The sequence below is a fragment of the Styela clava genome, chromosome 2 (assembly GCF_964204865.1).
Source record: "Styela clava chromosome 2, kaStyClav1.hap1.2, whole genome shotgun sequence".
NCBI classification, from domain to species: Eukaryota; Metazoa; Chordata; class Ascidiacea; order Stolidobranchia; family Styelidae; genus Styela; species Styela clava.
In genome coordinates this window covers 24,232,312-24,304,400 of record NC_135251.1, presented here as the reverse complement: position 1 = coordinate 24,304,400, position 72,089 = coordinate 24,232,312, and the positions used below count along the sequence as shown (strand labels likewise).

At 34.4% G+C, this 72,089-nt stretch overlaps 2 protein-coding genes across 3 annotated transcripts; one reads left to right on the top strand and one right to left on the bottom strand.

Annotated features, from left to right (window-relative positions):
- Nucleotides 1-31,186: 31,186 nt before the first annotated feature.
- On the top strand, nucleotides 31,187-45,728 carry LOC120336766 (A disintegrin and metalloproteinase with thrombospondin motifs 18-like). Its single transcript, XM_039404524.2, has 24 exons — nucleotides 31,187-31,424; nucleotides 32,355-32,460; nucleotides 32,895-33,229; nucleotides 35,247-35,418; nucleotides 38,006-38,313; nucleotides 39,298-39,381; nucleotides 39,634-39,790; nucleotides 40,141-40,246; nucleotides 40,621-40,758; nucleotides 40,840-41,011; nucleotides 41,095-41,193; nucleotides 41,276-41,488; nucleotides 41,566-41,680; nucleotides 41,765-41,895; nucleotides 41,984-42,107; nucleotides 42,192-42,303; nucleotides 42,386-42,527; nucleotides 42,619-42,763; nucleotides 42,842-42,968; nucleotides 43,055-43,259; nucleotides 43,347-43,523; nucleotides 43,599-43,895; nucleotides 43,973-44,120; nucleotides 44,277-45,728. Exons 1-24 carry the CDS (start codon nucleotides 31,371-31,373, stop codon nucleotides 44,387-44,389), a joined length of 3,780 nt encoding a protein of 1,259 aa, XP_039260458.2. The 5' UTR covers nucleotides 31,187-31,370; the 3' UTR covers nucleotides 44,390-45,728.
- Nucleotides 45,729-48,057: 2,329 nt separating this feature from the next.
- Nucleotides 48,058-60,118, bottom strand: LOC120336764 (A disintegrin and metalloproteinase with thrombospondin motifs 18-like). 2 transcript variants are annotated; one of them, XM_039404522.2, is made up of 24 exons: nucleotides 59,897-60,118; nucleotides 57,970-58,063; nucleotides 56,465-56,808; nucleotides 55,640-55,796; nucleotides 55,215-55,513; nucleotides 54,748-54,831; nucleotides 54,349-54,505; nucleotides 54,183-54,288; nucleotides 53,503-53,640; nucleotides 53,049-53,214; nucleotides 52,478-52,576; nucleotides 52,193-52,405; nucleotides 51,900-52,014; nucleotides 51,693-51,823; nucleotides 51,498-51,621; nucleotides 51,310-51,421; nucleotides 51,098-51,239; nucleotides 50,866-51,028; nucleotides 50,571-50,697; nucleotides 50,296-50,497; nucleotides 50,047-50,220; nucleotides 49,607-49,906; nucleotides 49,164-49,311; nucleotides 48,058-48,772 (listed from the first exon to the last, which is right to left on the bottom strand). In XM_039404522.2, exons 1-24 carry the CDS (start codon nucleotides 59,969-59,971, stop codon nucleotides 48,645-48,647), a joined length of 3,798 nt encoding a protein of 1,265 aa, XP_039260456.2. In that variant the 5' UTR covers nucleotides 59,972-60,118; the 3' UTR covers nucleotides 48,058-48,644. The 2 variants fall into 2 exon arrangements, with proteins under 2 accessions (XP_039260456.2, XP_039260457.2); XM_039404523.2 differs by lacking the exon at nucleotides 53,503-53,640.
- Between the last annotated feature and the right edge of the window lie 11,971 nt (nucleotides 60,119-72,089).

Genomic DNA, 72,089 nt, shown 5'->3' with positions numbered 1-72,089 from the left:
TAAAATTTATAAATAACTCCAAAAGAAAACTCTTAAAGTGGAGTCTGGTGCGAAAACCAAGCAAAAGTATTCTACCACAAAGACCACTTAACAGCTTCAACCCACATAAAAGCAAGCCGCTATTCGAATAAACTATCTCGTTGAATAGTCAAGTTCGTTGGTTATTTATAGATATTATCTTTTGTATAAACAGGATCATCTTTTACATAAGACAATATCCCGTGCAATTCATGGTACTATAATTCGCGGAAGTTTTAATATTGAAATAAAGGTTGTCGCGAACCCTTATTAACCTTACCTAAAGTCAATTGCGTTTTTCAGTATGGTTTAAAGAAGTTTGAAGAAGCACTGAAAAAAGGATATTATGTTTAGATAAGCAATATAATATATGCATTGTTTTCATATACGAATAACTTAGAAAACTAATATTACAATGAATTTTTGAGAAAGCTACAAAATTAGTCAATGTGTTCTTTCGCAAGAATTATTTGAAGAACCTGGCTGATAAAGTGAATATTTACTTTCGGATTATAATCCCTCACGTTTTTCCCTTCGCTCACTTTGTAGTGCTACCGGTAGCTTAATCTATTTGGATTACAGTGTTAATACAGTCACAATAGAATTGGTGCAAATTTGTCAAACATGGAATTAATTCTTGTAAAAAAGGATTAGAAATAATTGGTACTGCAGAGGTGGGCTGCGCACTTGTATTAAATTCAATGAATTCACGAAATGATTGTGAAAATAATCTGAATCGGGATGCTAAAAGGCATAGCTCATAAGATGAAGCCCATGCACTCACTTCAAGACAGATTTATAAATTTAATTTCAAGTGTGTACTAAAGATTGGACCATGAAACAAGCGCCACAAAAAATTTGGACCGGGCGGTTGTGTATCTCATTTTTGGTCTAAAATATCCGAGTAAATTACATCATCATCGAGGACATATGTAATTCTAGTGATGACCCAAAATCATAGTTTTGAGTAAGTTTTTGATTACCGATTTCAATACCAAATCGCTAAACCTGCCTATGTACTGGTTTGCACTTATGATATGGAAGCAAATATTTCGAAGATATCGCTGGACTGTATTTTGAAATTGCAAAGAAAAGTTTTACGGGATTGACATCTGCATATATATAATATACTTGTTATGGGTTTTATTTCGTAAATGAAATAAATTCATACTCTTTGACACTCTTTGCCACAAACGATTTGTGGTCCATTAAATTTTGGCTGGAGGCGTTGTTTAGTCTACCTTTCTCCGCATTATCTTTCCTCGCTTCAATTATTCAGCTGGGGTTTTCCAGGAAAGATATATATTGCACTTTCGTTCCCAACACATTTGTTTGCAACTTTGTTTATAAATATATATGAAATCATCCAAAATAGCTACATTTGACATCTGTGATGTTAGGAAAAAACATGGATCGCGGAACCCATTTTGGAAAAATATATTTACAGATAATTGATTGCATTGTTAAGAAAATTAAGTATATATATATAATATAAGGTTATAATCGCGCAAATTTTTCATATGTGTACCTCTATTTTTAGGAATCGCGCAACGAGTATAGAAGCGATTATACCGGCTATGATACTTCTTGCAATCGACCCAGTTTTACCCCAATCCGACCATTGATGGTATTTTACATCTTTATATTTACAAACATGAAAGAAAATTTTACGGACAATTTAGTAAGTTCTTAAGACACGGTCGTCCGTGGAGAAGACGTTTCCTTTTGCGAATGAACTTGAATGCGATACTTTGACTTAATAACCGGCTGGGAAATGTCAACGCCTTCCCATTCCCGTTATAGTTGCTCCAGTAAAGGCTGCTGATTCTGGTGACGTTATTTTTAAACGCGTAGGAATAAAGTGACATTGGATTCATATTCTGGCTATGGGTGACTAACGTTTGAGTTCTTGACATATATTTATTTTAACTCGACAAAGGTTATTGCCCTACCTAATGCTCAATTAAAGGATTCGCCGCGGTTGTGGGTCACAGCTGACAATTGTCTACAGGGAAGTCATTTTGATGGCAAAATTGGTTTTAAATTACAAAGCTCGAGCGGGTCGATCAAAAAATATGATTTTTTATTTGCAATATTATACTTTGAAAAAACATTGGACAGTTTCTGTACCTATTATATTTGGTATTTTTTTTAATTAAAAAATTCATATCCTTGTTAAAATGTGAAGATTTTATATAATAATCAAAGTATAGCAGGCTGAACATTGAAAACCTCACCATACTTCGTTCTGCTATTGATAAAATTGTCAATTTTATATATCAAACTGTGTGTAAAATCTCGTTTATTTAACATCTCATTGTAATTCATCAATTATCATAATAAATCTATAGCTTAAATTTGCTTATTTGATGATATTCAAATAAACCCATTTAAGCAATATGTATAATTTGACGTTATACTGTCAGTGATACGAGCGGTCTTTTGCATTCTCATTTTAGTCAGACGTCAAACTTTTAACCCGTTTGAAAAATGTCAGAGATTGGTAATATTTTTCCATGGGGTAAATTAAAATAGGTTATTACCGGAAAATGTGGTTACGTTGTTTATCCTTGGATTTCCTCAACAGATGACTAATTTTTGGTAATAGTTGCCAATTTTTGTAATAAAATAGCTGCTAACTATGCTGTTACAACAGTATGTTCAAGCCAAGTCTGAGAGGTGGAAAAAAGTGGCCATCGGCGCCATAAACTTATAGCTAGCAAAAGAGTTCAAGCGTTTTCAATCATCCATTACGGCTCTTGATTCATGAAAAGTGTTTGTTTTTGGCAGATAGCTAGCTGTACAACTGTAAATACTGCACGAAAATTTTAAAATATTGTAATATAATCCGGTAAGTGATATTAACCAATGACGACATTGCAACAATGTTTGCTCAAAAAATTTGTGGTTTCATGCCTATTGCAAATGAAAAATATCCATATAAGGAAATAATTGATAGAATTAGAAAATTCTTCTTTTCTTGTGGTAGTTGACTGTTTTTGGATTCATGTGTAGTTAGGACGGTTTGTTATTCTTTATTTTAGTTTTTACTTTATTAAATTTTGAAACGTTTTGTGATTGGGCATTTGTAACAACTTGTTTAGGTCCTTATTCAGAGGGAATTTGTATTGCACATCATAATCATGATCTAATTTAACTGCAGTATTTTGTTGTGTATCATTTCATTTCGTCAATATCAAACTCAAGTTGAAAATCGGATTTTATTAGCGAAACGTTTTTAAACAACCTATGTTGCAAAATATTTTTCAATTTCAAGCTCAATACCTAACCGGTAAAATTTGATCGGAAAAGTCTGACCCGCATCAAGGCCAAAAATAGAAATTCAAAAGGAAATGTTATTTTATAGGAAAGGGTTAAATGGCTATATAAATAATTTTAATAAAGCAAACCGAAATTTGGTAAAGATGATAAATATTGTTTCGATGGATAAATTCATGATGATTTTGTTCTCGTCGACTTACTGTGGGGTTATTTATGACCTAACGCTGTTCTTCATTTTCAAACTTAAAAGCAGTTTGTTTTCGGGTTTGTTTTGGTCTCGGAAATGAGTTAACTGGATTAAAAGATAAAAGTTTACTTTGATCTTCTGCAGCGTGAGTGAAATGTATCTGGTACGTTTATGATGTCATAGGTTCACGTAAATGACGTAACAAAAATACATGTTAGAGGCGAATACCGATTATTATGATTCTTTTCTCCGTGGTGACATATTGTTTGTAATCTGTTTGAATAATAGAAATTAGCATTAAGCTTCAAGCATGTCCATGAGTCAATCACACTTTTGAACATCGTTTCATACGTGCCCATGTACGTTGCTGACGTAATTACGTAAATAAAATTCCAAAACGGAAGATAATCGGCTGGACTTAGTATCGGTATGTTTACGGTCAACATTGCGGACGTGCCTCTGGACTTACACATCGTGCTGTTAAAAATGTAGCAAGTATACTTTGGGTTTCGTGTATTTGTTGGTTTAAGAATTCTTCAAATTTTTATTCAAGAAGCCAGTAATGTTGATGAGACTAATAAACCGAATATTCTGAATTTTTCAATCTCATTTCCCACAATATTTACAAATAAATGTTTTTTAATTAAAGGTTGGGGACAATTTAACCCCATTCCCCACCAAGAAATGAGTGGAATGTTCACTTATATATTGCCAACTCTATAAAAAATGATGTATAATGTGACCTATCATTGTTAAGCCTATTAAACAAAAAGAATTTTTAAATAAAAAAGAACAAAATTATGCGAATTACACAAATATTTAACTCATTTCATATTCATTTCCGTTTGTACGTTTTCTATGTATGCGATTACACACATTGTTAGGGGATGTAATTTCCTTCATGAATGACCGAATTTTTTCCATGCTTTCAAAGAGAAAAACAATATTTCAATTGATGATTTTTTCTGAAATTGCGTAATGTAAGCATTCTAACTTTACATGGTGGTATTAATTTCCGTTTCCCTAATCCTTCGTAAATAGTAATTAAGAGTCTTCAATGCCTTAACATTCCAACCTTCACATTCCAGCCTACGAATATTCGTTTAGGGCATATTGAGGATGGGGTTGTCATTCATTTGTTTCATATGTACCATTTTGTTTATTCGACTCGAAACAAGGCTCTGTACAGAAATCAACAGTACATAAGCAGCTATTTTATTTGGAAGAACCAAAATCTCTCTAGTTAAGATTGCCTACCCAATCATCGTACGATCTTGTTTTGTTGATTTTTGGCTAATTTATGTCAATTACATTTCACGTTGAGCTAACATACCAGTATGACCGTGAAAAGTGATTTATGCTCAGTTTAAACAAGGAAACCTCAATTTCAGTAATTTACAAGTCGGAAATACCAACGTTTCATTTGTTCCGCAGGCTGTGCGAGAAATTATGAGAACATAATTTACAATGTTTGCATTGATTGTAGACTTTGTCTCGAAAATAATTAGGGATTCGTTGAATACACGTTTACAAAAATTTGCACAATGTTTAATCGCATTTCAACGTTATTCAAATAAAGTCATATTTGGTATGAAGGTTTATTTTTCTCTTATAAAAAATTAGGAAATTATAAACCTAGCAATTTATCGACAAAAACCCGAAATGGACAACCTTCTATTGAGCATACGGCCAACTTATGCATTTGATTTACTTATGTGCGCCATTACAAGAACAGAGTATCTATTTCGTCACGCAGACCAGATCGTAAATCGTCGTATATAAGACAGTTTGGTGTCGATCTGATAGCATCTATTCGACGACGAATTCAAATCGAACTTGAGTTGGGGTTGTAACGTGGTTTCCGCAATATAGGGCAATTACATTCACAATTTACCTCTCATTCATGTCATGATAATGAATAGGGTATTGTTTATGGCGGCCAGGTGTAATATAAAACTTCTAATGTTAAAAATATCATGAAAAAGATCATAATGTAGCCATGAACTGGTTTAACTGTCATATTTGAAAATCTTAACTTCTGCTATTGAAGCAAATTTCAGCATAGCATGTTCAATGGGCATCTTTGTTCATATTATCCACGAATGCGTTGATTGGTCAAATGAATGTACTACACTAGATGTATTTCGGATGTACCCACTTACATAACGTCAAACTAAGTTGCTAATTCACATTAAAGTGAAGGTCCAAACTTATTGGAAGTCTTGTTTTTAAATACTTCATCTCCAGTGTCATTTGTTTGAGTAGTTTGGGCCCTTTCTCCCTTGATCATTTCTGAGTGGATTGGTAGCTGAGATATTAGAGTACGCGGTACGAAACGAATTTGACCAGCTTAAATGGGGATGTGGTTTCGACATTAAGACGATTAAATAAAATACTCAAACAAACCACCCAACTTAAGTGATTAATAATCTGGGTTATGTAAAGGTTTATGGCTACAAATTGAAATTTCATCAGGTTGAAGGAAACCCTTTCTCAATACCAAATTTGAGCTTGTGCTGATTTTGCAATAATTCTTAACCTTCAAATATTTTGCAGTTTATTCATTTTATGATAATGGCATATTCAAAAATTAATTGGGAAAACGCGGCTGAATCAGAAGACATGATACAGATGACGATAAACTTTAATTAATATTACTTTAATTATGGAACAAAATATCTTTTTACTCTAATTTTCTTTGGAGAATAGGGTTAAAAAATTTGCGTCATTGCTTCTAGCTTAGTTTCAATAATTCGTATTTATGTCTCAACTTGAAGGTGAATATTTCAAGCGTATGGGAGTTAGATGATCACACCACAAAAATCCAGGATCAGAATTAGGTACTCCCGTAGTATGTGCACCAAGATGGCGGACACCGGAACGTAGTATGTGTACCAGGTTAGGCCATAATTTCAGGTACAAGTACTACGGGAGTCACTTGGCTAGTCCCCGACCTCGCAATAGAACCACAATAATGAAAATTGGAATAAAATTACGGCCTAACCCTAACCTGGTACACATACTACGTTCCAGTGTCCGCCATCTTTGTTCACATATTACGGGAGCGCCCAAAATTATACATGAGTATATAATTTTTTCTTTGCTTTCATTGACCGATTTATTATACTGGTGCAATGTGATTCGTATTAGGGCCATTCCAAGCAAAAGTTGAATTCCATCAATTTTTTAAAAAGTGTAGTGAAAGTAATTTTTTTTTATTTTCGACACCAAAAGACATTGGAATTTTATTGGACTACATTCATTTCATCAAATTTAATTTAAAATCTAAAATTTCACCCCGGTTTTTTTGAAGGTTTATGAAAAATGGCCTGAAATGTAGAAATTTTGGTATAATTGACATATTTTGTGATGATTCCTGACACAAGGTGTTTGATTGTGTGGTACAGCTATTTCATATGGAATTGACGCACTGGATTTAAGTTAATAAAGTTTGAATGTTTGCAGTGCTGTAGGACATTTCATCACCCATTTAACGATTTATTACCAGAATTTTAAGAGATGATAGAGGCCGCTATTCCGAAGTGGAAAAATGTCCTGTAGTGTCCCGGCTGTAGTGTCACATACAATATGCACATTATTGGCATGGATTTACAGTGTTACATCAAGTAACTTGAGCAACACGTAGAGGGGTAGTTCAGCTACTGCACCAGAAAATATTATGGGCTCCTACTGTACCATCGCAAAAATTTACAGCACAACACAACGTACTGTTAGTGCATGATGGATTTGCCGTCCTGTAGTGTCACGCTATATTTTTTTTATCTACGAAGTAAGTCTTGGGTGTAACTTTTGTGCAATTTTTTACATATTCAATAAAGCAACTGATTGGACAATGAAACAAAACATGTAGCTGAAAATGTGAAAATATATTGCATCCAACAACATGCAAAATTTCTAGAATTGTCCTGTAGTGTCACTTGGAATAGCCCATTAGTGTATCGTCGAAGTGTCACAAAATTGGTATGTTCAAGTCAAATGTTCAATCTATACGGTCGTTGTTTGTCTTCAAGTAATGAACCTTCGTGTGGCTTAGAAATGAGATTTCTTTCAAATGTAAACATAAAATAAAACCACAGGTTTACTAATTTTGAGCCGGAGATCGCGGTTTAACACAAGCCGCTGTTTAACGACTTCAACAACCTGACGTAATCCTATTCAACGTTAACTCATTACATCATCCGAAAACGAGAGAACAAAAGAATCAAACTTAAGAATCGAGAGAAAGAGATGGATAAAGTGTGGAAAGAAAACGAGAGATTCAGAAGAAACCAAAGTGAGAGAATCGGGAGTTTGCGGGATATTATGTCGCAGTTCAATGCTTTACAAAGCCAAGTGTCACTCGATACCAGCTAGAAAAGCTCTTCATAAGATGATAACAAGTCTATTAACTTTTTCTCTACCAGTCTTGGGGTGTTAACGATTTTGCTTTGATAAGCAAATTTTTCATCTGTCCATACTTAAACGACCAAGCGCGGGATTTCAAATTTCCAGCCGGCGATCAACTCTTGAAAAAACTCTCGACTGAAGTAATTTCCTGTGTACGACGTTCAGAAAGATTGAGAAATATATATAACATCGCGCCTGGTCTTGAAAATATCGAATTTTTGCTCAAATTTCATAATGTATAACATTAAAGTTCTATTACCCAATGCCTAAAGTTTTAAAAAATACGTTTTAGCGATTTTATGAACATCATCATAACGAAACAAGCAACCACAGTTTCATTGATATTAATTTTTCGTTCAACATTAAATTGTTTACATTCAATTCTGTTATCATATTTCGTAAAAATATTTCCATTCCCTCATCTTTCCATCAACTTTTATAATGGTATGTAATTAAATCCAATTAGAACTTGAATTAAGGGTTTCAAGAAAGTCCGAAATGCAATTTTTGAGCGTATGTGATGCATTTCAATGACACGGCACGACTACGAAAGGGTTTTCCTTCTTTCATATTATGAACGATAAATGTGTGATAGATATAATTATCTTAATTGAAAGATATTCACGCACTCTTTTTTCATGCAATTCGCAATTTCATTTCTGTATTTGCGATATTGTAGTAATATATAAAGATAATGAATAAAGTATAATTAATTCTAGTTTTACTTCAGAATAAAATAATTAAAAAAACGTACCCAAATATTTTATCCTTGAAAAGTCAAGTGTTATATTTTGAGCAGTGCTGATATACTTTTATTTATGTCATGCAATCAATTGTTTTTCAAGGCAAGAATTGAAGTTTACTAAGACTGTTTTAAGGCCTCAATCTGCAAAATATATATGAAATATTCCCACGCCTTCCACTGTAGTTAATGGTGATTGGAGTCTATGAACTGCACGGTAGTAAGTTTGTGTTTAATTACAGAGACCACTGCTCTTGACACCGAGGTGGTAGTCCCATTATATTTCAATGTGCGTGGCATTCCACCGGCCTATTCATTGCAGTTTCTCGGGAACTTAAGAAAATGAAGTTGGATACAATCCAATGAGCATTACGTAATATTGCAAACTATTTGAAAAGATAGCTGTTCATAGTTGTATGTTTAAAAATTTTATGGCTACAATCACGCATCAAATTAAAAAGACACAAAGTTAAGTCAAAAAATGCTACTAAATGAAATATACAAATTTGAACTTTGACATGACATTAAGTTTGCACGCTTATAGAATAATTTCTGCCATTCTGATCAATACGAATAACATTCTAATTTTTAAACTGGAACGTTTTATATGATTTTGCAATCAGCATAAATCCCAATTAACAGTGCTATTCGTGGGTGTTCTCTTCATATTATATTTCAACGGCAATATACTATTTATTGCACAATAGTAGTGAGATCTCAAAAAGAAATATGGCTTCATCGTCGAATGGTTTAACTGTAATGGAGTGAGTTTTTGAAACGGCAATAAACGACTAAGGTCCCACTTAGTAATGTTCATTGGGTGGGTGATAGACTGTTTTATATGCCAATAAATGTTTTATATGAAAATCTACACTCACGCGATTACTGATCAGACCTCACACATTTCCCAGCCTGTATCAATAAATCAAGTGAATAAAAACTCAAGACAGATTTTCCATTAAGAATTATTTCTTCTGTTTTAAATGCTATACAAAATTTTTTTTTACTGTGGGGTAATAAATTCAAAATTCTCGACTCCGAAATTCGAAAGCCAAATGAGTTCAGCAATTAGTCGTTTCAAGGAGCACGAGTGGATTAAGTCTTGCAATCGGATATTTTTCAAACATCTAAATGAGCGGATTAGCATTGGTTTCGTGCCAGTAATCGATTGTGTTAACAATTTATACTCCATCTCTCTCGGCAGCCAATTCGTTTTTTCCACAATTTCAAATACTGCCTTATCATGGATAGCTTCTTTATAGCACGAACTGTCATTCATAGACGCAACTGGCTTCAATTTTACTTATACATAACTGGTACGCGTGCCAAGGGTTATCTATCGCACTCACGTGTTAGAAAAGCTCGAGTTTCCTTATAACAATAGGTACAAGTGGATATCGAAGACTTGCAGCATCCGCTTGCAAGTTGTTCGACAGCGAGCCAGATCTTTCCCACGACCGTATCGGCTTTCAAACATCTGCGATTCAACAAAAAGCGATTGCTATATTGCATGTCAATGTTGATCAGATTTATTGATGAAGAAATAATAAACAAAAGCATGTTCAATTTGACAAATTTTGCTGAATGGATGATGAACAACTGCAAAGAGCAGGGATAAGAAAAAAGTATGCCTATTTCCATTTCCACGTGCTCTATGAGTTATATTAAAAACATCAAGAAGTCAACGTTCGTGAGATAGACAGAAAAATCGAATTGCATTTGGCTTTATCCGTAGTTTTTCCATCCTGGAGTAAACGTTTCCTTAAATAATATCATTCTATAAGTATATGATATATCCTTAAATAAACTATTTATTACTTTCACAAAGTGCTGTAAAGATACTTGTTTTGTTTCAAGTTGGTGATACTTTTAGTTTTTTTACATAATGGATGGGGGTAATTTGAACTAATATAGAGTTTACCGTAGCTAAACACTAAAAAAATGTTAAAATTCAAAAAATAAAAATAAAAATTTGAACCGTGGTCTAAAAATGTTGGATTTGTGAATGCTGTTTCAAGTCAACGCTGTGACTTTTTTTGGAGCCTATCATTTTCTTTTAAATAATATTACTATGCCTAAATAAAAAATTAACCTTATAAATTTGTTTTCTACTTTCCCACTTTTCCAGTACCAAACACGCTGTTTACGCTACGATTGATTTACGTTTCCGATCTATTGGATGTACAAACATCTGGAAATTTCGTTTGTTCATAACACCATTGTGTTTTTAAAACTTGAGTCAATTTGCTAAATTTAGAAACGGAAGCACTTTCTTAATTTCATCAATTATAGTTGAAGTGTCTCGCGACAATGAACTCTCAACCCACGCCTTTGAGTTATTTTGTGAAATCACATTTCATTTTATCTGGTGTGAAAAAGAGTAAGTACAAAGTAAAGAAAACGATGCCACACAAATTTAACACCTGCAATTTCAAAGCTAATAAAATTGCAAATAATTTGATTCGTAAAAGCACTCCAGTTGAACCTAACCTCGAGTTTGTTGTGTTCAGAAGTCGGTGTCAAATTTTATTTTTGTCCACATGAACTTCCTTTAACAGGAACTCTAGGTACAAAAACTTGTATGCTTTTCATCACAGATGGGCGTGTTCGTATACAACAAGAAGTTACGTACATGGGAATTCTTTCTCATTGTAACAAACTATCAGATGTCAATGTATGTTGGCCCATCAAACATGCTGTGAAACAACTTCCCACCATGATTTGAATAACTTTGGAATGAGTCGAATTCGAACTGAAAAACACGGTGATTCATGCTCAAAATGAAACTCAGTGCTCGCTTTTGTTCATTTTGCTCGAAAACATGAGCAAATTTGCAGTTGTACTCTTCTCATGTCATGAATTCCTATATTTGTTTTATATCACTATACTTCTTCAAGTTCTTACTGCATTGTCTAATCAAAGTTTGTTACCGATGAATTGCTTTTCTAAATTTGCGTCACTGTGCAAGTTATTGTGATATTTAAATATGTATTAGTTGAAATTAATTGAATGTCCCATAGAAAGTACTAATTTTTAATTTTTGTTTTAATTTCGTCTGCGTTGCTTGTTGTTTAACTGTGAATTTATCTTGTTTTGCGAACAATTGCGTCATATGCATTTTTGGCAAGTTTATGTTCAAGGAATGGTTCATTTGTTTTTGTAGTGCTTTTTGTAGTGTTATTTATTCACAGTTCACAACCCATTGCTTGCTAAAATTCATATTGTACAAACCGGCTTTTGACTGGGACGATTTTTGTTGCATATAACTTCTTCTATGATTTGCAATTTAATGATATCTTGAGGTTACTCACATTTAAATCCTAATGTGGAATTGCTTCAATCACGGTTATTTGCAGGAGGGAAAATTACAGATGGAAGACATTCAACCACCAATGCACTTTGATATTCATTGGTGAATAAATTGTTGGAACAGAGTATATAAGTTAACAAAAGAGGCAAAGCGTTTCATTTACAGACTCTCCAAAAACATTTAATCCGAAGCAAAATCAACGGCAGCAGCTCTCAAGAGAAAAATAAACAGGCCATTTTTGAAACTCAAAACGGTTGTTTGGGGAAAACTAGGTAACAAACACAGCTTAAACAATTTTAGAGCAGAAACATTGTGAATCCTCGAATGCAGTCCGATTTTTGCGATCTGGAATTGCCCTATTCTCGGTTGTTCATGAACACTAATATTTTATGACCAAATTCTCCTATTATCGGCAAAAATAACAATCCCGCAGTATGTGGAGTTACTACGTCTGAAGAAAATCACGCCATCCTCCTACTTTTGTATATAAATACAAGATTTTATCAATCCTTGTAGGCATGACTAGGCCCATTCAACTTGTCTGCAACGATCGTCGAAGTTTGAAAAATAACAAGTTTGGCCAACGATGATTTGAGTATTTAAGGTGTAATTTCGGACGCAGTCGCCCAACAGTAATTGCAGAAATAATTTCGATGGGTGGGGATATATTTTTGAATATTGCATAAATTAATAGATTTTGAACACAATTTAATTTAAAATCTTTTACAAAAAGTCACTATTTGTTTTCTCTTATTTCAGAAATAAGAGATTTAACGTACATCAACAATTTTAATTTGACAAATTTTGCCATTTTCGATTTTGATTATTGTCTGACTCGCCTGAAATAGAAAAATTTGTGCGATGAAGCGAGCTTTTGAATATAAAAATAAATTGCGTGACTACGCAAAATTTATCAAAACATATCGCAGTCTTGAGACTTTCACCCCAACGATGATAAATGAGTAATAAAACCGAGAGGACACCACATGCAAAGAACGGACTTAAATTTCCGAGAAAGGGACTTGAGTTTAATAAACACAATCGTGTATCCCATATCGTAACGGTGTGGTTCTGTTCACTAATAACAATGACTACACTAATCCTATTCAAATAAATCGTGGATATTATTCAAAATGAGGACATGCTGTTTAAAAATCACGAAAAATAGAAAAAAAATTGTAATAAATTACGATAAATATGAAATAGAGTTTATAAAAACGGCAAATATATTTCATCAATATATTTTTAGTGCATATTGTTTCGTAGTAAGTTCGAGAGTTTCCACTTTGCATTTAGTTTTTGTTATAACTTGATACAATAGTAATTTCTGTAGGTTGCTTTCTCGTCTTTATCTTATAATAGGATAAAGTTTCCAAGTGACTCAAGAGTCTTGCTACACACTAACACATATATATTATGTGTGCAGCAACACTTTGAATAACTTAGAATACTTATCTTAACTCTTGCTACATCATCCTTGGTGCATGATATGTATACGGATACACCGGCACAAAAGAAGGTTACATAGTTAGTCCCTTAGAAACCCAATTGATTGCACATGCTAAAGTTTGTTGTCGTTTTTGCAAAAACAAATCGGAATTCTAGTGATAGTCCAATAAACATATTAAATACATTTAACTTGATTGATGTTGCAAATAACTTTTATAGAAGTATATATTTGAGTGCTTGCCTTATTAGGATCAGTGTCCCGAGGGATATTTTTTTTATGTATGTGCATATTAACGACGGGCAGCATCAAAACGTGTAGTAATACAGGATTAAAGTAGAATAGCCCCAATTGAAGTTATTCTTAAAGTATTCGTATATATGTAGAAACCTGATTGGGTATCATACCTGACATTGTAAAATCGAATCAAAGAAAGTCATAGCCTTTTTCTCGAGGAGATGTCCTCGGCGACATCCTAGCGTGGACAAAATCCCGACCTTACTCAATCAAAACAAGTATGAGCGACAGAGAAATAGGAGAATAACATATTAAATGGAAAGTCATTGTTGATTTTGGATTTTAGAACTTTATTGTCTGTAATCTGATTTTGGGGTCGTCGGCGTGATCAATGATTCAAGTATAAACCGTGGTTTTACATAGAGTACCTCGGTTGCTTACACAAACTCCCACCTACTTGGAAGAACCCTTGATAAAAAGCTCTTTTGGGGTTGACAAATTACACACCTACTGAAATTGAGCCATATATGGTACAAATACAAATACAAAAAAGTATTATCTAAGTATTTTCCTTTTGTAAACGTTCAACTAGCTTGCTATCAAGTATGTCTCTTTCTTATATCTCAATGTCCCCATTATCTACGCTATTAAGAATTGTTTTTTTTGGAGCATGCGCAAAAATTTATATGAAGTCTTTCATTGAAAAAGCAAGGATAAAAGAATAGTCTATCAAGATCACAAATGAATTGAAATTTATATATATTGATTTATCTACCAACCTAAGAACCCGAAATATATTTGTTGTTGGCTGGGATTGACTATCCAGGACGACAAATTTCTGAATATTTAATATTCTTTATTAATATATTAAATGATATATCAGCAAGTCTATTTGATCAGAAGCAACAATGAAATACGTATCCCCCTATATAAACGTCGCCAGGGTGACATTTGTTTTCGACGCCACACGTGGACAACAATGGAATCCACTTTTGTGGGCAAGATTTTATGGCGCCTTCACATTGAAAAATACCGGATTATGGCACATGATAAGTTTCTCCATATCTTCTATGTTTGATGTATTAGATTAAAAATTGAACCGCGTAGGTTGTCGAGCCGGATGTTTCTACCATTGTCATTTATTCGGAAAGGATATGGCACAAAATTTCATGTATATATTTATTTATTTTGGATGCTAAATTTTGTTTTATATTTCTCCTATTTTTGTCAATAAGGATTAAATATTTTATTTACTAAAGAGAACGGGTGAAGAAATTTCCAAACTTATTGAGAAGCTGCCTAGCAATATAAGCTATGTGGATTGTTGGACACGAAGTGGACTTGCGGATTGTATTACTGAATTCTGATTGTTTTTATTATTGTTGTTTAATTCTCACCACAGCTAACGGATCAAAAATTTCAGTAATCAAAGATGGAAGAAGCCTGTTATTTTTAATTTCCAAAATTTACACTGAGTTAAAACAAACCCAATATTTCACCAAACATTTAGCTGTTTTGTTTTAATGAAAAAGAAACACAGTGCTCTCAGGCCTTATTGGTACCGATGTGCGTTGTCCGTGTTCATATATTTGAGCATTGTTCTCTTGTTTATTTGAATGTAATAATTTCGATGGGACTTTTTTTAGGTATTAATAATTGAAATCATTGAATAATGTACTAATTGTCAAATAATTATTATATATTTTCACGTGGGCGGACTTTCTGTATTCCTGTTACGTCATTGCCACCCATTGACTTTTGCTCGTTTATACTAATATTGCACTTGTAAATTGTTAACGATTATTCAGAATAACCTTGACTTTCTCTTGAGTGCTTGAATTTTAATCGACTGCGAATGCCAATCACGTTTAGTTTGTGTAAGGTAACACTTAATGGTTTCAAAGAGTAAATTACTTTTCTTATGATTCGATCGAGTGACACAATGAGTGGTGATGAGGAGGAACAGAAAAGCAGTCAAAGAGAAGAAAAAAGACCCAATGGTTCGAGCGGGCGCGATGTGGCGCCAACAACTGTTATTATTTCTAAGTGCATTGTTTTGATCAAAGTTTTACTTTTTTTTGTTTGAAATTCCTCTTTCAAGTACATTTAGCGCAATTACGGAAACCCGGCTGTCAACGCTCAATTGAAACTTCGCCTCGTGCCAGGGGAAAGCTTCCTTAGAAAATCAATTGCCGATTAAGGCAGATTCTTCCGATTTGCGACGCTGCACCTACATTTGGACTATAAGAGACAAATGGTGCATTACCAAACCTGCCTGTCTACCTAATAACTGACAAGGATGAGTTACGTAGAAAAGAACAGTGGCTTAATTTGTAAAGGAAGCCGTTTGGGTTCGATGAATTAAAAAGCTCCAAAATCGTTTGAAGTTATCGGAACTCATATTGAATGTATTACCTATGCTTAATATGTTATTTTAAAATCCAGGCCATTTTTGTCGATTGTGGGCCATATATCGTTCGTTTCAGCAGCGTGGAATCGATTTTGACTGACGCAAAAGGGCTTATCTTTCATTGGCATTCATCTTGAATCGAAGTTGAAAGAAATACCGACGTTATTCTCAAACGGAGCGTCGTTCCTTCAATGACAGAAAGGATTTTCGACTCTGGAATACAATGCTCTACATTTTCTAGCTTTGTTCTGGCTATTGTATTGATTGACGAATCTCAATATAAATCTGAATTAGTGTCTACTATGGGATGGCTCTACTGAAAATATAGTGTTTGTGGATGCCGATGGTTTTGTAACCTTTAAACCCTTTTTACATATTGCCGTCTGTGTAATGGTATATGTTATAAATATACCTTCTGAATAGTGTCATTGAAATATTTTATTGAATATAACATAATAGTTATACATATAATACGTGATCGATTAGTACTTCCAAATCTAACATTGGACGTAGTTTTAATTTGTATGTCGTAATCATTATCTTCATCCAGAACCCATCAACTCACTCAGACCACCTTCTGTGAGAAGGTGTGAAAATGACTCATTGAACAAAAAAACAGGTCTGATAGAAACCACTTACGGTAATTACACGAAGTTATCCAACAAAGCTAGAACGCTATTTGGTTTATTATTACTCACTTTATTGGGCGGAATGGAGGAAGAAGTATTTTCGAGTCAAATATCTCAACCAGTGGCGTCACTACTATAAGTGATCAAGACCTTTCTCCATTCGCCATTCAATTTTTAGCTACGTTGACAATTTAACTATGTTGGCATGTGGTTGCTAGTCAAAAATTTCATGTTCGAATTCAAACCCTGGTTAGGTGATCAGGTGTGGGTAACCATACCAAATTATGTGTGCTATACCAAACTGGTGATATTCCTGATAATCATAAAATTAGTAATTCTCTGCGAATGAGTAAATGAATGTCATTGTATGTTCTTATTTTGAGCAAAGCAGTAACAACGTTTTCATATTCATTGTGAAAGTCATACAAAAATATAAATGACATTCAAACTCCATGTGTCAACGGATGTTAACTAATGGCCGAACTTACTTGGAGGAGCTACTCAGATTGCATATTTAAAGTCACGCACCTGCTAAGACAAAACTGTCAGAATAAATCATATTAAATACGTCAACGATATTTTAAATATATTTCACTCATATTTTATAATGAATTCTACACCTGAACGTGTAACATCACAATCTTATCAAGCACAGATTCCTATTGTCTCTCCAAAGACCGATTACGGTCAATTTAGTATTCATTTGATGGAGTACTAAATAATTCTTGTTATAAGGTGTTCAATCACGCACCTTTTGTGTTAATGTTTTTACAATAAAATATCATATTCGCAAAGTCAACTTTTCTCACAAACCTACGTCACAAAGGAAAAGTGCAAAGGTTCGGGGTTATCTTGATTCATTGAACTTGTGTGCTGATAATGCTTTCTTTTGTTTTACATCTCACAACAAATTCTTAGTTCTCAAGTTAATAAACATCAGGTATCAAAATGGTGTAAGCTTAGAACTAAATACACTTTTTCAAATAAAACCAAACATAAAGAAAAATAAATCACCAGAAGCCTTTGAGGAGTGACATCACTAAAAGGGTAACCACAATCCCGCAAGTATATTTGACTCATCCTCTTCAATCATATGGCGTAAAAGACATTTGATTCTCACATCGGCAATGCTATGAATGGATCCAATGTGTGTTTTCGCGCGGAAGTGACCAACTTTTACAAAAAAGGGTGACAAAATCCAAATTTGTTTTGTTACGTCATCTCGCTTGTATTTCAACATTTGTGTATCGATTCGAATAAATGAGGTAATCATGAGATATCGTCTGGATCCTGTATCTTTTGTTCTCTTTTATTATATAATATTTTTTTTGATTCTAGAAGAAGTTTTTTTGTTGTGATGTCTATTTTTTCGAGAATTGCGAGGGTTAACCTTTTGGGAGACACAATCAGAAATAAAAAATATTAAGACTAACCTGGGCCCAAACCCCAAAATGATTCAAATAGAGATTTTTAAAGAGTTTTAGCCCCTAAAATAACCCAATCAACTATTTTATCCAGCTCGTATGATGTGTTATGAAAATTTAATCAACTAGAATCACGATAGAGCAAGACTCATATCGGAACCCTGCGCAATAATCTTAGTATCAGTAGTAAACGATGTTCTTTCAACACGAATGGAAACACAACTTCGTAGCGTGATAATGTACAAGGCATATGTCTCAACTAGAATACCATGACATCTTACGTCATTACATCTAGTGTGAACTTAATGACATATTTCCTACATTTCTGCCATTTTCGTGGCCACAATAATGATCACAAACCTTTTAATAATATAAATTCAAGAGTAATAAATATACTTAAATGCCTGAATAAACTATGAAGAAACGTTGTACAATAATTGTGCTTGCCTTTGACAATTACAGGTCTTCTCTCTATCAGAACACTGATTGAAATTAGAGGCAAGTTCGTGGTAAACAGTATAGTGAAGTAAATTTTGATAATGCTTGATAAACTATCAGTCTTCTGATATAAGGATAATAAAGATCATACATGTTTTATTGAAATCATCAAAACTTAGATAAATCTACAACATTTTACACAGTATTGGTTACTTCCACCTCAAAACATCATTATGCACTTGGCGGCTTATTCTATAACAATGCGGCTGCCAAAACCAATCATATGTCATATAATAAACAACTTGATGACACTTGACCCCATACAGGGCGAGACAATAAAGTGAACCGGTAGCTCAGAAACTTTCTGCCGCCTTTTGTAAATAAACGAATGCGCATTAGGAGGAGAAAATCTACTCGAGTGCCAATCTCATTCATATACTCGTCAACGCTTGACATTTCAGGTGGGTCTTCAAATGCGAAGTTTCATAAAATATATTTGGCCATTTGTAATAAGATGAAAATTTTTATATAGATAGTTGTAAAATAAAATTTTCGTTTCCCTGCCATACTTGATACATCAAAAATATTCAGTTATTTGTCACCAGACCATGCTTTTGTGTTAGCTATGAGTAAACGAAGATGGTTTGATTATAACAAACATTCAAATTTGGATTAAATGGAACCGAGCAAAATATACAGGGTACGTAGTTCAAAATGTTTTATCTGAATAAATCTTTTTCGTAAGATGAGTATATAGCCGTATTGAGATTGTTCTAGTTCTAACAAGACTCTAACTAATTTTTGCTAAAACTATACGCCTTCTGATTCAAAAATCGAAGTGATTCCAGAAACAAACAAAGAACTATTTGCTAATAGATTAAGGCAGAGATTAATTTTGTTTCGTGTCATGGCTGTTCTGAAAGTAGATTGTTCTAGTTATATGGGTCGAGACTTCGCTAAAACTGGACGTCTTCTGATCAAAGGATCGAATTCAAAAATCGAAGGGATTTCAGAAATAAACAAATAAGTATTTGCTTGTGGTGTGAGGCAAAGTTGAAACGTATTTGGCTAGGGAAACGAGTACATGAAGTGTCATGCATAAGATTATAAGTTATTTTTTTGTCAAGATCCCAATTATAGCTATAAAAATATTTATGCATTAAACTAGAAAAAGAATGTCTTTTTAGACAGTTTGAAACAAAATCACATGTTTCGAGTTTACTATGACACAGTATTCAAGACTGACTTGTGAAAATCTCGGATTACCGATTCGGAAACTACGTTTAGAGTGATTATAATATCACACTATTTGATTCATCTTCGAAACATTTGACCGCTCATTCGTTGAATGGTTCGCGGAAATAATTTGAATGTTACTCGGTCGGCACAAACAAACTTTTCATCGATGATGTTGTTCTTTTCTCCTCTCAATTTATTTCACAATTAGTAGTTTATCCCACCGGGCGTTGTCCTAAACAAAATAGGCGGGAGAAATGAGAATAACCCACAAAATTATGGTTTCTGGAATCAGAGTTTGTAAACGTGATATCCTTTCAAATACTTTGGAATTTTTGGTTGTGAAATGAAAATGGGGCTTACTTCGAATTTCAGCCAAACTATTACGTTTCTATTTCTACTACAAGGTTTTGAATAACTTGCCCACTCAAACATATCAAGCTACTGAGACCGGAATTCGGGGAAAGAACAATTAATATTTAGCATTTAGTTGGATTACCCCAGAAACCACATCCGCAGGTGAATTGTAAACTTTTGTTGATATGGGCGTCACCTCCACGATATTATTGTACGTGCCTGGGTGGTCATTCGAATTTTCGGTTTGGTTTTGGGCCGGTTATCCAAATCGGAATTGCCATTTAGCAAGCATCATGAAACATATTGTGCCTACAGTGAGTCAAATGTAATTAAATTGATTAAAATATTTCAGCTTCTATGTGAGCATATATTTAACAGATTTTAGAGAAAATAATCATTGCTGTTAGTCATATATTCTAAGGTTGGAGCTTGATACGATAGACGATATAAATAATAAGCATGAAAGACTGGTATACTCTTACACTCGTCTACTTAGTCAAGACATCACAAGTTGCGCAAAAAGGGTCAATAAATTACTTCAAAAAATACTGGAAAAATATTTTCTATTTAATCACCGTGACATCTTATCATAATTTTCCAGTCATGAAATCACAAGTTGCGCGAAAGGGATCAATAAATTTATGTTTCATTCCTCGTGTTTCACCGGAACGTACAATCGTCGCCGGGAGATTATTTTTACTGCGAGCGGCACTTTGTTTGGTAATATCACCAGTATGATGTAAAAGTGAAAATGATTTTGATGTATATAATGCAGGTGAATCGATTCATTAAAAATGACGTATACATGAATGTGTCACAAATTCAGAAACTTGATAGTTAATGTTGACTATAAACAATTACAGGTTCACGCTTTTGAGAAATAACAGGAAACATAAATGACCTACTTCTAAGGTAACTTGAACAGTTGTAAAATCCAGAAAATATTTTCAATTATTTTTCGATTTAGGTGAAAAATTTTGTCAATATTCGCTCGGGCCAAGACCGGGGTAGGTGAGAAAATAAACAAATGCTTTGTAACGTTTTATGATAGTCAGATAAGTTTCTTTTAATTCACCTCGCAATTTTGAAAGGAGTATGTATTTGGTTGAAGTCAGTCCAAAGATAGCATTGTAATGCTAGCGTCGAAGGTTTTTTTGGTCAAGGATTGTTTGGGGTAATGTGATTCTGAGATAGGAAGTTATGAAAATAAATACTGACGTAATTGCGACAGTATAAAGTTTGCCAATCTGTAATTATATTTTGATGTTTTTTGTCAAAATAATACCGGAGTTCAAAGCTTTTTTGTGTGCAAATGATGTTTTAAGTTTTGTTTGAAAATAAACAAATTTTCTGTATCTGTAAATAAAACAATATAGATGCGTTCGTCGCAAATAGATAGAGATGGTCGACGTTTGGGCCTGAAATTTTAAATTTTCAAGTGATCGATTTGGCAAGTTTTTAGTCAGAACCATACCACCACTCTTCTAATTCGACAATATACTATTATTTCTTAAAATATGACATTCTTTTTTGCGTAGTTGTTGTAACCGAGATCAATTTTAGGGATGTAACTGACGCCAACGCAATCTTGACATGCTACAGCAAAAAATCTTTCATTTGAATACCAAAATCTGTGATAACTTGATCCATTATTTATTGTTTATCATGCCTACATGATGTGTTATACTAATAAATCGTTCTGACGATAATCGTTCGACTCCTTCCCTAAGCAAGAAGAACTGAAAAATAAAATTGAATGCTTACACAGTACAGAGTTTTACAGTTTTTTTTTAATATTGTATTATTATTTATTGTGAGCAAGTCAAGTTTTCTACCTCCCATACCTGACCGAGACCAACTTGGCCCCAAATTTTGATTGGTATGGCATGGACATAGATGAATAAACTTTGACATCCCCTGTCTTATACCTATCATACCAGCCCGAAGAAAAAATTGGCCAATTTTATAAACACGGTAAATATTAACTTAATGGCCGTTTTACGATTCTCGTCCAAGATTTGCACAAGGCCTGGGGGTCCTGGAACCATTGTTCTCGGTTTCCGTAGCGTTTTATGTCAGTTGTTCTTGTGCCTATAACAGGACCAATAGGAGACCAACATGGCCATACATCATTCATACAAATAAACCTAAATATAGAAATTAAGTCAGGTACAAAATGTTCGACAAAACTCTTGTATTGTATGTTTCAAACTGTCCCATATACGATAAAGAACGGTGAGCAGTTCCTATAAAACATTTTCTCTTGTTTATGTAATTTTTACCTTTGGCCTGTGTATTCGAATTTTTGTATTACCAATAAAAACAAACAAAAAAGGGTTGAAAGAGGCATATATATGATATCCTATTTATTCTGTGTGCAAGAATTTTGTCGACTTCTGTATAGTATGGGGTCAGTTTCGTTTGCAATAAGAGTGTCATGCCTAGTCATCAAATAGAAAAGAAATAGGAATGCCCTTGGCTGTGACATTTGCACAAGCCATTACCTGAATGATTTCTGTAAATATTAGGAGGTTCTTTAATTAAATTCCACGATGGAAGTTTAACTGCCTCTTGTGCAATACATATTTTGAATATTTAGTTAATTCAGACGAATCAAATAACATTTTCCTAGTCGTCACATCGTGGACACGGAGGCAATATTAATTTAATTTTGATCAAACGATAATCCGATCAAACTATGGTGACAATCGTTTGTTTGTCTTTACAATATTTTCTTTCACAAAAAAATAGCTTAGTTCACTAGAACTGGCACCGTCGTGTATAGCCCTTGTATGATTAACTTCGCCAAAGCCTCTAAGATGGCACGTATCTAGTGTTCACGTTAGGCAGGAGATGAAGTCCTCCAACAAAATTTGCTATCTAAATCAAAAGCGTCACCGCTTCTTAATTGATGTTTAAACCGATGATGTGAGATTTTGTCAAATATTGATTTTGTTGATTTGGTTTGACGTTTAGATTAGATAGATACATTAGTTCGGTGAAGTAAAGCTACGTTATGTTAGGAATAAAATCACACCACTTACAACAAAAAAGGAACATTGCTAATTGAATCGATGATTAGAGACCAGAAAAGTAAGTACAATTGAGGGAAACAAATAAGGAATCGGAACATAACAAAGAATTGCAACACACACAGATCGAGGGGAATATCCACCAGATTAAATATTTAATTGTATATACTGTACTTCTAGTCAGAACGATAAACCGAAACGATAAACGGAATTTAGCCATACGATCAAAACCAACAAAATTTGTTTAGTATATTCGTCTCATTCATTTTTGAACTGAGATACGTAAATACATTTTGCGGTTTTTACAATAATTAGGACTACTTTCAGTTTCAAACAAAAATAAAGTTTTGACTCTAGGTTCTATTTTTCTTTTCGACCGCTTTCAGTTCACATAAATATACCCACCACCTATAAATGTGATTCGTGGACTAGTGTGGTGACTGACTTCTGACGCGTTAAGAAGTTGTAAATGCCAGTCATCCTTTATCGAATGTATTAAAATTGATAATTGCGTAGAATTTCTATGGCGTGTGGTTAGTGAGAAATTTGGTGATTCCGCAAATAGCTCAAATCTCTACAGGAGGCATTTATCTATTGACTATTCTCGACCACGCAGAGCAGCCCGCGACAGCAACACTCAGCAAGTGGCCAAACATTTTTATGAAGTTATTATTCCAATTTGCTCGCCTCTTGTGTTTAAATAGTTTCATCAGACCAAGGGACCCTCCTAGCGCGCCTCCACTCAAAACCGCTCGTCTGGCTGCAAAACAGTTGGGAAAATATGGAATTTAGTGAACTTTGAACTGTACATAAGTTCCATTAACGGATGGAGCATATTGCAAAAATTACCATACAAACCATACATGGTCTAGGAGTAAATCTAGCCATTAAACATGGCCCAGGAGTGATAAATAAATATACAATATTCTCTTGTCATTCACGTACAGGTGTAAATATTGAATTGACTTTGATGAATGCGAACATATCCTTCATTCCACGAAAGCTTGTTAATTCTTACACTTCACTTTGACATGAAGCACGATGTCTTCTACAGCTATTAGGTCGTTACAGTTTTTACGTGATGTACGCACGGAGGTTCGAATACGAAGGCAGGTTATTGTGAAATGAATACAAAAGAATGCTACGTTTTAATAGGAGATGGTAGAGGTCAAATATTACGATTTTATTGTTGATTTGTTAAATATTTCACTCTCGGATATACAGCTGACTCTGAGATGAAGCTGTGTGAAAGATTATCAAAGCGGATATATTGGGAGTTAGTCATGGTCAAAATCATAACAGGATTTCTTTGCAGCAAAACTAGAGAGATTGGAGCCAAAGCCAGTTTCTGTTATGAACTTTGGTGTATAACGTTTCGCTGCTTTCAAGATTTGTGGAAAGATTTGCGTTAAAATGATGGCATTACCTTTCAACTCTCATTAAAGAGTCACCAGAACCACTTTGATTCCATTGTTTTAAAATTACTTTGATCGCTCCAAACGCCATGTTACTTTTAGCCAGGCAATAACATGTAAATGGAACGAAAACAGGGAATACCGGGCATACTTCCGTGTGACTTAATCGCCGGAAACATAATTCATCGTAGGATACAGTATTTTTAAGTGTGCCCCATAGGTAAAGTAGCATTGAGTACGATAGATTTAAATTGGGCCAGGCAGAATACATATATGTTATTAGGTGGTATCGAATTACATAAAATATTTTGTTATGTGTATTTTCGCCCGTACCCTTTTTAATCGGACAATATTCTAATTATGTATAATAAATGTCAAAAATATTTCTTTTTGTGACACGAGACAAACGTCTCGTGGAACGAGAGCGAACATTAAAGGCACACTTACGGTGCCACCCGCTGCTATGCAAGACATGTTTTGAGATCAATTTTTCATAATTGTGTTTATTGTTAGACAAAGTAATTGTTTTGGGCGACCTACATGCTGCGGCGGTTAAGCGGTCGGGATAAATTTCCGCCAAAACACGAGCGTGAAAAGAGTACCGATCTTCTAGTGTAATCAGATACGAGGCCGAGCCCGAAACCGGATCTCGGGGTACATGGAAGCGTATAGCAACTAACCCCCAAATGTACCCCATTTCATGTTAAAAATATGAAAACAAAGTTAATTTTCCCCAAAATTCGAACAAAGACTTTCGTAGGAATCAAATTACACCAGGTTTAAGAACATAACAGGTTCCATCTAGTCATTATCAAATTAAAATTTATATTCTCAAGACCTTTGGCACTGATTGAAATAATTATCTCTAAGTTCCCATCCGTACGATGTACATAATTACCCTTATTGAGATAATAGGAGTTTCTGTTTATAACGTGAATCACGAGCTCACGTTTACAGCATTTAATTGGATTTATGATCAACGTATAAATACGACTCCGATATCTTTCGATAGAGAGAAGACGATGTAAACCATTCTAAACTAGTCTGGATAAATGTTATAAGATTTATATTCTGTGTGTTGTGGAAATTTACGAATAAAAACACGTAGAGATTTTTAACGCATCTTCATTCACGTGGGCGTTGAAGCTGAAGGCTGAACGGGTGACTTGCAAGTCAGAGACAATCTACGAAATAGCAATATACGGTAACATCTCATCCATTTACAAATAATACATGCTATAAATGGTGACAAAACCGACTTGAATTAACCTTCTGAAACGGACCAGATCAACGGACAACAACCAGGACAAGCAACAATTGGACGGAATCAACCAAAAAAAGCTGACCAAGCGAAAGTTTTCAACAAGTGTCGAGAAACCGCCTCTACAAAACGTGCGAACTTACGAACGTCGGGGAGATTCAAATTGCCTGGAACAACGAGTGAAGTATCAAATTGCTGACAAGCCGACATAATCAAAAACATTATGAAAAGACAATAATCTCAATTGAAAACAGTTGAACTATGGTAACGGACTCTGGAAACGTTAAAATCATGAATATGGACTGTATTGAACATCGATCGAAATGAACTCTTTTAGAACATGATATATGTTCGAGGTGAAAAACCTAATCAAAAACGAACTGTTGAAAACAATGAACTATATGGACTGTTTTACGGTAAATTACGCGCTCTATTCCGAATAATAGAGAGAGGAATTTTCGCGCATACCTAATGGATATACAGATCAGGAGCATGTCATTCTACAATTTGTTTCATGATTTGCAGGTTTTTCTTCTCATTGAGACAGACATTTTTCATTCTTCCACTAATACTAAGGTAAAGTACTTCTTTTTCTTCTTATATATACATGGCGTTTCATTCGACTTTCAATTTTTATAAATTAATTAATGGTAACAACTTTGAATATTCTAATTTCAAATACCTTTCAAGAGATTTATATTATTGAACATTTGTGGTTAGAATTTCTTTTCGATTAAATAGATTTCGTTAGAATTGAAATGCTCTCTAAAAGTAGATTCGAGCGAGTCATACTTTTAATTATTTACAAAGTCGTCATATAGAACGGTGAAATAATAAGCTCGTTAAACAAAAATTGTATCCAAAAGCGTTATTTTTTCAAAAAAGCCCTGAGATGGCATAAACTTAAAAATGCGTTTTTTCTTCCCGACATGGGACAAATATATAGACCAACTAGGTCGCAACGCGTTTTTTTCTTCCCGAAATGGGACAAGCATATATTGACCAACTAGGTCTACAAAATCGTAACAATGCGATAACGCGAGTATAAGTATTTTAACTTAGCGAAATACATTAAATTGAAAATATGTTTTAACCGTCCAAACCAAAATTTTTCAAATATAAATACGCCATCTTTCTGTAATTCTACTTTACAATCTTTACTATTTCTATAAACTCTTCTTTATATCAATGTCGTGTCTCATTGTAGATCATATACATGTAAATATTTTTTTTTTTGACCTATATATATCATTAATTTTAGCATTGTGTATTGTATTTTTTTTATATATTTCCACTTTATTAGAGGGTGCCAAATCTTTAAACTTCCAGTTAGTAAGATGGGGAGATAATATAGCAACTAACCCCCAAATGTACCCCATTTCATGTTAAAAATATGAAAACAAAGTTAATTTTCCCCAAAATTCGAACAAAGACTTTCGTAGGAATCAAATTACACCAGGTTTAAGAACATAACAGGTTCCATCTAGTCATTATCAAATTAAAATTTATATTCTCAAGACCTTTGGCACTGATTGAAATAATTATCTCTAAGTTCCCATCCGTACGATGTACATAATTACCCTTATTGAGATAATAGGAGTTTCTGTTTATAACGTGAATCACGAGCTCACGTTTACAGCATTTAATTGGATTTATGATCAACGTATAAATACGACTCCGATATCTTTCGATAGAGAGAAGACGATGTAAACCATTCTAAACTAGTCTGGATAAATGTTATAAGATTTATATTCTGTGTGTTGTGGAAATTTACGAATAAAAACACATAGAGATTTTTAACGCATCTTCATTCACGTGGGCGTTGAAGCTGAAGGCTGAACGGGTGACTTGCAAGTCAGAGACAATCTACGAAATAGCAATATATGGTAGCATCCCATTCATCTACCAATCATATATGCTATAAGCGTACAAGCTCCGCGCGAATAAGACGAATCACCGACATGTTAAATCACAATGGGAAACAAAGGGAAATTGGATATGTCGCTTCCTCTGTAAATTCTTTGATAAAAATAAGGACAGGGGCGAAAATGTATTACGTCATTATGAAAGAATTGGTGATTAATGCCGCTGATATTGCACGATTACTACAATCTACAAACAAGCTAATTTCGTTTACATATTAGGGCAACATTCTGCAACTGTTTGTGCTAGTCATCAACTTTATTCAATTTTTCTGCAAATGTCACTTCGAAATAATATATTATATATGTTCAAATACCCATATGAAATATTAATATTTTTAAATGGTGTATAATGCGAAATAGATTAATTGAACGTGTGGATTTGCCAACAATCGGCTCACATTCTCCTCAAGATTTGCGAAACGTTATCAGAATCGTAATTAGCAATCATTTTGAACAAATTGTGACTCATTCTTGTGCCATTATCAGCACTGTGGGTGAGATGACGATACCACAAAACGTGTCAGTGGCATATTTGTTTTATTTATTCTAATGTTAGTATTGGGTATTATGCAATATTAAACGAAAGTTATCACCATGACTCATTGTGGGATAGGTTTTGGGGAAATTTATAAAGCTACAAGAAAATGCGCTAATTGCTAATGTGCTGATTGAACCCGTACTGAATATTTTGTGGAAGTAGTTCGAAGTAGAATTGTAGTCACGCCCGTTTTTTTACAATAATAAAATCTTTCTCTTTACTGATAGCTGAGATGAAATTTTATGCACTATATGCAATACGTCAAATTGTAGTTAAAACCACCATGCAATGTCTTACATGGTCTGTTTCACTAGACTGGGCTCTTGATGTCGCTGAAGAGCAAAGTAAATTCACCACTGACATTATCTCACCGATAATATGCGCGATACTTTCGTTGATATTTATTATCTTATTGCTTATTTGTTTCACTTTTGCCGACGTTTAGTCTGAATGTGTTGATTTGACAGGGTAGGCCGGCAAATTGGTTTTAGTCTTGGTCGCTTATCACGTCCCAAAGCTTTAAAAAACCTCGTCCTGAATGACCTAAAGTCGCCTCAGAGCGGCGCGTTCAACGTTTGTTTGCTCGTACAAATAAAAGGTATACGTCGCTTTCGAGATTTGTTCCGAAGAGGCATTGTTGACTTAAAGGCCACTAAAACACGGATCTTTTTATTGTCGTACAAGCATGGTAAAGGGGGAAATTAATCTTTATAAAGCAAATTTTATACAATCTTCGTGTCTGGTCAACCATCACTTTCGACGTGAAAAACATAACGAGAAAGAACTATAAAACACTTCTTTTACATATTAAAATAAACATACGTTGTTGGTGCTCTTCTCTTTCTTAAAATGTAGTGGTGATGTTCCACTGCCTCATTTCCCATGAATTGGTGCAACTTGTGGATTGTGAATTTGAACGATAGAGAGGACCAAACGTAAATACGAACTAATAGCACAACAGCAGAGATCAATGTTCTGTTGTATGATGAAATAGAATATATCGCCAGTATCACAGATAAAATACTAATATAATTTTGATCTTTTATAAAGAAAGCCTCCTTTAGCATATGGTAAACCATAGGAATGAGGGAGAATCATAATTTGATAGCTGAATACTTATTTTAATTTGTTGAAACACTCATATAAGAATTACATTGCTTAGAAGGAGGAATTTAGATGAAGATCGGATATTTAGAGGTTGTCAACCGTTATATGATTCCACGCAAAAAGTTAAAAAGAATTGACCCTTTACCCGAATCGCCAAAGAGTTTCCAGACACTGAAAATATTAAGAAATATTGAAGAATGTTGTTCAATGATGTCAATATGTTTTAAGATGGTCCTAATTTTTAGCTATCTCAGTAAATACACGATATGGCGGGTTATGCTACTTGTTATCGGTAGGCCATAAATCGGACTATTGTTCCGCTTTCGTATTTTCATGTGATAGGCAATGTAGGCGATTACGTAGAATATCTGCAGTATTTATTCGTGTATATGTTGACTATTATTCTATATATATTTGTGATATATTATTACTGTTGTAATACGCAACGACCTTATATATGCTGCTATACATTATTCAATAGCGGCGAGACCGCCGACAATCCCGTCTGACGAGAAAAGGTGTTAAGGACAACGCGTTTGTCGTGTATCTCGAGCGGCTAGAAAACACACCGTGCGCCGGTATGTCTTGTAAAATAAATCGTATCGAAGTTTAGATTCAAATAGACATTCAAACAATTACCAATAAAATTAAAAAAAGACAGAGACCATTTTATAATAGCGACGGATAGTTTATCAAAACGAATTAATTATTTTTTTTAGTATCCCCATCCACTTGTGCGCAATATCGCACCCAAAAATTTTACGCACTGATTTTATCACAAATAGTAAGCTACGTAATAGCTATTTTACTCTTCTACAAAGCGTTGGTCGTTTTAGTTTGTTTTTACGCGATTTATTGTAGACTTGACGTTTAGTATGAGATAAGTATCTTCCCCTAGGCTGGTCTTAAATGTCAATGTATTGTATTCTCTATTGCTTTCAATAACCATGTAATAAGCTGACTTTATCAAGGTGAAGAATGTTTTTCTATCTTTTCAACGAACGTGGCGCTGTAGGTTATAAAATCTATGCATGTTGATTTAATAATATAGGTGACAGTGTAATTGTTTTATATTGTATGAATTATTAGATTGCGGTTCAGACTAAGTATTGACATAACCGATACGCATATATCTAATTGAAAACCTCGCTCGATAGATACCAGTGGTGGGCATACAGTAGTACATACATTTGTATATAAATAGATATGGTAGCTAATGTCCATTTGCTTGGGGTAGTAGTATGTTATAGTTATGAACAATTAATACTAGCGAATTTGTGCGCATGAGGGACAGCGTATTGTGATGTAGACACGAAGATGCGCTATGAGGACGCTTCGACCATGATCAAAACCCAAAGGTCAAAAATAACAATTGTTAAATACCGGAAATTAATGCATTTTGTGAGCGGGTAGCAAAATTCGTGCTAGTGTAATGGCAGAGGCTTAGAAAGTATCGCAAGCTGGGTTCACAAATCCGTAGGCACATAAGCGCGAGAGAAGGAGAGAGATATTCAAGTGGAGAGAAAACTCCTTTCCACTTCACTATCGAACGTATAGGCCCTCACCTCGTTCGCTAAAGCCGCACAAAAGAAAAAAAGTTTTCGACATCAGAAAAATCGACCGAATATATACGCTTGCACTGCACCATAGACAATTAGTGTATAAGTAGATCTTACAGTTGGGGTTTGTGGCTCAAACCCATAAATTAGTAAATTTGTATACGGTTTTGCTTTAAATACCTTCCAAGTATTGTATGAACGGACTATGATGGTATTGTTTTCTATTTAGACAAATAATATACTATACCACGGCTATAGACTCCCGACAATAGGGTTTTGTTATTCCGAGACGTTTTCATCTCTACGGGGCCTCTATTGGTGTTTCTCATCGGCAAGATACACAGGATCTTTTCGATCCACAATTCGGAATATTTTAATTTGTACAAGTAAAACAAATAAAAAAGAAGAAATGGATTATATCGGAGTTATAATTCTCGCGGCCATATCAGCGACCATCACAATGGTAAGTATTGAATTTTATAATATGTAAGACTTGGTATTTTTTAATTAGTCTATTTATTTATCATTTTTTAGTTTGGTTTTAACATCAAGTTTGTTTCATGGGAAAAATTGATAAAAAAACTGGTAACTCAGGCACTGGGAGGATGGCTATATAATTATAACCCCCAATTATAGCCCCATTTAGCTTTAGGTAAAACTATAATTATATATGTTATATCTATTACACAAATTCTACTTAGCTATGTCTAATTGACCTCCAAATTGGTTTTAATGACAAGAGGCAATTGATATTAAAGTATTGGTGACTTTCATGCGGTTAGCGCGAGAACGTAAAAATGCGGGCGATTACTCTGTCTCGGTGGTGTGTGACGTACTACCCCCAAAATAAACGCCGCTCTCTGGCAGACGTAATGTCTGAAGGGCACGTTCTTGTTTATTTATTTTTAATGTCCCTGTGCTTTGGGGACAGATAATTTTCAATTTTGGGGACATGTGACATATTGCAAAGTCGTACAGTGAGGGGATAATCAGAAAATTAAACTTATTAAAATATAAATTTATTTTATTATATCACCCGTTGAGAATTAATTCTCATTTTTAACAACGATGCCAAATGTCAGGGGAAGATTTCGTACATCATTTCGTTAAAGGATGTAAAATCGAAATCCCATAAGAATTTGTTTGGCAAAATATTCCCTACTATAAAAAAAAACATGCTTATTGTGCACATTATTGTAATTGGAACCGAGTTTTTACATATTTTTCAAATAATAAACTCCGCATAAACAGAGGTAATCTCAGGGCAATATCCAAGATAAAATCACTGTTTACGATTTTGTGAGAGATTTTACATCTTGCACACTTTTCATGGGTATTGGCATATTAAGAAAGGATTAAGTCTTCTCATTTCGAAATACCATTTTTATTTTAGGTTCAATGCCGATCTTTATCAGGCACAAGTCAAAAACTGCATTACACGGATGCTCACCATTCACTGCATCGGCTGGTCCGAAGCACAACCCACACACACTTGGAAGGTATTTTGTTTATTTCAATTGATTGAGGTGATTAGCGTGAAATTATATATTAACATATTCTAGATTCGAAAAAGGTTAGAAGATGTTTTTATGCTTTAATGAGCCGCGAGATATTGGGCAATAAATAAATTGAAAACAATATGTGCTGTCATCATCTGTTATCAAAATTTACAGCCGAAAGTAAACTTGTTACTTGTCATTATGTCAAAGAAAAAGATATGTTAAATAATTGACAAGTAGCATGCCATTAATAATAAACATATTAACTCATAAACTTGATTAAGACTAATTTGTGTATGTTGAGATAAAATGGGGATCACGTAGTGTATATGTTTAATAGGACAATGTGACAACGTTATTTAGAGAGTGCCGTTATTTGACGGAAGTTACGCACATTATTGCACTTTTTTAATTTTCATTGTTTTATCTGACAGATTTTGAAATCGCTGTTCCTGAACTGATAGATGATGCTGGAAATCATCTTACACACTCGTTACATCAGACCAGGGTTCGTCGTAGTCTCCCTGAAGAAGATCAATCGCATATTTTCAAAATATCAGCTCACGGACACGATTTCCATGTTGAACTTTCAGAAAACAACAATCTCTTATTTGCTCCATCATTCGCGGTAAAGAGAATCCGCAGGGATGCAACGACGGGAATTTTGAAAGAACATGAAGAAAGAAGCAACGGACTTGACTGCCATTATACAGGAAAAATGTTGTCTCACCAAAACAGGACAACGGCCATCAGCACTTGTGATGGACTGGTAAGTCATCCTAATATATACGATAACCTAATCAAAACTAGATGTCAGTGATGTCGTATAAAGTAATGAGAAAACTGCCCAATGTTTCTACTGTTATTCCTAGATACCAATACAGTCGTGCATATGACCTTTTGTACAATTTTTTCAGGGCTTTTAAACAGCTTCCACTAGGGGCAAGTATTGCATGACTTGTTCTCAGTAAATATAATTCGTTGGCACTTATACATGTTTTTAATATTTGTTGTGTATGGCTATATAAGTTCATTTTTAATATTTTCGTCATACTGCAAGTATAATTAACATATTGTTTTCCCCGTTTGGTCACATTGATAAAATCATCTCCAACCGCTAAGATCCGAAGTGCGTAACCTGAGTAGGGTCGATACCACGCATTTTCGTACGTGATTTGGTCAGACGTATCGTTTGAGGCAAATTATGTATCATGTTATGACATAATGCGGATAAGCAGTAAGATGATGCCTAGAATGCACAGGAATGTTTTTCCTCGCGTCACTTTCGTCTTCAGCGCTCTGACTTCAAACTGACGTATATATTTCATATATAGCTTGTTTTCTCGACTGCCAGATATTTATAAATTTTGAATTCTGAACACTGGTTTTAGTTTATAGCATATTACATCAAAAAGTCCATTTAGCATATAAAAACTTCGAAATTTATAATGCCAACTTTGTCAGGAAATGAGATTTGTTTCTGAAAAGGTGATTCCTATATAACGGATACAGGTTGACTCAACTGTAACCAGCATAAACATAAAAACTTAGTCGAACAAAAGCGGCTTGTGAGACCGTGATTTAGGTCGAGTGCATCGACCAACATCAAATCCTCGCTTGTAATTTTGCTATGTGAGACCACAATGGGCTACTTTGTTACATTCTTTTTGAAATGATGTCATCATATAGTTCTATAATAACATACGAAATATCTCATTTCTGTCACACATGAATAGCGAAATAATCACTACGTAAACTGAGTTTACCTGATTAGACTTAAGATAAGTCAATCAGCAAATTTGAACGACATTGGAGTTACAGCAACGCAATTTTGTTATGACATCAGTCAAACTGCGGGATTAATATATTTCTATTATTTATTTTTTATTTTTTTAATGAATTTCGTTTATCAATGAGTGGTGAATGAAGACGCACACCTGACGCATTGAGTCGTTGACAAGGAGGACCACCCAACTTAGCGTAAAGGTGATAAATGCCGTTCGCATAATGTCGGACAATATACTATAAAGCTCGGCTTTTGTGTGTATACAATAATAGCCAAGTATTGTTATACTGTAAATCGCAAATTGCAGGCCGCGCTTGGATGCTCTGACGTCTGTCCAGTAAAATTTGGCTTACTTGTGATATACACGTTCTTCTATTAGTAGATCCAATGCGGCAAACGATTGAAATTAAAATGTTGCTTTTGTATGTTTAGCGCAGTCTCCCGATATTAATTATGTGGTCGATGTGCCGGAACACCTGGTCTTTCTGCGAGGCTACACGTGTTCAATGGTAGAATAGCCGTTCCCTTGTACGTCAGAGCCAATCACCGAACAATGGTCGTATGGATTGGCAAGAGAATTTGTTTTTATAGTTCTCTGCCGTTTTCCCATGATAGATTCTCAATTTTGATCCATAAATATAAACAATCATAAAAATGAATCTCTGAGAATAATGACACTCCAATTTTTCTCAAACCAAAAATAAACTACTGATTAATAGTATTATAAACCGGCTAGGGTTATTAAACCTAGGTTTCTATGATCATAGTAGCTGATACGTTAATCTAGAAATTGAGAATAATTCTCTAACATGACGAAGTTTTATGAGAAATGGTGTACTGTATGAGAAAATGTTTTTTTTCCTGGGCCTGCCTAAATAGTGTGTTGCTAATCGGGAAATGTCTGAAGTTTTTGCATTGCAGTCAGCACCTCATACTTTTAAATATTATCGCCTAATTGCATATAATTTTCACTAAAAATTGGTTTCATATTTATTTGCAGTCTGGACTACTCAGAACTGGAGAAGACGATTTCATTATTGAGCCAATATCACCGGAAATTACAAGCCATTTCCCTTCTCCCCAACATCCCCATATCATCTACAAACGAAAACACCTGGGAAACGGAAAGAATGGAAAACAAAAACTTCACTATTGCGGAAAACAAAAAAGACGTAAGTAAATTTAAATGTAGTATTAGTTTTTTTTAAACTAAAGTTATAAATTTATAAAAAAAAATATATACCTTTGTCGGACTGTCACCCAGACTTGATCGGATATTACTTATCGATAACTGGCGTTTTGAAAGCATATCTATATAAACACAATCCTATAGGAAATGTCATCAGAATGTCTCCACTTTGTAAATCTACCACAAAATTATAATAACCCGGGTAAGGTCATACAAGCTTTGAAGGTATACATGGAACCGCTGTCTTCTCAAAACCATTGGTATAAATGCGCCGTGAATGTCGACGGCGAGTAATGTTGATATTGGACGAAATAATTGAATAAACAGCAAGTTTTATTGATATTACAGATAAATAAACACCGTATTCAATGCTGTGTGTCGATGTATATATATAAATATTGAGTTTATGTAGTCTTGTCGAAGTTATGTTAAAACTTCAAATCGTGCTCAAAAATGTTTTTAATGTAGATCTGCTATTTTCATAAGCATATTTTATGGGCAATGAGCACGGGTTAGAATTAGATTGTGAAAGGCCTTATGTTGCATACACGATGATGAGGAAGACATAACTAAAGGCGACGATAACTTCAAAATTTAAATATGTTGAATACTAGAGACTCTTTTATGACGTTTTCATAATGATTGTGTTTGAAAACCGACATAAACCTGAGTTCATAATGAAATTTTTAGGCACCTGTCCAATTTTTTCCCGCTGAGGACAATCATTTAACAAAGAAGGATAATCGCTATTTGAAGGATTTACTCTTTGTCCGAGGCCTAAATCCAAACCTATTAGTAAACGTCTCTGAAATAGTAAGCTAACACACGTGCTGAAATAAGGTCATCTACTCTATTATAGTTGTGGGTCCTCCCACGAGAAAAAGCAATTTGTCAATTTTCGCGACGATTAAACCGAGTATTAAATTAAGCCTTCCCACGACCAGTTAGTTTATTGTTATATTCAATTTGATATAATGTAAGTTGCTAAAGCAAACGACTACGTCCAAACCCCGCACAAAAGTCAGACACCAAATCCGTAAGTAAACTCCCGGCTATTGTGGTTTGTTGCCAAATCATTAGTTTTGCGACAACTGGTATCTTTCCCTCTTTTGACAGTTTTGTTGCTATAACACGATAATACGTCATGCTTATTTTCACCCAAAATTACCGTCCCCATTTCACTGGAGGTGTCCGGATTCACCTCAAATATTTTGGGTAAATATCCTTGTTTTTACGTCGTTACCCCATCTATTATGCTAAACTAAACCAACGCAAACTTGATTCTTTAGTTAATGTTTAGATTTCCCTTTATATATGTGCACAGTTAGAATTATCTGCGGAAGAGTTCATGAGAAACTGGTATCATGCTATGTCAAACTTGACACTGCAAGACTGTTTAGTATAAAAATGACGTTGGCAAAATTATGTCCATAATATTGCACCTAGTTTGAGATCATGGGAAAGGTCTTTGGTCAAACACGCCCGAATCGAGGGCATATTTCTATTGAGTAGCGGTATTGTCCTCGGTTCTTACCTGCTGGGCATAATCCGGCTTAGACGCTAATGGGCCATAAACGTTGGATGTTTACTTTAGCACGTTGCCGATTGTGCCCATGCATAATTTATCATAATATGTCCAGTTCTGATGTTTTTATTAATAACATACGTTATGTACTTATTTATGATTGTAAATTACGCATTGGAATAGGAAACCGTGGGTCATTTATCAATTTCACAAAAAACGAACAATTTTGAAAAAGTTGTATTAAGTAACAATGGGAATTTGAGTCATTTCGATTAGTCTTGAATTAACAACAGAGCTTATACTGACTCAATATTCATGTGAAAGCCAAATATTAATCCTTTGTTTTGGGAAAGAAACCTGGAATACTTTACGATGACTTCTCGTCACTTAACGTTGCCAAAGGCAGACTAAATATTAGATAATCGGAGTTGAATAACCACAACTATGCCGGTGGTCTATGTGGATTTATTGTTAATCTATATAAACTGCGTGCGATGTCGTACTAACGTTGTAAAATACAGTTTACATAAGCTAGATAGAGACCATAGCCCGTACCATATATGTACTGTGTTCAATAGATTTCAAGAAAACGATTTCTTTATGATTTCTGCTTGCTCAAAAATTGCTGGAACAGTGTATTTGCAAAAGGAATTTGATGATAAATTTTGCTGTGTTTGCTCATTGCAGCACAAAGGGAATTCTTTGTAATGGAATTCATTTATTATTCCAGACAATCCAAGTCTTGCAATTTTGTTTAAAGTGTCATTGCATATTAATCTGAAATTTTCACAGACATATTGTTGTTCATCATATATACGGTACGTTTGTTTAACGTTCACAGAATATTTCGATTGTTAAGTTTAAGGGTTGTTTTTAGATAGATACAAATGGCGGAAAACCTATAAAAAATATCTAGAAGTTGATTAATCTAACCTATTTGCTCTTGTGTTGATCGTAAACAAAATTGTTCAAAATTAAACAGAGGCTACTCTATGAAGAAATCCACGATAACGTTTTTATTCAACTGTTTTTTTTATATATATAGATCCAACAGCAATATTGGAAGACGCGGACGCCCAAATTCGGCAATTGTCAGATGGTGCAATCGTTGTCAAAACCCCAAAACAAGTTGAACATGAATATGGCAGAAATCCACACTTCGATGATGTAGATGAGGACCCTATAAAACTTGGCCGCCACAAACGTTCAGCGGATCCTTGGGCCGCACAACGTCCTGGATACCAAAGAAGAAGAGTCGTCGAAACACTGGTTGTTGCCGACAGACAACTCGTTAAAAATCACGAAAACGACCGAGTTGACGTCACAACATACATATTAACAGTAATGAATATGGTAAGTTCATTTCATATCTTTATCAAATGGATAACTAAATATGAATTGAAGTGCATCGAATGCATTTTAAAACGCACTGAAGCAACGTGCAGATATAAATGAGCCATTCTCCAAATTCATAGAAGAGTATAAACAAATGGCACCTTTGCACAACAATTTAATCATTACTATACTTAGAAAACTATTTGATGACTTGAAAGTTTAATTCTTTCTTTGAAGTATTGTTGTGAATATCACAAGTTCAGCTAGCAGCATAGATCTTTACACTGCGCGGTTCATTGCAATCTAAAGAGTATGATGATATTGCTATACGCTTCACTTATTTTGGCACAAATGTGGTTACTTATAAAACCCCAAATGTATACGCAAGAGAAAGAGGTTTAATGCGTGTCACACTACTCTGGATACTTTTCCAACAATGAACAAAGACCTGTGTTTTACGGCATATATAAATACAACTTCAGTCGTCGCCATGATGTTTATTTTTCTTTTTTTAAAAACTTCACCTTTGACTTATGACGTATTCAGATTGAGTAATAGTTTCATCAAAGCTCTGTGGCAAAAATGCATCCTCCTTCAAAAATTCTCTAGCGCTGGACCCACGCGGCGTCGCATTAATGATCTCTGTATGAACGGTTTCCTGATTCCGCGACACAATAGGAGTAGTTTGAATTAGGAATGTTATGAAAATATTGGCAAACGACGAAGTCCCGCCTCCTTTTGCGCGCTCCAAGAATGCGGCTGTGTATTATACAATGTATATTAATCAATCAAATTCCCCACATTCCGCTCAAACCAGAACCAGTGGATTTTTCTAATCTTAAAATTCCTCACTAACAGATTCCTTAAGTTACATGGGATAACCCGCTACCACTCAAGATATACCAGCGTTTTTATTTGTGTGACAGATTGCCGTGCTTTCCTATTCCATCATATAGGACATCATATATGGACATCTTGTGAATTAACATGTTTTTTTTACAGGTAACTAGTCTTTTCAAAGATGGGACCCTCGACGGAAACATAGATATTGTTTTGATCGGTATAACTCTTATGGAAGATGACAAGGTTTGCTTACTTTAGTTTTTCAACGTTCTTTTTCTTGTATAATCTATTGTCAAATAATCTATTCTTTATTTGGAACTTGTCAAATTTTGCTATGCAAATAGAAATCACATGTGGTACAGATTACGTATCTATAAACAGGTGCGCACTGCTATAGTACGACATGTTATAAGTCAAACGTTGGTAATCGATGAATCTTTTTCCATTATTATTTGGGCGTAAGCTTACAGTTTCTGTTACTCTTGTGCTTTACAGGAACTAAGATTGGACCACCGGGCTGATAAATCGTTGTCAAGCTTCTGTCATTGGCAGACAAAAGCAAACACGACCACCGGTAGAAAACCTGATCATTCTATTTTACTCACGGGCATAGACATCTGTATTGATAGAAATCAACCATGCGACACTTTAGGTGAGCACATTAAAATATTTATAAACAAAATGGAATATTTAAAAAAAAGTACATAACATATAGGAATCAAAAACGAACAATATTTTTATTATAGAATAGATGTGTTTGAAGAAGTAAACCCTACCGTTATAATGGTCAGGCAATTAGTTTTGACAATTAATGAAGCTTACTTGAAGTGTTTGCAATTTGGCATGATGCCACACATTGTGATATCCTTTGAAGTAACTTGTACATATATATCGTTATCAAAACGATGGAAAATAATAGGTCTTTTCACTTTTGTAATTAGAACCAGTGGAAACAAACTAAATTATAAATCGAAACGAAATAAATAATTTGTCAACAAACAGGTCTTGCTCAGATTGGAGGAATGTGCAGTCGATCGGACAGTTGTACAATCAACGAAGACATGGGTCTCGGACTCGCTTTCACAGTTGCCCATGAAACAGGACATAGGTAAGTTAAAATATACTAAGTTATCGTACTTTTATTTTATGTACTTTAATATCCGTAAAATCCACCCTAGGTCAGAATTAAGGAATTTAATTTTAAGGCGGGTTTCCATTTTATGTATTTATTCTTGTTTTCGTCGCCTTTGATGTGATCGTTATTCAAAATTGATTTATGTAGTCAATTGAAGTCTTTTAATGTTTTGTTCATCAGTCACCCCATAAAAATGTAAACAAAATCAGAGTCGCCTTCTATTGAAAATTGTCGGAGTGAAAAATAAATAGAGGAAATCATTTTCAATTGTATTGTATAGCCATAAAACGAAACCCACAAACTAAATGTTAGTTGTTTTTCATGGACCATGTACGTTTCTATTACAGTTTTGGTATGAAACACGACAGCCAAGGGAATTCATGTAGCAAAAGAGGTGGACATATCATGTCACCCACATTAAATACACTTAATGGTGTGTTCACTTGGTCATCATGTAGTCGGAAATCATTGCAACAATTTTTGAAGTAAGTGTAATTATTTTGATCATATGTGTGATGTAACTTTATAAAATCTAAAATATTAACATGGCAATTAATCTGTTTCAGGTCTGACCATTCCAGCTGCCTCGACGATGCGCAAAGTTCAGTTCCAACTTCTTTAACGGCAAGAACAAAACGACAAGAACTACCCGGGCAAATTTATAGCGCCAATGATCAATGCAGAATGCAGTTTGGCTATGGTGTCAAACTTTGTTATTTTCGGCACATTGGAAATATGGTAAGCTCAATATGGGAAACATGATTCATTTAATTTTGATGTGGAAATGTATTGGTGTTGAAATATAAGTCTTCTTATTTCAGAAATCAGTTTGCAAATCTCTCTGGTGCCAAAGAAGTAACGGAGTTTGTGAAACAAAATTCATGCCAGCTGCTGAAGGAACATCATGCGGTCGAAATCAGGTAGATAGATATTCACTCAAAACAAATTGATCATAATTATTTCGACTAGTGAATGATAGCTAAATTGTTCTTGGTTATTCAGTGGTGTAGAAGAGGCGAATGCGTTCCACGAGGATCCTCTGGGCCACAAGCAGTTAACGGAGGCTGGTCGGAATTCGGACCTTGGTCTGACTGTAGCAGAACTTGTGGTGGTGGTGTTACTTATCAAGAACGTATTTGCAACAGTCCAACTCCGAAATATGGTGGTCGATATTGCGAAGGAGAAGATAAAATCTACTCATTGTGCAATACTATGGTAAGTGCTACTTACAGTGCAAAGGTAAACGTCGTTAAGTTATCGTTTATAAATCTATGAATATTATGTTTCTTCAGGAATGCCCTCCATCGGCACTTGACTTCAGAGCACAACAATGCGCCGAATTTAACAGTAAACCTTACCGCAGACAATACTTCAGCTGGGTGCCGTATACAAAATATTGGAAATATGGTAAATATAATTATCATGATTTAAAATTATCCTTATTAATTTAGGTCCAACTGTCATCATAAACAAAATAATATTTTTATTTAGACTTCAACAAATGCGAATTATTATGCGAAGCCGACGGATATAAATTTTTTGACCTACTAGCCCCCCAAGTGAAGGACGGCACATCATGTAGTGATGACTCCAAAGATGTATGCATCGCTGGCCAATGCACGGTATGCCAATTTTTTATTAATTTATTTTTTATTCCATAGTTATCATCTTGAATAGTTTTATTTCATGTGATTTTCTATTTTTATTCAGCATGTTGGATGTGACAACATTCTCAATTCAAACGCGACAGTCGACGCCTGTGGGGTATGTAACGGCGATAACTCAACGTGTAGATTCGTTAACGGGACCTTTGATGATTATGTGCCTGACAGCGGTAAGTAAAGTTCTGTTTGTTACTTGAGAATTAATATAGTAGTATTTCGGATATAAATATGTAATAAAATTTTACACACCACAGGGTATTACCACGTTACAAGAATTCCTGAAGGAGCCAGTTCTATTCAGATATGGGAAGAGAAGTGTTGCACACATACTTACATCTCTGTGAAGAGTGCACGCGACCCAACGAGGTAAGTCACGCGTGATATTATATTATCAGTTATTTGATTGACATATTCACAACTTTCTTATCGCTCTTGTTATATACTTTAGGTATTACTTGAATGGCAATTGGAGAGTGGATTTGTTCGGTGAACTTACTTTCGCTGGAGCGAAATGGCAATACCGAAGACAAACTTTGGAGAACGAGATTCTGTCAACAAACGGTCCAATAGACGAGGATTTAATTATAGAGGTATATTAAATTGTATTCAGTATAGGTGATTTTGCTCCACCATGTCAAGTACATCGCAGAAATTTTTTAATTATGTTCATTTTTCACTTAGGCGCTGATTGTAAGAGAAAATCCTGGAATAGCTTATTCGTATGCAATGAAAGAAATTGATAACTCTCTACCTCACATGCCTGTGGAAATTCATACCTATTCCTGGGGAAAAGAACGATCTGCTTGTTCCAAGTCTTGTGCAGGAGGTAGGGCGAAATCAAATGCATTTATACCATAAGAAACTAATGTATGAGATAAGCATTAAACAGTCCTGTAACTTTTAGGCCAACAAGATGTCGTTGCGGTATGCATTGAAGATGGATTAACCAAAGTCGATGATAATCTTTGTACCTCATCTCCGAAGCCAGGGAAAAGAACAGAGATATGTAATTCTGAACCATGTCCTGCTGGGTACGCTTTTATTCGATTCATTCTAATAAATGGTTTTAATATTTTATTTTATATAACTTATTGTATAATGTTTCTACTTATTCCAGATGGGCGACCGAGGAATGGAGCGAATGTAGTCGAACATGTGGTGGTGGTTTACAAACAAGAAGAGTTACATGCAGGCGAAACACTACCGACGGTGAAGAATACGTAGCGCCTAACCATTGCGACTTGTCAAATAAGCCAATGAGAAATCAAATTTGCGCCAAAGAAGAATGTCCAGCCGATTGGAAAGCGGGAACTTGGTCTCAGGTAAAATAACATTCACGGAAACGCGATTAAATGTTTTATGTCTTCTCTCGTGAATAGGACAGACAAATAATGACGCGTATTTTACAGTGCTCCAAAACGTGCGGTCGAGGTATCCGCACGCGACCAGTGTCTTGTCGAAGCGGAATGCGAAAGGTGCCCGAAAACAGATGTGACAAAGCACGGAAACCACATTATCGACAAACATGCCTGGTAGCCTACTGCCGGAGAAAACAATTTCAGTGGTTCATAACTGCGTGGAGAAGAGTAAGTTTCGATTACATTTCACTCATTTTTCCAATCGTGTCTTATATGTAAATCTAAACAATCTTTTATTTTTAGTGTTCTGTAACCTGCGGCGAAGGACAACAAACTCGACAGCTGAAATGCAGTTACAAAGACAGAACTGGGAGGTACAAATCTGTAAACGCCAGAAAATGTGGACACGCTAAAAAGCCTAATCTGTCACTTGTTAGGACCTGCTCTAAACGCGCCTGCCCAACGATTACAACGTTGCCCGAAACAGCCAGTCAACCGACAACCAGTCAACCGAGAAGAATGACGTCACCATCTAGACACGTGACACACCAACATCACAAAGTACTATCTGGGAAATGGATCTCATCATCCTGGCGACAGGTAAGAGTATAACCAATTGTTTAGTTTGGTTTTGTCTTATATACTTTCATGTAATGATAATTTTTTTCTTTGCACAGTGCTCAGTTTCGTGTGGTGGTGGTCGTCAAGTTAGGACAGTGAAATGTATGCTTGGAGGAAATCTGTCGATATCGTGCTCCAGTAGCGATAGGCCGTTGAATGCGAGAGCATGTAACACATATCAATGTCCGACAATAAAGAAAAAAGGTAATTTAAATTATGCATGCATTATTATTGTAAAATAGGTATATGGCTAGGCTTTAATACGAAATTCTATTTTTAGATTTTTAATAAAATGTATTCTTGTTTTTCTACCAAGTAGATTATTTTGACTTAATTAAACATTTTTTTTCCAACTTTTAGAAGAACCCCTCTGTGAAGATAAGTATAAATGGTGTTACCTCGTACCTCAGCACAACACTTGTTCTCATAAGTTCTTTGGACCACAATGCTGCAAATCTTGCAAAGGTGTTTGAACACATTCACATAAGCGGGTTTCATAATAATAATAAAACCTTGTGGAATCTATTTCACCGGTACAAAACCGAGCTCGAGTATTCTGTGAGAGGAGAGAAACAACCATGTGTGTGATCTTGCCCGGAAGTTTCACCGATTCTGTGAGCTGAAAATAAAGCCTTTCGCCGGTCTCGATTGGCTGTTTACGCAACTATCACGCCGGCCCTGGTGGCCATTACCGCGTGACTTCATCAACTTCATAAACAACTTCATCAAAAGCTAAATTAAGAACAAGTTTTGACTGAAAAATTTAATTATCTGATACTCCTTACTAACTAATTCAGAACAACTTTCAACTGTTTATTTTGTGTATTTAATTTTGTTACTTTATTATATACAGTGACTTCATATATTGTACTGATTTTTACGTTTTTCACCTTTGTTTTGTTTTCAAAATTTTGTTGTCAACAAGTCGATAACTCGCTCTTCAATTGCGTCATATTTTAGCGTAAAAGGCTTTCGGCATTTTTTGGTTACGCTGTGCCTATTGTAACGTAAATTTACTATCCTGCATGTCTCGACTGTGCGTTTTAATATCAAAATGACTTCCAATTATTTCAATACTTCGCGTTGGAAAATGTTTTGTTAATTTTCTGGAATCCATCTAATGCTATGTTTTGTGATATTTTTTTCAGCCAAACATTAGGACATCGACTGGTTCGATGAGGATTTGTTTTATATTATTTTGTAATGTATTTTTTGAATGCACAATATCATTCGAAAAATTATTCTAATGTTCGTTATTTTACAGTTGCATTACTACAGATACGTCCGAAAAGTTCTGAAACTATTTTCACCCCACAATGTAAAATTTAGTATAAATGAATGACGTGATAGATTATTAAATTGTGATTCATGTCCTAAAAAATTAGCCTTTCAATTAAATATTTTAATGAATATTTTAACTTTATGAATTAGCTATTTTTTGCCCGCTACGATAGGCAAGCATACGATTGCTATTCTTTAACATTCCCATGACTAGCACCGTGATTTACCCTTTGGTTCTTGTCTTATGGCTTATATGTTTCTTGATGGTTACCGACCAAACGAAACATTCCCTTTTTGTATCATTCCATATGAATTTCTATCTCACCAACTTCACTTTATTTTGATATATTTCTGACTTTGAAATTCACTGTGCTTTTTCGTATTATTTATTTTCCTTACTGTTCTGTAATATTAATTATTATCACTTATTATTTTTACTATATTTTCTTTACTTGTTTCTGATATTTATATCGCAGTATATTTTCAACATCGCCACTGAATAGCGCGTTTTATAATAAAATGTGAAATCAACTTCATGTCTGTTTCGTTCCTATACAACTTTTACAATAAGATACGATATAAAGTAGAATTCCGTGAAGTGTGTGTTGTTGAATACACTAAAATAACCCAGCACAAAGCCTGTCGCATTGTTAACTAATTTGAGGCATGATTTTTCCATGATACGTTTAAGGTTAAAACGGTTTATACGGATCTAAAACTGTAGGGAGAATTCCGTGAAGTGGGTGGAGTAAGCATTCAAATTAGAGATAAGTGTCGCTGTGACAAATAATGCGAATCCAGATGCCGCTGCACTGTTATATTACAGGTTGGGATAGTTCTGTATATCATTTTTGGAGGGAATAAAGTCGTACTTTTTTCAGGTCGTCGTAACAAATCATGTATTCATTAAAGAGACAGAGTAAAAATTTTTTGTTATCAAGTTCTCAAAATTGACACACATTAGATACTTAAACATGATATATATATATATATGTTAACGCAGACTGGGATATTTTTTTCTCACGGTTCCATTACATTTGAACCCACGACAATTGCACCTGCATACTATTGCACCTATGGAAATTTTTTTTGTTTTCCGGATATTTGAACCCAAACTAACTATAACCCATGGGTTTTAGCACCCGCATATAAATCGAACCCGCGGATATACACATGTGTTCAAATGTACGTGAGTTCAAATGCACGGTCACCCTTTCTCACGCGTAAAAAAGCTGTCACTATTTTTTCAATGTATGTTTGCACAAACTATGAGGTAAATTGTCTCGAAGCAAACACAGGCGGCAGCAACAAAGCGTATCATCTCTGACCGGTAGTTACCCTTGAACACTTTGCAGAGACCACCGATAAAACAAGTAAATGGAAACTTTTACATAACAATCAAAGTATCCTTGATAGAACATAAGAGAACGCTTGTCCTAAAGTTGGAAAATATTTGGTGTTGTAAGCTATCCACATTCGTAAATTTTAAAATAGTACCTTCATCTTATAACAAGGTATTGAGCTGGGAACAAAATGCTAATGTTGTGAACGGCGAATGATATCTGTCCTATAGGAGTAGAATGCTAATGCTAAGCTAATACTTTCGTTCATATTAATGTGTGTCTAGTATACAAAAATAGTTACATGCTGTTGAGTTACAGAGGGAAGTGTTAGAATTTGAGATGATTCTTCGTTAGAGCCAAGCATGATTTTTATGTTGAAAAATCGGAATTTCGACTTGCTCACAAAAGTTATACTTTGATTTTTTGGTGGCAGGTTTCCGGGAGGTGTTCTACTTGCTATGGGTTAGATCCCAACACAGTGAATTACCAATAATATTCCAATGAATTCGTGATCTGAAACAATCAATTGGATTTCACTGCTATTTTCCACAGTCTGTAAAGCTATTTTATTTCACAAAAGACTTCTTTGTTAATAAAAGTAAACACTGGATAAATGGTCTTGTTATATAGTGTATAAACCAATTCTCCAGTATAATATTGAGCGTTGTGACTTCACATTTAGACCGAGCGGTTTTGAAATCATTTCAATCAAATCCTCGCGAACAAAGGACATCACACATAAAGAATGGCGGCAAATATTGACTAGATGCTCGTGAACATCCGATTCTACTATCTTATGTATATTTACTCAAAGACGTGTAGTCGCTTTGTTGTGGTATACTGATCACTAAGTTGATGTAATTTATTCTACAGAACGTCGAAAATAGAGTTCCTCTATTTCATTTCACCAATCACAGATATTTAGGTGTGTCATGGGTGGGTCATATAGAAATGTCATAATTTAGATAAGATAATCGAACAGAAACTAATCGCCTGTCAGAATTAATTTCCGTTTAATGATTGTTGTGTTTACTTTTGCATAATTTCGTTTTGTTAAGTATGGTAAAGTGTTGGACATTGGTTAAATAGTTACATAGGCTTCGAAGCAGGGGCGAAATCCGTGAAAATTATATTTAACTTTAAGATACCATCTCTAATAATTGGCTTTCTAAAAAATGGCAAAAACTCAACCTTTTCTGTGTCATATGTCTCCAATTGAAGCAAAAATTTAGATTTCGTTCCAAGCGTCTTTGTTGTATACCTCAATCAAAATATATGTGTTTGAATCGTTTCAGACAACAAAGTTAGTTGCTGATGCATAATTTTTCAAATTATATGTCACTAAATGGAGATAGTAAAAAGAGAATTCTGCAAATATCATTAAAAATTTGCGATATTGAATATATTTTGCTGACTTTTTTTGTCATAGGTATTATTGAAATTATATGCTCATATGCTCTTCATATACGCGGCAAACACTCATCTGATTCTATTGCATTGCTCACCCAAAATAGAAATTTTGTCACATGTTCAAGAAATATATAATTTTACAAAGACAACCACAGAACTGAGTAAAAAAAGTGAAAGAGGAAGTAAAATTTCACAGCCTGTTACACAGTAATTTCAAACTATTTTGAAGCCTTACCATTGTTTGAATGTATAGAGAACGCATCAATTTATGTACATTATATCAGTCAATTGATAACACTTTTCATATTATTAGGCCGGAAATTACATGAAATTTGATGTAGCACTGCATTGACATACGCCGAAAATAATACAAAATGCAAGATGGAACGAGTCTTTACAGCGTAAAATAAATTCAACAGTTTCACATTTGCTGAGCTTTGACTTGGAAATTCAGAGTTTTTTTGTGACTGAAAGCCCATAAAAATACAATGTTTTTCAAGTACCATCTTATGATTGGAATGTCTGATATGTACATTACCTGAAGCAATATAGCAACAAAACCCGTGGTTTTTGATAAAAACCTATCAATAACGATGACCAAATACAATAATATTCAAAAACCAACCCCATTTTGAACAATGGCCCACATGCGGATGTTCTATCAATTCTTATGCTTTCAAATAATTCTCTCTGTTCATGTTGATTTGCGTTGCTCATAACTTTTGCAGGATTTACAACATTGAGATCCAAAATATGTATGGCCACATGTGCGATGATGTGGAACCAAATAACACCAAGTGAATTTATCGGAGCAGAATTCATCTATATACAAAAAAAAGAAGATTAAAATAAATATTTTTGCCGATTTTTTGCAACTAGTCGTTTGACTGTTTCATGCATTGCAAAAATGCGCGAATCCAAATCTTCACAGCGAAAATTCTGATAACGTTTAAAAATTTTCTATTCTTGTTTTTGTGGGAATTTCGTAAAATATAAAGCAAAAAAGTTCCCGCGGCCGCAGATTTGTGGGATTCTATTAAAAAAAACATGCTCGAATATAACATTTTTTAATCAATTTTAAGTTTTAAGGGCATATTACGCCCTGATCAAAGCTACTAAGTCTTACGTCAACTTTAAAGAAAAATGTCCGGGGTTACACTATTACTACGCTTAGCAATCAGTCAGATGAAAAGGAGAGAATACTTTTTTTTACCTTGGATGATATCAACGGGACAGTCATATGTATTGCATGTACGCGCTGCTGTCGGTTTGTTTCCTGCTGGACAATCTGCAGGTGATAAAAGACTGGTCCAACAAGTCACTCTTCTAAATTGTGTCCCTCCTCCACACGTAACAGAGCACTATAAATATTTAATATCAGTAATTAAGTATTGGTACACAGCGGTAAGTGATGTGAGTATGCTTCGGCAAAAAATAAATCGGTAAATGTTTTTTGTAACACACTTATATCATTTACTGTCCATTACAGTAAAATTTATTTATACATATACATATTACAGTACATCGTTATCAGTAATTAGTAATTTGATAAATCTTTCAACTCTCATTTTCGTTTCAAACTAGGTTTCAGAAAAGCAGCCACCACTAGGTGTAATACAATTGCGGTATTTTCAAAATAAAACATCATTTAGGTACCTTTTCCCAGTCATTAGCTATCCACTTTGGTCGCGTGTGTGGCGAATACTCCCTTGTATTGCTGGAGTTGCTTTTCAGGGTAATAGACGGCGAATCATTATTCGAGCTGGAAGTATTTAGGTTTTCAATTGAAGACGTCTTCGTACATGGAGCATTTGTACAAGTTCTCTTGGTGGAAATTCTCGGTTTTGGCTTATGTTTACATCTCTTTCTTTTTGCAGGTTTATATCCACCTCTTCTACTTTTTCTACTACATTGTACTTTTCTTCTTTGCCATCCCAAACCGCATGTTGTAGAACACTGCGAAAATAAAATATCATTAAATATATAACGCTTCTTCTTTAGGTTCCCAGCACTGTTTGAAAAACATTTTGATAAAATATTTATTTATTTAACGCGAATTTTAAAAATCAAATATAAACCACATGTAAACATATTACCTTTCCCCAAGCAGTGATCAGCCACTGATATTGTCGTCGACACTTCGCTAATCGGCATCCTCTTTTTGATTTCGGCTTTTTCTCTAATTCGCACTTATCATTATCCTTATATCCTGACTCGTCCGCGCAATATACGTTTCGTGTTCTCTGTCCTTTTCCACACGTTTTTGAGCACTGAATATTCACAATTAATTCATTACATTAGAACAAGTAATAAAAGTAATAGTAAATTCATATCTTTCAATAAACCTTCGTCCAACGGCCAGTTTTCCATTGAGATGAACATTCTTTTAAAAAGCAAGTCTTGCTTTTTTGCGGCCTGGGAACATTACACATGAGGTCGGAAATAATTTCTTGTCCTCTCGTTGTATTTTGGGCACAAACAACATCCCGTGCTCTCATCCCTAACCCACAAGAAGCATTGCACGAACGCCATCGTCGTTTGATCCATCTGATTAAAATAACAAAATAATTAAAACACGTTTTTGTGTTTAAAATAAATTACAAAATATTTTGAAACGTACTTAGCAGGACACGAGTTCATATTGCATGATTTGCTTTCAGTTATTGGCCTTGCTAGATGTTTACAATAAAAATCATCTGCTACCGGTATATCATTCTTCATGCATCTTGCAACACTTTGTTTCATACCTGAAACATTAATCCTTATTTTCATATATAATGTAATACACCTTTGTGAACTGGTTCAGATCTCAGAACATATGCATAAAATGTCAAAGTATCATCTCAAATTTTCAAAACACACAGTTTAATTTGAATTATTTTTCCTGAAAAATGCCTATTCAAAGTTTGCAATACCTCCTGCGCAAGATTTTGAGCAGTCTGAAATCTCCATTTGCCAACTGTAGGTGATATTTGGTTTCGTATCCTTTGTAAGTACTTCATAGGGCAATGCGTTGTCGATTTCATTTATGTAGTAAGAATACGAGATACCGGTATTTTTTCCCATATTGAAAAGGCCCTACGAAAAGTAAAACATTAGACGGAATAACTTCACGACCGAGGAGAGAGTATAATAATGGCCACATACCTCAATCACGATGGGTTGTGTTATAGTACCATCTGTAATCAATTCTTGTGGTTGCGAAAACTTTCGTTTGTAGTGCCATTTTACTCCAGCAAATCTTGTTTCTTTTTGCATGTCAATCTCCCAGTTCCCGTTTAAATAATACCTTATATGTAATATAGTTTAGTTATTGGCAGTTAGCAACAGCAATGAGCAAAATTAAGTTTATACAGTACCTGCTAGCATTGTGGGCATCCCTCACAGCAATATATGAGTGGGTACAACAAGTATTCTGCCGAATCCTTATGGTGCTTGCACCAATGGGCAATCTTGCAACGAAGTAGTATCCTGAGCCATAAAATGGGCATAAGTTACAAAAGAATTGCTTAAAAGCTATTGTTGCATTTAGAAAACAAACTCTTACCACCATCATGGACTTGACCTACGTGACTTCCGTTATAAAGTCGACATGTTTTATTTTTGCCGTTGCACACACCACAGACATCTGTTACTGCTTCGGAAAGAAGAACTCTGTCGCAACCTACATGCTAAAGACGTGCAGTGTGTAATATTTCTATGTGAATTATATACAGTTATAGCAATCGTTAAAAGGCCTAACCTCACACTTTCCAGCAACACAAACATCATTGGAATCGTTATCACAAGATGTTCCGTCTTTAACTTGAGCCGAAAGTCTGTCGAAAAATCCGAAACTTTCAGCTTCACATATTAATTCACATTTGTTGGATCCTGAATATAGTTTTCCAGAAGATTGCATTTTATACCTTACTACTTGGAATTTTAATTTGTAAATGACAATTCCTACCATGCTTCCAGTATTTTGTGTAAGGTATCCAATTGAAATACTGATGTCTGTATTGCTTTGAATTGAATTCGGCGCACTGCTGAGATCTGTAGTCAGCGACAGAAGGGGGGCAATTCTTAAAACATACAAATATACTCAAAAAGTTTTTGATGAGATAAGCAATGTAAAATGTTAAGACGCCAAATCGAGAGAGAAAATGGTAAGAAATAAGCAATGGATATCTTCTAAAACTGATTTTGAATAAAGAATATCAAGTCCAAACGCAATAAAAGAAAGCTATTGATTTATCTTACCCAGGTGTTACATAATCTATAAATTATATCTTCTCCTTCACAATGGCGGCCTCCGTACATAGGAGATGGATTGTTGCACTGACGATATTTGGTTGCGACACCTATTCCACATGACCTGCTACATTTCGACCATTCGCCATATTCTGACCAACCGCCGTTGACAACTAGTGGACCAGACGATCCGTACGGAACGCATTTTCCTCTTCGACACCACTGCAAAATTTATAAAAATATAGTACATTTGCTATATTTTATAATCATATATATTACAAGAGAATATATTACATAATTTTCTCCGCAAACAGTGCCTTCACTGGCTGGTACGTATTTTGTTTCGCAAGAACCATCACTTCTTTGGCACCACAGAGCTTTGCAAAGGTGATCCTAGGAATAATAAAATCGACAAACAACATATAGAAGGATAAACGAAGTGTATAAAACGTTATTATTTCAATAAAAATCGTATGAGATGAATTGCATTTGTGTGATTATTAATAACACGTCAGAATTAGGTAACTTTTATTTATGCGTATGTTTTATATTCCAGGGATGATGTTGAAAGTCTAGCCAATAGATTAAAATTGAGATTTTACAGAACTTCAGTTAAAGAAGATTTAAATATTAATGAAGGTAGTTGTAGAATACATTCTTGTTTTGTACATTGACAAGTCAACATCATCACAAGACTTAGTCAGCTTCCGAGGATACTAGGCAGAAGAATTATTAGGTTGGGAGGAATTTTCAAGAGTTTTGGCATTCCAAAAACAAGTGGGTCTAATTCATTCCTTGCCCAAATCCTTCATTGAGAGTATAGCCTACCGGTAGCTTTGATAAATTATTAAAAGTATGAGCACACCTTATCGCTTATATATCTGGAATCGCATAGTTTTCTATTTTTGCCAAACTGTAGATTACATTGATCATCAGCACTATACAATTGTCCAGGAAGTTCTCTCGGTAATCTAAAATGCAACTCCGGCGTTTTGTCTGGAACGTTGTTCAAACATTGAGACTGATTTGTCCTGCAACAAATTTAGATTTGTCAATTAATTAATTCGGTTTGTTATTGAACACGAAGTAGATCTATGAATAGTTTTGTTGTTATGTTGTTGTTGATATCGTAAATGTGATTATTTTAAATTTTAAAACGTTTCTTATTAGTACAAACAATCATTTGGCGATATAACAGAAAAATGCAAAAAAATAAGAAAAAGATCATGAATGCAAATGACTACCCTAACACATTTTAATTTTATACTCTTCTATACAAGTATATTTTTACATTATTATTTAGAATAAGAACAATATACTTGAGAAACTCTTCCATTGCTTTTCTGCTACATGAAGACCAAGTGAATACTCCGTTCAATGTGTTTATAATCGGAGACATAATTTGACCTCCACTTTTACTGCATGTGTTTCCCTGTCCATCATGTCTCATTCCCAAGCTAAAGTATTGGGAATGGGAAGTATAGCAATAGACACTTTTCAAGGAATTTCATTTTTCAATGACCTTTGTCAGTTATATATGCACCATATCTGGCTTAAACTTTTAATATTCACACATGATGAAATTCTTATGATTTTATATTGTATAAATACATTATTCTTTAGCCAGGTCTTGTCAAAACTAAAACTCATTTTCAGATGAAGGAAATGTTTTAGACAACTTACTAAAAGACATGGAAGCAAATGACTCCATCGCATGCGAGATTTGTGACTGGGTGCTGAGATCAAACAAACCGATTAATTGAATTACTATTTGAAATACTTATTGCTCTTGAATAGTTTTGATAAACCACCTACTAGATTGTCTCATTGACTTTTAACTCTGCGTTCTGCGCTCAGCTTGACTAGGTTTATTGTTTACATTGCGGTTGATATTACCTCACATAAATTTCAAGAACAGTTTCAAAGTCGGGAAATTACAAAGAGATTCCGATGAATGGGGTGTGGCTGTGAGTCAATGTCAAATAATTCCCGTATATACCTGTGTCCAGTTTCGTGAGCTACTGTGAAAGCTAATCCAAGTCCGGTGTCTTCGTTGATGGTGCAACTTCCACTCGAACTGCACATTCCACCAATCTCTGCGAGACCTAATACACAAACAAAGTGTTAACCAGACGATTAATACAAATGACGTGAAGATCACTAACCTAAGGTATCGCAAGGTTCATCTTTATCGACACAGATATTTATTCCAGTAAGTAAAATCGAATGATCTGGTGTTCTTCCAATTGGAGAGTTTGTTTTAGTTTGCCAACGACAAAAATTTTCTAAGGATTTTCCAGCTTTGTGACCGAGTTCAATTTCCTGAAAAAGCAAAAGGTTCAAGGATTGATCAGTGTGATCTTTGAAGAAACTTGTTACCGTTTAATTCTTGCATTGCGTGTTTCAACGTTGATACGCTGTTTTTGTCGACGTATATGGAATATATATGTTATATAGATCGGAAATTCTTTCCTATTTTTGTTTAAAACATCATTCTGCGCAGTGTTGAAGTGTATAATTCTATATCATTGTGATATTGCTAATAGAAAATATTTTAAGAAAACCTTGTCGTCGTCCAACAACGTTAGGCCGATCAAGACGATTTCAATATCGGTATCAAGTGTCCCATCTCGGAATAATGCGCTCACCTAAAATTATAAGGATATAAAAACACACAGAACATATAGTTCATTGATGACTTAGTTCATAAAATGGGCTCGCATTGGAAAGCGTTTGAATTACTTATTTCTTTATGATCATAAATAATAGTTCAATATATGATATGAATACATTATACGGACCAATTGAACTTTTCCAATTTAGGTCATAGACTTTTCCCCAACAGTGCTTTCTCAAATTTTATATATTCCCACTCGTGAAACTGAGTAGTGATTCAGCTGCATACAACTACCTATTTTATGCACTAGCTTAACAAAGAGTTTGTTAACAACTGAATCGATAAATGCTAGAGACAAAGCCTTCTTGCACAAATATCTACTGCAAAACTGGCTATTACTGTAAAAACACTTACCATGTTCATTACGGTCAAAATGTAGGTAGCGACATCGACGTGATCAGTTTTATGTTTTTCAATTAATTCACGATCAGCAACAACTAAAGTTTCAACAAACTTTCGTCGGCGTTTTGTTACCACAGAGATATCACGCTTAGAACGATCTTGGATATTATTATCATCCTCAGTTTTAAAAGATGCATCGTTCGACGTTTCATCTTTGGACAATACAGAAGTTTCCTCTGGTCGAATTAAAAATGAACCATCAGACATATATCCAATATCATTATCGTCTTGATTTAGCACCGGTGTCGGATCTACAAAAACCGTATACATGTTAAATATGTGGCAATATTTTGTTTTGGGTAAGCTGTTGAATATTTCACCAATTAATATTATATCCGAAAATATTCTCAATTGGCGAAAATAGTAAAATCACTTACGCCATTTCTTATTCCCACAATAATGAGTATCACTATTCTTCAAATGTCTTCTTTTATAAATGATATGAGGATGTTGAGGTTGCGAAAAGTTATGATGGATTTCAGGAGGAATTGGTTCAATTAGAAAATCATCTTCTTCTGTTCTTAGTAGCCCCGACTACGATAGATTGCAATATAACACAACAAGTTTAATCTCGAATTGAATTAAAAATTAGTTAAACATTTTTGTCATCATTTAACATATATTTAAGTTTACATATAACCACGGTTCGTTGCTTTATTCAGAATATTTTCCAACACAACAGTACGCGTTTTGTCAGATTTTCGCTCTCCTAAAGTTGAACATCAGATGAATGATTTTTATTATTTTTCGTGCATTAATCGACCGCAACCTTGTTTTCAGTTCATCAATTAAATATGTATAAAGATTTTTCCGATCAATAATATTTTAGTCAGTTATTTTAAATTCATTGTGCTTATAAAGTACGTAATTAAAATAATTTCAAGCACGGTTCATTTACTATTCATCCGACATGACTTTTAGTGTTTTGAGAGAAAATTAAGAATACTATTTTTGATAAAGGTATGTATTATATATATGCCTATATTATTTATTCACCCTTTATAAAAATATTATGGGGGAAAATTTTGATATAACTTTCAATAAAATTTTTGTCATAAATATATTATGTCTAACATAAAAAGTAAGCTGGTGAGGCCTAAAGTAAATGTTAGAAAGTAAAAGTTAAATTTTATTTTATTGAAAATTTTTTGACATATGCATATTCCTTGACGTGATAAATTTTATGCATGCATAGTACTTACCATTCCGTTGCATAAACTAATTGCAACACCACTATTTTCGTGAGACACCATATGTCCACTAAAATGACAGTCTAATTCCGTGTTCGTTTCGATTTTTTCAATTAATTTTCCAGTTTTTTGATCCCTCTGGATTTTTTTCACATAGAATTTAGGATCCAGAAATATTTTGTTGGGCACAACTCCAATATGAAAATCTTTGTTATGTGCAGATATTTTATAAAATAAAGGAATCTCAGAAGTTATGTTGGAATGAACGCTTCTTCGTAATCGTCTGTGGTGAAGTAAATCATGTGTGACATGGTTTCCCAAAACATCCACAACCTCTGGAACTGCGATTTCGAAATCTGAAAAGGAAGATTGCAGTCTTATGTGTCCCCAGCAGTCAGCAATTATTAAGACAAAGATTGTAAGATGTATTTTACTAGTTGGAAACAAAGAACTTATAAAGTCACAAGACTAGGCTATTAAACGCGATTCATGTTGTATCCATACTTGGAAACAGTACAAATGTAATTTTATGTCTCATCAACACTATAATCATATATGTCGCCTTCAGTAATCAGTTTATACCGTTTGATGTTCAATATTATTATAAACCACAAGTTTTAATTGTATAGCATGTTCGCGTGGTATAATGGATACCGACAATGCTTAATCGACACAAGTTCGCTATACTTTGGCCTTTGGGTACGAAAGTTAAATTCAAGGTGTAATTATCAAATTAATAATAGCAAGCAGGATAATTGATAGTGTTTTGAAGATATACCTGTTAATTTGCAAATTGAATATATCAATTACAAAGTGTAACTGAAGGGTGCACACGTGTATGTATATAACTAACCCCAACTTCGTATTTAAATGTTTGAATGAAAGGGATACTTTTCCGAGTTTGTCTCATGCGTACTCAATATAAAGGTGAAAAATTTTGTTTTCTCGCTAAACAGTCGAGGCCAAAAGTTTAAAGCACAAAACCCGATTCATAAACATGCAATTTATATTTCTTTCAGAAGATTCCAGACGGTTGGAGGCAATGTATACGCGGAATTTACACATGTTTCCCTGATAGTACAGCTTTTGACATACTATTTGACAAGACTTGTCGCGTGTTATGTCACAGTATTCAAAATAAACCGCCGGTTATAAGTGTATGTAGAGTATACCTATCAAAACCTCGAACTGTATTAATGTAAATCAAGTTGAAATATTTTTGTCACATCGGATTTGAAATCAATGTCATAGAAATTACACTCCTATCGAATCAAATCCACGTTATAGCTAACAAAGTCATGTACATGCTTTCGCCAAAATTACACCATTTTTGGCTGGTTTGTTCAATCAATTTTCCAGTTAAACTGTGTGTAAGCATATAGCAGATTGTAAATAATTACGGAAAACATTATTTAACCGCCATTCCTAAAACATTGTATTCATCGGAAGTCGGAACTGTGAATGCTATTCGAAGAGGTAATAAACCATGCGAGAACTAATTTGAAATCATTCAATACCTTTTAAATGAGACTGCGTCTTGCGTATCACGTTATGTAGAGCGTGGTGTTCTGGTGTGTAATGAAGTTTCTTGTTGTTGACTCGTCCAAATGCCTAATAAAATAAATTGAAGGTTAGACAGGATGGCATGCTTTTATACAATCACTGATAAAATTAATTTTCAAAATATGGCAAAAATATAGAATTGCATTTGTTAGCGAAAATTGAAAAAAAATTAGTAAAAAAATATTAATGTTTCCTTATTTGCGTAAATCATCGCCGTTTTACTCTACTGTAATAAAAGTAAACACTTCATTTCAACACTTTCATGCAAGTTGAATGTGAATTGTGGCAATTTAAATCAAATTTAATAAGCCGGCATATTAGCAACTGCAGTTACCGCATCAGCAGGATCTTGTCAACGAAATGTACCGCAAACCCCGCGGGATAGTAAGGTCTCATCTATATCCCTGTTGTGCCTGATATTCATATGGCAGAGCAAAAGCAAAATAAACGAAGGTAGAAATAAAAAACGCGTTATTTATAACATCACAAGCATTGGAGTATGTCTCAGTCTTTGTCGAATTACGCTTATGATGTGGGATGGATTGAATCAAAATTAGGTTGGTCATTTTGGTTAATTTATCCAATTACGTTTGTCGTACACAGATTGTATACACAGCACAATTCCAATCTTAATCTTTTATTCATCTTAAGGCATTTTAGCTCCGCTTCTACAAGCGTGAGAAGTCAGTTTTGGACTGGACCAAAACAATCTCTATGAATATAGAGTGCGAGTGTGGCGCATTACTAATACCGGGGTTCACTTAAATGGATTCTCTTCCCAAAGTGTTGTTTCCCTAACGTCTAAAACGGCCGAGCCTATTTCGGGACAAAAATGCGAAAGACGTCATAAAATACAGCTTCAGAATAATGGTAATTTACATACCGATAAATTATGGATTGAAGAGACTTCACCATATTTTCAACAGCAAAAGGAGGGAATTCTTTTTCTGCTGAATAGGATTTGTGGTATGTGCAATTTGCAATATTGGAATTTCTATATTACTAAAGCGAATATATTAATGAGATTTATATTAAAACCAATACGGCTAGTCGGTTATGAGTCACAGTCTGGATAAAGCAACAAATACTGGCAAAATAATTCGTAAAATCTCGTCTTTTGTGTTTATTTAAATGTCTATTGTAGTTCATAATTGGCGTGGAACGTGCTTGAAAGCAATCCATATCAACGAATCGTTAAATAAAAATTCCATTATTGTCTATGTATAAAATAATATTGTAAGCTTTAAAACAAGATTGACTGTAAACAAAATATTTAAAAGGAATTTTGGTTCGTACAGCCAGATATTTCCGCATTCGTCGCATTTTTCAATCTCATCAATATTTCATGGTAAAATGAGGGTTTCGATATTCTTAGCTATATGTTCCCAGACACACTATAGATAACGTAATGCCGAAATTTAAAATCTGGACGTACTTGACGGTTCAATTTTTTTTGTAACAAGATAGTATTGTCAATTTAGGTATAATCATGAGAAACAACGCAATTGGCCGAAATGAATAGATTAGAAATTTTACGCCATTTTCAAAACTTTCGACATAAACGACATGTACAATCGGCTGAACTTTTAACTGAAGTTTTTCACTCGTCTAACATTTTTCACTTTGTGCGCGAATGGTTAGTAAAACCGCTGATCCTTCCATGTAGAAAATGGTAATAAGTGGCGTAGATATTTCCATATACTTTACACGGAGTCGTAGCGGTGTATTACGGATGGACGGAGTTCGTGTAATGACTGAGCCGTCTTGTCTATTTCATCGACGAAACTACAGCAATCAATCACAAATTATATATTTTTCTGTTTACAACTATATGAATTTCCAGAATTACACAACGTTACAACAAAGTAGAAGCACACTAACCTGGCATTGAAAAAGACAGAAAACCACCAATGTGTAAATATCTCCAATACGACGAAAAGACAACATATCCTTCATTATATCCAATAAGAATTTATCAAAGTTGATAAGGTGTCTTGATTCCAATTATATCACCTACCAGTTTCATTCATTGCAACGTAACAAACAAATATTTCCTATTTAACTATTCTGTAATATCGAAAATCTACAATCTCGTATATTTCTACATACAGAAAATGTGCCAAGGAAATTTTAACCCTCAGTTTCACGCCGAATACATTATAGACATAATTTATTTTGAATACCCTGTGACGTACACACATCAAGCTAAATTATTTTCAATTACTTATACTGTTCCGTGCAGACTCAATGACCGTGGTTATCATCCTTATGAACCTAACGCCCTTGCAGAAGTAAAAAGTCTCATTCTTTTTAAAGCACTTTCTACAAAGTTGGTTTAATAAGCGGCTTCCAACATCCACACTCTCCTAAATTGAAATGTAAACCACTTTAACGACGCTGCTCGCGACAACCATCGCGTTGAAAGTGTTGCTCAGCGGGAGGTTGTGTATTCCCGAATGAATTTTAATGTGGTGTAAGAATGAACCTTTTTGAATCAAAATATTGCTTCTCTCGATAGTTTGACGATACGAAACTGTTTTTCTCAATCGGATATGGGCAATAGATGAATTAGAAATGTAAACACAGATTTTATGTAGGCCATAACTGGAAACACATACTCATATTTAATAACGAGCACATATTTGAATAACGAGCGTATATGTTAGTGGAATTAGAATTCCATAAATATATTATATGTTTATCAGATATGAAATATATTTGTTCTACAATGCATATTAGGATATGACGATAAAAAAATTCTCAGACTTTCAGAAGCTGATATAGCTTGAAGTTCAAGATAAATGTTACCGCAAGAATTTTTGTTGCTCCCACAAACATTTTTATACTTTGATATGATTTTTGTAGCCATTGTAATGTCAGTCGTATGCGCAATTTGATTCGAATTTAACTTAAGTACGGGATTAATATATCATATTACAACTTTAACTATGCTCTTGCCCTTTGCGTTTATGATTTGCAGTCAAAGTACACTATTATTAAAGACATACCTATAATCAAATATAATTCCCAAGCACTGCCCACAATGAAAACAAAAATTACACTAGAGCGTAGAGATGATAAATTAAGCATTTGGTAAAATTCTGCATAGAGGTGCCTACATGGTGACGTCAGTGACGTATCTAGGGTATGGCAGTCATGGCTCTTGTCATTACTGCCGTTCGGATGGGGGAGCAAAAGGTTTGTTAGTGTGTAGGAAATGTTTCAACAAAATAATTTTAATTGGAAACAATTGAAACTTGTATTTTTACTCAAATAATAGAAAGTGTCACAATTCAACAACAGTCGTTAAAAAATGTCAATCAACGTTCAAGGGGGCGCATTTTCAAACTTTGCTATTGGCGAGATTTTACGTATAGATACGCCACTGTATGGCGTTACCTTTTTCATAGCAGTGGATACGAAAGTTGGACTCAAAATGTTGTTAGCGTACGATAACGTTATTGAATAAAAGAAAAGAGTATAAAAGCTTTTCTGCGATAATTTTTTTTTTTCATTTTACATCAAATCCGACCATAGGGATTAACGAATTACGTATGTATTGTTGCGTATAGGTAGGTTAAACCGACCGGAATGACCAAGAGCGTTTCTGAATTCTACTACTTTTGATTGACGTTAATATATTTGAACAAACTGAAATGCATTGAAGATATTCAGTAAACATTCCCAAATGTTTGCGAACGTGTGTGAACAATGAATGGAATTAATACATATTTGCTGCATATCGGAAGAATGCATTGTCTAATTTAGACCATGTTTGCAGTTCAAATTAGGAAACGGCTCTACAGGAATTTAGAATTTTAAAAAATAAAATCTTTCAAAATTCTCCAAAAAGATATTCAATCCAATAGATCGCCAAAAACGGCCGTTTTCTGTTAGCAAATTATTGAATTACACTGGTGGTGAGTATATGGCCATTGATGAATGATGATATGGGAACAAACTGGGTTGAAGCAAATTCTGAGAAAGCAAAGATTATTGGTTTTAATATCACAAAAATTGAGTCCGCAGACGACGTCCATTGAACGTATTAAAGCTTTCAGTGAAGTCGGGCTTCCAGAGACTGCTATAGGTCTTGAAGTGCCATTGCCATTGTACGAATCAAATGACCGCGAAAAGAGACAGAAACTATTTCACCCGTGAAATGACATTAACCTCGATGATTTTAGAACTAAAATGAAACGGTGGACTTGCTCGCAAAGTTGACTTATCAAAGATCAAACCAAGAATCTCACATAATGTCGACATAAATATTCACGCATATAATCTGATAGCAAGCATTTTGTGCAGGTTAGCAAGAAGTCCAAGTAATTCAAGAAAAAAATTAAAATTAATCATTTTATAACAATGCGATGTTTGTTCATATGAATATATGTTCTCCCTATAATTGCTTCCATAAAATGTCAGCATTAATTTCATCAAATTAGCTTTTCGATTTTTGATTATCAAATGGTATTATTAAATTGTAAAATGTCATGTATAATCTATATTAAAATATCTGGGACATACACAGTGTATTGTATCGCTAATTCGGCATCGTCATAAACACTAAGACTCATAAACTTTCATGGCTCTTTGTGAAAATGCCAAAAACATAAATTTTTTGTTATGTCACGTGACGTGCATTTGAACCACTACGCTTTCGTGGCCACGCCAACTCGAGAGCGCCACATTTGTTTCGATATATAAACAGCAAGAAAAATGAGGTAACGATTGTAAAAGATCCTTAGAGTCGGCGGGAATCTTTGTTTCGAATCGGGGTTCGGCTGAGCTTGGGCCTAGTTCGGATATAAGATCAGCATTCGAACATTTGATTCAAAATGTCGTTTTTATGGTGATAATTTCTATATGATAAATGTCCACACTTTTCACCAAGTTATCATACCTGCAGTGAGAAGGTTCAATAGGTCTTGGTGGTCTCTCGGTGGTCCAAATTTGACACATAAAGTTTGCATAAGGCAATCAGTATTTTACCAGATTAGAATATTTTTTATTTTGTTTCAGACTTTGAATTAAATAAAAAAGAAAGTATAACAAAATATCTCGACATACATCCTAAAAGCATGTTTAGTGTCTGAAATTTGTCCATTTAATCGCAATTAGTATAGTTTTTAGTTTTCACCAAATTCTAAATTGTATTTGAAAAAAGCGATTTAATGCATTCTTAGTAACGAAGATAGTAACAGGATTTCGTTAATCTATTTTTGTTTAAAACCGGAACAATTTCGACTCGGCTGATCAGAAGTTTTTTGGCACAAATCCATCATTCCTAAACATGCAGCTGATTGATGGGATCCAATTTTACGATGGTTTGGCGCCTGTTTATTTTCGGAACTCTCATGTTTCGTCCGACAAAAATATCGGGTATATCTAAAGTAGTTTTGGAAATCGGACCACAATCGACTCTATTATCGACCGCGGCTAAATACGATCATTATCGACTCCATGCCATTGTTTTTAAAATTACGTCACGTCGTCGGGCGGTTTGATCCTCGCACTCGCAACGCATAGGGTAGATTTATCAGAGAGTCATATACGAACCATAATAGGCCGATGCGAGTTAATGCACAGTTAAGCATGACGCGCGTGGCAAATTTTGTTTTGGTGAAAATATCAATATTTTCGTATCATGATGTAACTACAAATTGTAACTTAATCTGTACGAGGTGTTTAACATGAAATTTACTCCATAAAATATACAGTAAACCAAACTGTCATCGTTTGTGACATAAGTTATGAAAATGTTAATGTTATTTTTGCAAATCGAATATTTATGTTAACATTTAATTAGGGGGTAGGATAATACACAAAGGTGAATATAAAATATTTATGGTTACTTTAATCGCTTTTCACGCTTTTCGCAATTGAATTTTTCAATCGCGGCATCTTGGTGACAAAATTGGAGCAAACTTGTAATTTCACAAAACCCACAAAGAGAGATAAGCATCTGTTTTGAATTTTTGTATTTTTATTTGAACTTTTGAACGTAATCTCGTTAAAATGCGAAGCACTCATTTTTCTATGTTCATGTTTGTGAATGCATCTTTATACAACTAAGTAACTTCTGGCTGGGTGTTCCATTCAACAGGTGACTCGATTCGCACGTCTGTGTTTATATATCACATCATCACCAATGACTTGTAAATACTGAGGTCAGATAATGTTACCTGCTATTGGTATGGGATCATTATAAACGTCTATAGTTGAGATGCCAAAAGACGATAATGGAAGATAATTTGACCGGCAGACGAATTATTGACTTTAAAGTTGAATTAGAGGAGCCGAAGAAGGTTGCGTCATTCAGTCTAGCATCCAATGCTTTATTGCTATTATTTTTTCGAGAAAATTGAAATTTGAAAATTTAGAATTGATGGTAAAACTGACAACGTGATAAATCAATACGGATTTAGAGGATAACCGATTTTTTTGTGAATTACCGATTACTCGCTTGTATGATGTAAAAACAGATTTTTTTCGTGAGCAATAGATTATTTATAAATAATGAAAAGCATTGGTGTTGCAATATAGTTCACATCCGAATATGGTTGCAAATTCTTGCGCAGTAAACTCAAAGAACGGCTAAGTGTAGAATAAAGCTGTAACGAATAGTTCAAACCCCTTTTCTCAGCTTTCGCCCCAACAATTTGTCCCCTTAAATGGTATTATCACACATGCCTTTTACATACAGTGTCCACAACGGCTATTCCAAGTCGCAATGCTTTATTAAAAAAATCAAATTGGAATATTTTAAAATCCATAAACTTCATTATCAATTATAAATCTCGATTTGAGCAAAACAAGAAGTAAAAAGCACTAAAACAGCAATATTTAGCGTTACATTAGGTCACGCAAACATTCCAAATAATCGAGTTCCGAATATTTCTTCTAATCTATCAGATTGTATGCAGCCGCGTGATTTGACATATAGAGTAATGTTTTTAATCTGTTGGTGTTGAATCACCATTGACATTCTTGGACTCTGGCTCAGAGGTTTCCTTCTCTTTCGTTTCAGAGGTCTGAGTGAATGAAGCATTTTCGTCTTTTTCTTTCTTCAATTCATCGTCCGAGCTGTCTGAAGATTCCGACGAACTCTCTGCTTTCTTCGAAGACTTCGACATTTTTGATGATTTATCAGAGTCAGAGTCGCTTGACTCATCATCAGTAGAATTCTTATTTTCCTCTATAGTAGAATCTTCATCTTTTGTGTTATCATTTCCCCCCTCTGCTTTATCCTGATCTGATGACTGATTTTTCTTCCTATTTCCATCCTGCCATGTCTGATAAAGTTCTTCCAATGTTGGTTTGTCGTCTTCAGCGGGTTCGTACTGTGTTTCTTTGCAAAAATATGTTGCCAGTTCAATTAGATTTCGTTGAATAAAATATTTGTGTACAATAGAATCAAGTTCGGAATCCATAGCTTTACAGATATAAAGTCTAATCAAACCTTAATATTGAGTATAGTATAGTTTGCGCTTGTAGTAAAAGTCCAGTTTAAGCGACAGTTGTACTGGACATACTGGTCACAAGTTTCCTAAACTCGTTTTAAATAATATGGATTCAATTAAAAATTTAGGATGCGAAAATTCCATTGATAATATATCAACGCAGAGGTATGTACACATTAACGAGCTTCCGCTATGTCATAATGTTAGATTGGTATTCATTATTTTTCACAGAATATATCAGGAATTAGATAGCAAAGCGTAATCCATGTATCAAACATATTTTACACTAATATTATTAAATGTAAGGCTGGGAATAGAAATCTTAAAACGCAGTAAATAATAATGAAATTTTGTGAAAAGCAACAAGGCGGTCTAGTATTATACCCACACTTATTCTCAAAATAATCATCCGGATAGTAGTTTCATTGCACAATTTTTTCGGACAGTATAGATAGAATATTATGCTTGCCGATATTCATTAGAAATCAATTGCATCATTTCAAAATGTTGCTGAATTGTTTCGTTCGAATTAATTAATTCTCGCTTAATTAAAAACGAAGACATACCCATCCATATTCAATGGTATAAACTCTTTACTTTGCTTTTCTTTTCGTTCTCCTAACATGGGTACGTCAGTAATGGTTCTAATGTAAAGGTCCTTTCGTCGACAATATGTGTTAGGAAGAATAGTATCTTATTCAGTAGACCCCGGATACAAAATCAGTCGGAAGGATTTACACTAACGTGTAAATAATGTGATATTTACTGATTGTTTCAGGATAAGAAACTTTAATACGGTGTTCCGTGAAACCTGAGACGATCGTAGAAAAACAAACAAGTAAACCACTGAGACGGGATTAACTTTCCAATAAGTAATCGAGATGTTTACTTAAGCTCAAGCCATTCAACAGAAAACGAGTAGGTTAAACCTCAAATTCCCAGAGCTTTGCAACAACCGTTCATATCTTTGCGGTAAACCGATATCTTTTGAGAGAATGTAGAGTGGCGGAAACTGCATGCTTAATCCATGTGTCCTTGGTGAAAAAATGCCTTTCATATATTCAAAATCAGTTGCAGTATGTAATGTCATGGACATTTGAAAAAAACTAAGCTTGGAATACCAAGAGGAAAAAAAGAATTTTCACGCCGTTTATTGGTGGTCAAAATAAAATGTTTATCGACAGCAATACAATCAAACGTAATATACATTCTTGTTTCACTATATCTTCAGGCATATATTCATCATCAATTACAAGTCGCGTTCTTTTCAATAATGCTGTATGGTGATGTGGTATGACTGTAGATACAGGTTGGCCAAGAATCTGAATTAAACAGCGCCAGAAAAATATTCAAGTTGCATCAGTTATGAATAATTACAATAATTTTGTTGTATAGTAAATCATACTTGATTATCATATATAATCAAGTCAACATACAAAACAAAAAAATTGAATTTAATAATGAAGAGAGAGGCGTCTTTCCCTGCAGGTGACAATGCTAATATTGGTAGTGGAATTTGCAATTACCAACACTCGTTATAACGTTCATGGAAGTAGTTTATAATTGCAAACAAATGTTTTATGACATCCGGTTTGTATACATAAGAGAATGTAGAATTCCATTCACTGTTGAGTATATAGAAAAACGGGTAATTTTGAATGGAATAATTTGCATGCGATATAAACTACAAAAGAGTTCAAATGTGTCTATTAACTATAAGTGAAGCATCCAAGTTTTACAATACAAAATAAGTACATTGGTTAGTCCCTGGCCGAATATGAAAAAAAACGATAAGATCTAGTTATCCATACGACTTACTCAATATCTACCCCGGCCAAACATCGAGGTCACACCATTTCAGAAAGAAGAGTTCACACTTCTTCCTATGCTATAGCATCAAAAAGACTCATCAAAGATTCTGTAAAGCATATATCATCAAGTAATGCGGGAACAAGGGCTCGATGTTCTATTTAGCAGCCAGCCAAGATGTTTAAAATGCTCCGTCTCGTCTGGGTTGTTCTGCTCATACTTTTTTATAATAGTAGGTAGTGATGCCACATTTTAGTGAAAAACCTTTACCTATAGCCTTAGAAGGTAGAAGGTGCTTGAACAGCACAATATGAACTCCTTTACGTGATTAAAAGCAACTTTCAAACAATTGACAATATTGATTATTGCCAATTAATAATAATAGTTAAAGATATTGTAGGCCCAATCCACTACACTACATAATTTAGAAACTTCATTGCCATGGCGAAAAACACATCGTATCACGTAGTATTCAATTTGTATCCGAACTTGGAATTTTAGTAAAGTATTTTTGTGTAATTTATTTCGTTTGATTGGAGTTTATTTGTTTTTTCATTCTGAGATGAACTCAAAAAAGTTCACAACATGTAATCACCTCGGTTTAAACAGGTCACTGTGTGAGTATATACGGTCAACAGCTGTGGTCTGGACACTTTATGTCAGATTTGATTTCTCATCTTTCTGATGTATTGTCATTTGAAATCATTTTTAGAGGATTACGCATTCTATCATGACGACATTTCTCATAAATAACTGTGGATCAACATTTCTTTGTCGTAAAAGTGTTAATTTTTTTTTAAACAGATGCGTTCTGAACATATTGTCCACCAAATCGTAAAAGTTGTTAAATTTTAATATGTTAACAGTTAATTTATTCCCATTCAAGATTTAAAAATCGTCGTCGTTATTGAAATAGAAGTATTTCCTTGTAACAATTCTTCAAAGCTGGACTTGCATGAGGTAACATTTTATCCGAACATAACAGAAACGATTAATTCTTTCACATTCTTGGACCAATGTATATGCAGAGTATGATAGTGTGGCAGTCTGTTTCACATGCGACTAAATTTGTGACAAATAGACATGGTTGTTAATTCAGGTTTCCGGCCCGACAGGATCTAGCAAACATAAAGGCGTTTTTCATTCATCTAACTTATCAAGGTAATGTTTGCATTGCACTCGTCAATTTTACGTGAAATGTAACATGTCGAATTTATGCTTACATCTTATCGTGGTCTGTCGGCAAAAATACTTCCCACATTATTTTACATTGGCTCAGATAGAGTAAAATCTTCAAGCACAAATTAGTACATATTTGACAAATAGACGGTGTGAATAATCTCAACGTTGGATGACAATAATGATTGTCATTTCACCTTAAGCAGTTCATTTCATTTTTGAAGATTTTGTTGATTTCATTCAGGATGGGGGACAAAATCGGTTTTGCTGTGGTAAATTTGAGAAACTGATTTTTATACAAAAAAGGCAGCTTGAGAGCACTCTTTACAATGTTGAATGAATGAATTATTTCAACCATTCCAATCGTAACAATAGTATTTCCTCGCAATAGACTAATAAAAAGATCACTTTCGAGTCATTTCAGAATTTTTCTTTTCGCAAGAAAATAACAACAACTTCAAACGAGTTATGACAAACTTTTAGAAAAATGATATTTTAGTTATCCCGAATTATCCATTACGATTTTAACGTGTTTATCCATGACAAAAATATTATATGAAATCTAAATAAAAAGGACCCTCAGTTTGCTGATATTTAAAATATGTTACTACGAACTGGATGAGTAATAAAGAGACCATACTGACTAGTGTGTAAATCATATTGGTAGATTTGACAATATGAACAATATAAACGATATGAGAAGCGATTATTACACTTTTATGAACCATTCGCAGATTCAAAGAGTACATTTTACCATTTATTTGTTTTCAAATAATCTTTCTTACTAATAGAACACACGTGTTCAATCCGAAGTAGTATAAATGATTTGTCAAAAATTGTCATGAAAAACACTCAAAAAGTTTGTAACGAGTTTTAATTAATGATCAGAAGATGATAAAATGTTGATACAAACTCGTAAAATATGAAATTCGCAGCTTTTTGAAGTCTTTTCAATTTTGACGAGCGAACGAAACATTTGAGTGATTTATGACGTACGTGAGGTAATTCGAATGGTCTACCAAACACCTCACAGCAATTTGATATGATTTGGACTAACGTCGTTTTAATTTCGAGTAAGTACCTCAAACAGAGGTTTCTCGTGATCCTATTATGATACAATCCATCTAATATACTATAAAAATACATATAAATACATGTTGTTTGTTTCAAAAAATCGCCAAAGTTTTGTATTTGAGAATATAATCTCTCCTTTTCCTATCTCTCACTGGTGTAAACACTTTCGTGTTGATTTAACATCGGTTGTAAACACCGATTCTCACGTATTTCCTATGATTTATGACATCTTTTTCAGATAGAAAAATGAAAAACTCCGTGTGGGAAACTAGATATACTTCACACACTAAAGCTATATATCATACTCATAATACCCATTAGCAGTAGCCTGGCAACTTTAGACACGTTCCCATAATATAGACGTTGAAAGCCCACGGATTAAGGTCGAAATTGTGCACAATTGTACAAAATTGTACTGTTCTTTTCAGATCGCCAATATTGGATTTACCCAATGACTGTGCAAAAATAGTGTAATCGTAAGTGTTTATTTCCGATCTATTTTATCAATCAAATAAAAAAGACTAAAACAAGATTCATTCGTTGGTTGCAACTTTACATGTTTACTAAAATTGTCAGATTGGAATTGGTGATGGACAATGCAATTCATAAGCGGTTGGTTCTTTAGCACGATAGTACAGGTTTGATGAACTATATCATAGTATTGACATCTCGAAAATCTCTTCTTTTGCTTTTTACCAAGTTTGTTTTAAAACAAACACACACAGGCACAAAATAAATGCCTGAAGAGGATTCAGCTGCCAAGATCCCAAAAAACAGCAAAATATATGAAGACTTCTAATATAAAAAAATAATTGGTACTCCTGAAGTATGTGCACCAAGATGTCGCACAACCTGAACCCTAATCTGATACACAACTTGAGTTCAGGTTGTGCGCCATCTTGGTGCGCATACTTCAGGAGGTCCGGATAATTTAGTTATATAGATATGCGTTTTGTTTCAGTAATTCTGCAATACTATGACGTATCGCCTGAAACCGACAATTGTTTACAAAACCACCTCCTTAAAATAAATTGCAGCCGAACGGCCATAGTTGCACCGAAAGTAACCATTTTTGATTATAGGATAAAATTAGGCTTTTAATTTACTTCTTGCATTTGCATTTTAGTTACACTAATTATATATAATGATTGAGCATGTATTATTAACTGTCGGATCTATTGCCCAACAGCGCCACCACGAGCAACTGAAGGAGCTTTGCCACATTGGCGGCATATCATAACTACACAATGCCTAAAGCATAGAAAAAACATATTCACAACCAAAATAAATGGTGACGACAAATGTTTCTAAACGTTTACTATCAGAGGACATGAGCGCCTATAAAGTTTTCTTCACCTTTATTAATCCTCAGTTTTTGACAGTTGGTTTTGGAGTGACATAACATCACTTGCCCGATCTCGATCAGTCGATTTTCTAAATCCAAACAAGTAACATTTATAACGCAACGAGATTGGTGAAAGTAATCGGACTAACACAAGTTTATACCTTAGCCAAACAGGTTTAACATTTAGCGCTTCCGACTTGATGACGTTAGTTAAGCCTCAATTTGTCATCAGATTCTTTTATGGGCAAATATTGGCTTTACTTAGGCATTGGCAGGTTTACGCTATTCAATGTAAAGTTTACTTAACTCCAGGGGGCATCTTTCCCATTGTATTAAGCTTCCGCGATCTGTGTGAAGAAAGTCTGGTGAGATCATTTAATATTTTATTTATTTTGGAGTATTTGACGTTATACAAACGAATTGCGAAATTGTACGATCTACATTGCCATATGCGTGAAATAATATATGACTTATTATCTTGCTATTTAGCCTTTTTTGCTGAAATGCTAACCCGATTGCTATGAGGCGTTTTACATCTTTTTATTGTGGGGATTCAAAATGTTAAGACGGGCTTTGTATCGAAATCACAAAAAATAAGTTCTCTCATTTCAGAAAATGTAAGTATCTTACGGGTCAAGAACAGCTTCGATGACTATCACGACTTTCCGAGAACGGGTCCGCGAGAACCCCATGAATTGCATCACTGCTCATACTCGGATCCTATTAATTTAGCCTAGTATATATACAAATTTTGGAGAGGTGATTGCTTTGAATAAAAACCGAATTGGCTAGAATTTAAATTCTAGATGTCGATATTATCACTATGGCTATATGGAGATTCCAGCTTTCAAAAGCCAACTCCAAATTGTTTAATTAAAGTTTGTTGCACATCATTGAAAAGCAACTTTGCGAGTTCACAATTTTGGATATTTATAGTCCTACGTATCGATAATTCATTGTTTATTGCAGTAACAGTACATAATATCTTTTACATATAGACACAGACAGATGCTAACAGAAGATGCTAATAGAGAAAACTTTTTATTCTCCGGCAGTACAACATCAGGAACACTGAACCCATATATTTCACCAGAACTTCACATCGCCATTAGAACATACTTCTATGATTTTGAAGGGCTTTTAGGAGTCGCACGAGCGGAAATCAAAAGACTTATTATTGCTCATGTATAATTTTGTCCTTGAA

Bases quoted from the DNA above. Each gene is read 5' to 3' on its own strand.
- LOC120336766 (XM_039404524.2), top strand. From the start codon at position 31,371: ATGGATTATATCGGAGTTATAATTCTCGCGGCCATATCAGCGACCATC. The intron at 41,194-41,275 runs GTAGATAGATAT...TTGGTTATTCAG, and splicing joins CATCATGCGGTCGAAATCAG to TGGTGTAGAAGAGGCGAATG. The intron at 43,896-43,972 runs GTAAGAGTATAA...TTCTTTGCACAG, and splicing joins TCTCATCATCCTGGCGACAG to TGCTCAGTTTCGTGTGGTGG.
- LOC120336764 (XM_039404522.2), bottom strand. From the start codon at position 59,971: ATGAAGGATATGTTGTCTTTTCGTCGTATTGGAGATATTTACACATTG. The intron at 55,514-55,639 runs GTAAGTGATTTT...CGGTTTTTGTAG, and splicing joins TTGTGGGAATAAGAAATGGC to ATCCGACACCGGTGCTAAAT. The intron at 52,577-53,048 runs GTGTGCTCATAC...TATTATTCCTAG, and splicing joins CCAGATATATAAGCGATAAG to GATCACCTTTGCAAAGCTCT.